The following is a 72089-nucleotide window of genomic DNA, read 5'->3' as shown; positions in this document are numbered from 1 at the left end:
CTGATTACACAATGCAATTTTGTGCTTGTTAGCGCTTTTGAAAAGAGGAACACAGGTTTGGTGTTTTTTTTCTTTGCTCTTCCCAGAACCAAACACATTGTCTCAAACAAAGCATCTGCAGAAATTGTTCTATTTAAAAACCTTTTACAATCACCCATCTAAAATGAACAATTACTTACACAACTCTAATACAATACTTTTCTTTCAATTGTGAATTGTTAATGTTTTTGGCAGAATTAAATCCAAATTTCACCTAGTTAAGAAAGCACTTTCAGGGAAAGTCTGAATATAACAAAAAAAAAGACTTTGTTCAACGAAGAGGAAGGGAGCCTACATCAAAACAATTTATGGAGTTACTTTTGTAAATGTAATGAAGTGTAATGAGATTCCAAATCTTTGAGACTATCAAAGCATTGATTTTAGTAAGTTTTACATTTCTGCAAAGCCTGAAAGTCTTAAGAGGTATGTTTACTGTTTCAAACTGCACTGACGGAAATGACAATATGAAATCTCAAAAGACGATGTGATGTCCAAAAATTGTTGGTTGAGGGCGAAGTTAGAAAAACTTAGAAAGTTTGTGTGCTAGACGGCACAAAGACACTCGTTTACTGACAATGATTCCGGTTGATGTGTGATCAATTCCGATCTACTGCCCCCCATCATTTAAAGGCACAATATGCTTTTATGATATGATTTTTTGATCCAGCAGATGTCGCCCTTGAGCACCAGCATGAAACCAAAACAACTCGCGCTGCATTGTTGTGTTAGCATGCTAATGCTAGTTATCTTTATTATGCTTGTATCTTCACACTGCATGTAAATTTACCCGAAATGACCGTGATCTAGAAACACAGTTAAGCAGTGAGTACAGTATGTACTTTTATACGCAAGGGGATGAGCTAGCCGCCCGTCCCGACGATGTAAACAAAGTGAAGATAGGACACGGAAAGCTCGGAAAGCATCACAGACAGCGGGACTCGGGTGTCACACTCATTGTAGACAATCATGACTCACTACTTGATTTCTGCTACATTTAAGTGTGAAAAATAGCATATTCTGCCTTTAAAACTGGCATATTCTGTTTGATTATTTTCCATTGTGTCACACAAATCCTACCTCACAATGATTTTATACGCTGTAAATTTGTCTTTTTAATGTTACATTTATTGGATGAATTGTTAGTTTGTTGTTTTTATCTCTACTTTTTTCTAAGGTGACCTTGAGTGCCCTGAAAGGCACCTTTAAATAAAATGTATTAATACTATTATAAATATTACCTGTTCAGCATAGGTTGCCATGGCAATATACAATGGCAAGAAGTAAAATAAGTTTTAGAATTAAAAACATGGTGTTAAACTTAGTTACCTTGATTACAAAAATTCTGTTTCTCAGTATACCCCCAACAACCAGTGTCCATTGTCACTTACAATGAAAAACGACTCATTGGCTCAAAGTTGCAGAAGACAGCAGAAGTGAGTACAGTTATAAATATTTGAGTAGGATAGCTTAATAAGCCACAATGTCCGCTGGAACTGTTTAATTAATAGAAGCAAAAGCTTGGCCCTGCTCCAGATGATGCCTACAAATATCTGTTGCTACTTTACAGCCTATTTTAATCTTGGTGGGGAATAATTGCCATTTATCTGACATTCTTCATCTGACACAATTTAATAAACACAGAGGGTTAGAAAGAATGAGGAGGGAGGGAGGGAGATAATTATAAGTTCACTCACTTGGTCAACAACATATCAATCACTGAGCCTTGGTACTTGGGTTACAAAGCAAAGTGCTATATTCTCTCTTTTGTTTGATGACCCCAATTTACCTCTGTCACCTCTTGTCCCTGCTGACTCAAACTGCTCTAAAATGAAAGCTATGTTTTCAGGTTTTCATTTTGTCCATCAGCACTATTCCAAAGCGTTGTGAGAGGTAGAGGGTGGGTGCTGTTTACAGCTACCTCTTCCATCTTGATGTCCTATCCAGCACAGCAGGTTTGGCAGCACTACACTGAGCACATTAGCGCACGGTTGTGAAGAAACCACATGTTATCTCCTCTTTGCTGACAGACACAGAGAGCGGAGAGGAAAACACGCTGGCCCAATTTTACTGGACACCTATCATCCAGAAGCTTTTAGTTAGATTACAAAAAAAAATGTATGATACATTGCACCATCTCCAGCTGGAAAATTGTAACACTTTTGTCCAACAAAGACTACTACAGTGAGAGATGTTGGTCTTGAGAAAGCTACTGTACTTGTATCTGCCGTACTGACAAGGCTGTTGTGCAGCCACAAATAAAAAATGTTTACAGCAGTGTTGAGGTTTTGCGTATTGGAGGAGTCACTGCAGAGCCGAGGCACGATTGGTAAATGCATTTAGTGTAACTGCATTACTTCTGGTTCTACATGCTCAGATATTAAACATTATGAGCTTCTGAATGAGAAGAATGGACAATAAATCATTTCGATTAAAAACTATGAAGCTGACTTACTGCATGCTGTTGACAAATACTAAAATTGAAAGATTACCGATCACACAAAGGAAACTATCTCGGGGCCCTGCACTGCCAGGGTCCTTTCAAGCCTCAAAATATATCTGGATGCTGTATTGATCAGCAGAGGAGATGCCTTGAAAGGACATGGGCCTCTTTCAGGGTCCCCACTGCAGGCCCTGTGACCCTGGATCAGGAATCTAAAAGAATTTTTAATACTCTACAGAGACTTGCTTTGCTTGCCCTTCTCCTAAATTTGTTCTTTTGAAGGAGGTCAAAGCAGAGATTATGTGCTACTCATTTTAATGGACTTCAGACCTTAACCTGTGTCATTGCGAATTCAATCGGGAGGTAACCGCATTAAGAATTTACTAAAGTGAATCACTAACCTGATCAACATGTTGATTTACAAATTCACATGTGGACAATATGACTGAGGTTCATATGAGGGTATTTTTTTTTGCTTATGCTGTAACAGTATTATATCACGGTATTACAGTAACATATGGAACATTGCTACCATTATATTAGGGGGGGCCCGCCCTAATATAGGGGAAACACTGACAAGTATTATAATGCTCCAGAGTGTCAAGCAGTGATGCACATACATGCACAGTTACTTTCCAGTTGAGTGACCATCTTGTCTTTATTATATATCTTTTCCACAAGTGTTTGATAACTGCATTTGAGGGATCAACGCAATAAGTGTGTAGACCTATATCTAACTCTACAGATCGAACAAGATATCGGCCGATATATCGGTATCATTTTTTTTTCCCTCCCCAATATCGATGTCTGCCCCCAAAAAACCCATACCGGTCGGGCCCTAGTCCAAATAACTCCTAATTAAGTCTTTGTAACTCAAAAATATTCCACATTCTAACTTTACTCAGGTAATAACTTCATGAACGAGTACCCGAGTACTTGTACCCATCCCTACAATAAATCATCGGTATGGGCAATGTAACAAAGAGGGCTAAAAGACATTTAACAGACTGGCAGTTGATTTCGTCTGCCAGAATCCCTTGCTGTATTTTGCAAAAAAAAGACTGCATGTTCTGTTTGTGTAACCTTAGTTTGAAAAGCTGATAATCTCTGAAATAGATTCCATGGTTAAAAATTATATGGTTATGTTTCAGTCAAGAGTGCTTCTGTTCTCTTATTGCCTAAGCTCTCTGTTCAGAATGTGTAAACATTCCCCTGAAAAACTCAGCCACTGTAGCTTTCACAGAGGCCACTCTGGCATGCTGCAGCCTGTATTGTTTTTTGGGGGGGTTTTTTCAAATGTGGAGGGTATGTAAGTGAAATGACTGAACTGATAGGTGGTTTGGAGGAGGATGGGTGGTGGTGGTGGGGGGGGGGGTGTCAGAAACTGGTGGCTGATGTGGTGTGCATTCATAAATACACTTAATGGCTTGTTTTATGAACAGCAGTGCTTTTTTCTGATCTTTTCTTGAGACTGATTGGTTTTGAGAGATTGAGACGATAATGCTGTGAGATACAAATGAGGAAGCTGCAAAAAATCTCATTTAAAGAAAGCAAGGGAAAGCGTAGCCTTGTAAACAAAATTCTATTTCACATTGTTAAAAGGTAATTTGTCTCCATCTTGCCTGGCAGAGCCTTCATAAATAAAACAGTGCACATTGCAGGTGAGCAATCTTTCCTGTCTTTTTTTCTCTCTCAACTTTTTGTTTAGCTTGCTCCACTGCATGCATGCAAATGAGACATATTAAGTCAAACTGAAGATAAGAAGGAACAAAAATTAATAAGGAAAAGCCAGAGGCTACATTATATAGTGACATTTTGCTTTGCAGAATTGTTTTGCATACATTTATATTTTGCGAGAAGTCTAAAGTATAGCGCTCTCTAAAATGTTGTAATTTACTGTTCACTAAAAGTATCAGTGTTTTATTAAGTTTTCATCTACCTTAACATACTTAAAGGGTGTTTTTCTCACATTCTATTTGGATAAAGAATCAGTGTTTGAAAATGTCCATTTCTCAGTGTGTGACAGAGAAGCTGAGTTTTCCTGCTCGCAGGGCTGTGAGGACAGTGACCTTTCTCCTTTGAGTTCCTTTGACGGTATACTCTAAAAGATCAATACCCATGTAAGCCAGAACACTGTAAAATGTGTCCTCATCATAACATCCTCTGCACTCATATTTTGCGGATCTTTCTTTTCTGTTCATGTCTACTTAAGAATACTTCTAAAGCTGGAAACTAGAAATCCACACTGAAATTCAGTAGTGAATACTATCTACTTATCTACAGAACTGAACAGAAATATTCCCTTTTGCTCTCTATCAAGATACTAGAAAATATATTATGAATTTAATATTTCCTACAGCTGCTGGGGCATATCGAATAAGAGTGAGCTCTACATACCATACAGGGTATGCTTCTGTTACCTTCACTAACGGTGAAAACAGGGTGAGGTGAAGAGATCAGGGTGGGAAAGTCACTGTTTTGCCTACCTGCAACTGTGGCTGGTGGATTGAAAAATCTATCAGCCACTTGTTTCTTCTTTTGTCATCTACTTTTATACCAGGCAATAATGTAATGACGTAAAGTATCATAATCAAGGTTTAAAGTATTGAAGTAATAGGTTATTTATTGGGAAGGGAAATCTTTCAACTATTAAAGAAGGTTTATAAAAATCAATAAAGTTTGTTATTTTAGCTTATTATTTCGAGGCTGGCATTTTGTCAGGCATCCGCTGGCATTTTGAGATTAGATCATGATAAATGAGGACCTTGTTTTGGAGCTAATCCTATTTACATCACTGTAGCTGGATCCTAAAGGCCTATGACAGTGTCTATGCAGGTTGTCAAGTGGGTGATTGGTCAAGAGCTTGAGGAAAGGTGGGACTGCGGTGTGTGTGTGTGTGTGTGTGTGTGTGTGTGTGTGTGTGTGTGTGTGTGTGTGTGTGTGTGTGTGTGTGTGTGTGTGTGTGTATGTGTGTGTGTGTGTGTGTGTGTGCGTAAGCTTAGCCGACGTCTGTTGTGACTAGCAGAGAGGCTGTAGGTTTGTTATTTTTGGCGATGGCTACGGCCTACAGTAGCCTGTTTTAAGTTTGGAAATAAAACTTCATTGAGCAGAACGCTACAATACTTTAACGGTATACTCCGTCATGTTACAGATTGTTATTTCCCTGGTATTTTTTCCTTTGGTCTGGTAAATAAATTGGTAAATAAACCGGAGCCTAAAAAAAAGTCCGGACATGGCGGGCAGTGCACGCTGATGCTTGCTACCACAATAAAAGCCTCCGACACAGAGCGGACTTCACGTAGCAGATAAAAGTTCTGACTGTAGCCTACATTGAAACACAGACGCAAAACTACGCTAACCTGTGTTACTGGGTTCAGATAAATGCCTGACATTAAAAACAGCAGTTTGCACGTTTGTCATTAACCCACATTCTGTTCGACTTTTTTTGTCTGATTGACACTGACTAAAAATATTACAATTTTGAAATTGACGGAAATCCATCGTAGCGACGGAGAACTTTAATCCCTGAGACTCCATTACAGGCATGTCCTTAAAGGCTGATTTAGCTGCAACACAATCTCAACTGAGAGGCATGAGCATAAATGAGGAGAGTCATCACAATCATAAGGTTTATGCTTGAAAGTGTGAGTTTGATTTTGTGATTGCACATAATCTCATTTCCCCTGTTGTTGTTATTTACCCACCCACATTGAATCTGTTTCCTCCATTTAATGAAAGCGCTTTTTTTGTTGTTGCTATGACCACTTTAGACATTGTATTTCAGCTGCAGCCCAAATAGTAACAAATAGAGCACCATGGAGTCAATAAAAATTGATTTGAAAAGATAACTGAAAGAAGTAAGTAGGCTTTATTTTACATCTCAATCAACTACTCTCAACTCTCTTAAATGATGGTGGATAATATCAGTGAAGAAGAAATAACTTTAACTAATATAGGCTATTCTAATATGTAAAATAGAAAAAGACAATATGTGTTTGTCTCTCTCCCTCCTCCCCTCTCACTATCAGCTCACAGAGCTCCATGATTAAGGCAATGTTTCATATCGGTTGATCTTTAATCCCACACATAACCTGCTCTGGAGCAGGTTAAGAGTTCAGCAAAAGTGACCATGGTGTGAAGTGAAGCAACTGCATAGTACTGAATACACAGGATCTGTGCAAATCAATCAAAAAGACACCATCTAATTCACAAAACACATGTTAGAAGATAAACGCAAAAACGAATAGATATTGCAAAAAAAACAAAGTTTGTTTTATAGGCCTCTAGAGAAAGAAAACATTAAGATTATAAAATTCTGGAGCAAACTAGCTGACCCTACAGCGAGTTGCCCCTAGAGGTATAGACAAGACAGATGGACAGCTAGTTAACTCAGCCAAACTTTGTTTAAAATTCCACAAATAGCAGTCTGTTTGCCTGTAATATGTGACTTACATTGTATGGGGAAAATAAAATGAGTTATCAACATGCACATTGGACACATCTCTTCTGCTGGACTGCATTATAATAGTGTCCTTCACGTGCATATTGATGGTAGGCCAAAACTACGCATTCAATTGCACTTCAAGTATACTTTGGTAACGTAAAGCTTTTGATCCCCACAGCACTCTCCCAGTGTTTTGAGCATTTTTGCCACTTTCATAACACAAAGCCATTAGGAACAACAGTAATCATTTGTGCAGAGGCCTTGAGAGCCTATAACCCTAACCATGCTGTTATTGCTAGTAATACTGCAAAAATGAAATGCCTATATCGTGTGAGTTAACTGATACTAGGCTTTTTAAAACAAGTGTTAACAAAAATTGCTTGCTGCCAATAAAGAGCTGACCATAACATTTTAGGGCACACAACTGTTTTAACTTTAACAATATTGTTGGATATTAAGATTACAAGAAACTGCGAACATTGTTTACAAGCCAGGCTGGCAAATAGCTACAAAAATAAACTATGATTTAAAGGGGAAAACAACACAGTTCTGTCTTCACATTAACTGCAGACAGAGACACATAGAACACAATAGAAATCAGTTGCAAACTCAATCTTGTTACATTATGAAACAACAGCAGCAGTTAACATTTTAAGGGCATTCCTTATTAAAAAGCATTCAATGAAATCTCCTGAATCATGTTAATCCACCACTACCAACACTTCAACTGAACAATTAGTCCCTACAACAAACAAATACTAGTAAGAGGGAAAAGGCAAGTCATTTCCTACCTTCTCAAACTGTTCCAGATTCTGTATTCACCTTGACAAGTCCTCAGGTTCCCTTGAATTAGTTTGGAAGAGCAGGCTAATAACTTTTATGTCAAGTAAAAGCTATCAGCTGTTGAAGGGCTAGGCTACATTAACACGAGGAAGCATTGACAGCTGATGGTGGTGACTTTACTTCAGGTTAATCTCAAACTCTGTAAATAAAGTAGCAGCTAGCTAACAACCACTACCTTTAGCTCCTAGTAGGTCAGACCAAGTTTTGCTGATACTGTCAGGTTCCTGGGGCTTGTCTTCGGCTGTCTCTGATAACTTTTTCTCCTACTGTAGATTAGGGTAAACAAAATATTCAATCTTTGGGCATTCTTGGCTGGGTCGCACTTACTGTTAGTTATGCTGTGTTACCTCAGTTTAGGCTGAAAATTATGTGACTCCTTTCCTCGGTTTAATTTGGGGGGCCTCTTAACTCCAGTTTATTTGAAACGTCCCGCCATTGTGGAGAAGGGTGGAAGGCGGGCGGTGACATTACCGCAATGCGCCAAACGCTGTTAGCCACGCCCACTAGAGATGAAAAAGAAGTCTGCGTCAATTTTTGCAAGTCCTGTAACGCCATAAAATGCCTTTTTTATCTATAACTTGGGAGAAATAATGAGTGAATAACCTTGGCCCTGCTTTCTAAAGAAAGTTATTTATGATTTGTTTTGTTCTCATTTATCATATATGGCAGTTATAAGAATAACCTAATTGTGGAGTAATATTTTGTAAGTTAATTTGAAAGTGTACATTATCAGCTCCTTTAGGATACAGCCAGCCAATAAACTTATTATTATTTACTTTAACTTTAACTTATATGATTATTTTGTTTCCCCTCCTGTTTGATTCGAGCCTGTTTGTTCTGTTTTTGTCTTTGTACCTGTTGCTGTTTTTTTTTTTTTTACCTTCCTGCCTGCCATATCCAGACTCTGTTAGCCTCTTTGTTTTTGTGGTTTGTATATCACTCCCATTATGCAATGGGTCTGTTTTCCCCGCTGTCCTGTAAGATGGATACATCAATATTTTAATTATCTATATACAGTTGCTAACAAGAAGAGTATCTGTGTTTTAGTGTAGTCACATTAGAAAAACATATTTAGCATTTACCCACACTGAAGAACCTGCTGTCTCATAAATCCATTGTGCTGTCCATGGTGCTGAAGTAGCAGCAGGATTTGTAATTGTGCTTCTTTCTCTCAGTTCTGCCCTACCATCTGTTTCATGATTGTATCTATTCTGTTAACTGATCAATGTAAATACCCAGTCCGAGACTCTATCTGGATGATCCTATATAATTTACATATTCAGCATGGTCTTTGCCCCTAACAAAAACAATATTTAAAAATATCTAAAGGTCAAAGAGTGTGTCAAAACTTGTTTTGAATACGGTTAATTTCATTGCGTCAACAACAACAGGTGAACTCTACTTTTCCACTGTAGCCTCTGTTGTAGCTGCAGCACTGTCCATAAATGAACCGCCTAGAGAGCCAGGACGTTTTTATTGTGTCTCTTTTGTAACTGAGGATGTAGTCAGAGACTGAACTGATAAGAGCACCAAAACATGATAAGAAACCGCTATCTTAAATTGTGTTATTGTCTGTTGTTGCCCCTAATCAGTTGCGATACTGTTAACCAGCTGTATCTCATGAACATGATCCAATACCATCATAAAGACTAATATTGTTGTTTTTGTAATCGCAGGTTCTTTCTTTGGTCACTGTGGGAGACGCAAAATAGGAGAGTTCAACAGTTTAATCTAATTTTAGCATCTGCAAGGATGATCTGCACCAACTTCTTTGGGACTGTCCAGAGAAGATACCACTCATTCCTGTGTTTATTTATTCTATGTTCTCATCCCGGTATCGTAAAGATTTGGTAATCAGTTAGTCATCATTATATGTGCCAGCATTTTTGAATACTCCGTTTGAGTCGGTCTAATAAAATATTGAAGTTTTTTTAAAGGCAATTACCTCGAGGCATTTGCAAATATGGAGATTAAGCTACTTGAAATTACCATGCAGCAACACATGGGAAAATAATTATTTACATGTGTTTAACATGGGCTGCACTCTGACTTAATGTTCACCACTGGGGGTTGTATTACCCAAGGGCTCTCTCTCGCTCTTGTTTTATCCGACAGCTTATATTACACAAGTGAAAGGGGAAAAAAAAACATCTAATTGCCAGCAAAGGGTGAATATGTACCATGACTGTACTCCAGGGGAAAAAAAGCATCTTGGTGTTGTGGTGCTACTTGAATGCAATTAAATTCAGTAATATTTTCTCTATTTCTAAGCAAATACGTCTCATTAAAACATTATTCTAATTCACTAACACCTCGGTGAAGTGACGTGACGATTTAAGTATCTTCAAAGAGTTATAGAAATTTTCTTTTTACTGGAGTCACTTATGTGTGTCATACTAAACCAAAGTGTCTGTAAATACTGTTAATACTATCACTTTTATTATTACCAGGGGTTAAATCGGTCGTTGTCTGAAGCACATTTTTCAAACAACGACGACGGTCTGGAGCTGTTACACAGGGAGGAAGCTGCATTACAGACTTGAAACTGGAACCACCTATGAATACAATGTCCATAAGATTTTTCAAGGGGTGTGACTTAAATGACTGTTCAAATGATCCAGAATTTAATTTAAAAAAACAACAACACATCAATACTCAGTTGTGCTTTGAACTAATAGAGATTATCCCTTCCAGTTTATCATCTGGAGACGTATCAAGCTTATCTTGTGACTTTGAAAAAGGGCTTGACCCCTGGTGGGAACCAAAGGAGCTAAATTGTGGAAACAGGAACCATATTTTTTAGTATATTTTGTTTATACTAGTTCTCCACTTACCTTAGGAATGTATGTGTCAATTTTACTGGTTCTCTAACAGAGTAGATACTTTTCTTTTAGTCCTTGAGTTTGTTTTTTTTCAAGCAACACTGCAACAACAAAGCTGTGAACCACAGCTGCTAAATATTATTCACAAAGATCTCTAGGCTTTAAAATAAACACCCATGGAATCTTGACATTTCAGAGATGCTTTAAGTTAATTGCCAAAATCCTAAAATTTCACAACTGAATTATAACGAGGCATTACCCTTCCCATCACAGTGGGGGGGAAATAAAAAAATGGAAAAAAAGCTGCTTGTACTTTTTATTTGTATCCTGCAGCAGCAGTTGGACAGCGGTTGTATCTGATGAAAACACAAAACAACAAAACTGTATTTTACAGTAGTATTGCTCAATCCTGATGGGATTGGCTTGCCTTTAGGCAATCAGAGCATGTTTTGAGTATCTTTGAGAAAAGCAATACAAATCACCATAATGAGGAAACGGAGCCGAACCAAACACCTACAATAAGATGCTTTTGTTTGTTTGTGAGAGCTCATCAATAGACAGATATTTTTTTTAAAGAATGTTAATGTTGCAGCATTTCCCACTGCTCTCATTGATTTATTATCTTGACTATAAATGCTGTCTTCAAAATGCTATTAGAACTCTGACTTTATGCCTCATGAAATGTTTTTTGAGTCTGAAATAAAAGTCAATAAACAAACAGCAAAGTACCTCATACTAACAGGGTGTCTGGATGTCATTCGTCACAAACTTGAAAGGTGACATGGGATTATTTTAGAATATAAATGTTTGTGGGCTTTTAACAAGTTGTTTGAGGTGATAATTTTGTCATGGTTGGCATAGTTTTCAAAGAGGCTTTAATCAATAATTCTATAATTACAGTGGCTCAAATGACAATGTGAAAACTTAGTGAGGAGCTTCAGATGTAATGATTAACCCAAAAAGATGTATTGCCTGAATATGCTGCCTCATTAGCTTAAAGGAATTACAGTATATAGTGAGGTGCCAGTTAACCTAGCGCAGTGGTTCTCAACTGGCGGGCCGGAAGTGAGCCATTTTCAGTGGGTTCCTAATGTGTGCCTGGAAAAAAACTTGTGTCAAAAGTCTGTGAAACATGTTTGTTTTGTTCAGTTTCTTGCTTCTGTTGCATGTTTTGTATCTACTGAGGTCCAAACTGCACAGTTTTTCACTAAATAAATCTGAATGGTCGGAAAAATAGCTGAAATTTGGGTCACGATTTCTCATGGTGGAGGGTCCTGTGGCTAGACGAGTTGAGAAACACTGGCCTAGCAGTTAGTCCTCGGCGCCCCATGTACGGAGGCTATAGTCCTCCAAACGGACGGCCCCTAGTTCCAATCTGACCTTTGGCTGCATGTCATTCCCCACTCTCTCTCACCCACTGTCCTATCTCCAAATAAAAGCAAAAATAAACCTTTGAAAAAAAAGAGTTTTATAGCAAGTTTCAGAAAATTGCTTGGCAGTTAGCGGCTATTCTTTTTTGCAAAAAGCTCTGAGGACCAACTGTATCTCACTAGCACCAAACAAACACAATGGGCCACCATCTGGTGAACAAAAAAGGAATGTTAGTAGATAAAGGGACAGACATTTCTCACAGGATCCTGTTAGGTCCAACAACAGAATGTTAGACTTACTAGTGGTTGACTATAGGCCAATATATACAGAGGCCAGTATATACTGTACAGAGGGCATCAGCTGACTAGCATGGCATCCAAGAGTATAGGGCTGCCTGTAGTGAATTTAGATAAGCTTTCTAAGTTGGGTTTCTCCCAATCTCAGAGCAACTTGCAGGGAGTTTTGTCATGTCTTTTAAACAGGAAAAGCAGAATGGCACCCTGGCAGGCATGTTCTCATTTGTTGACGACAGGGATAACACCAGCGAGGGCAATGTTTTCTTCAATGCATATAGGCTTCCTGGAAGGCATCCCTTCTGCACTGGAGGGAAATGCTGGAAGAGACATGACCACTTTCTCTCCAGCGGAACGTACACTCTGGAGATCACTCTTGTCTACTGGAAGAGCTCCCATGAGGGCAAATTATCTCTAATGAAGTTCACATTTTCTTTTTTGAAATGTGTGCTTTTGAAAAAGAAAATTCTCAACGAAACATGAAGTTACTGTAGGGAACATGTCAGTGTTACATTCACATCCTCCCCCCTCTGTCAGAGAATGCCTGAAAACCAAGTTATACGATTTTGTAATAGTTTACATTTAGGTTGCAATACAATTTCAGGCAGTCTGAGATAGCTTCAGTTTTCTGACTTTCTGAAGTACTTGAGGCCTGCAGGCGCTCATTTTTGTTCCAACAGTCAGACAATATTGCAAAGCTTTTTACAGAGCAGATGAGAACTCAGTGTGTTTCTTATGTCAGCCTGGTTGACACAAGACCTCCCACTGCAGCAAGAACAGCTTTCCAACCAGAAGCACAGGAGACATTAGAAATGCTGTGTTTTATTCATGCACTCACTCGCAGCATCTGCCCAAATACTCGTTTTTTTTTCCGGTGAGTGTATGGGGGGGAAAAAACTGCCCAACCACTAGATTCTTGGCATTGATCCTGATTTAAGATAGCATTGCGACTTAATTTCACATTCACACTGAGACATACAGCATCATCCAGACTCACTTACTGTAGGATTAAATCATCATTGGGACTCTGTGTGCACATTTACTTCACTGGATTTACACTGATAATACAGCATTAGAGACCACAGATGACAGAAAATGTTTGGTCCAAGTCACGACGACCTAAAAGTAAATGTGGCCCAAGACTGTTAACTCTACCCCGAGATCTCAATACGTCATGTTAATTCAAATATGCCTCCTGGCTAAAACAAAGTATGAATACTACGGTGACCTACAACACAGATTCTGTTACATTTTTAAATTTTATTGTTTTCTTTCATGTCAGTTTTTTTATTGTTTTTGTTTTTTTACATGCAAGTTACTTCAGCCCCAGGCTAGATGCTCTTTTATCAATATGAGTGAAAACGTAAGGCTTGCATCACCATTTTCAGAGGATAGGTGAGAAGAACTAGCCCCTTCCAGTGGGAAAAATGCATACTGTTGCCTTCATGGTTCAATTTATAATTTGTGAAAATAGAAATCTGTGGGAGAGTTTTAAAAAAAAAAGAAGTAAAACTTTCAGTTATAAAGTATGTTTACCCAAGTATGACCAATGATTGACTGAAAATGCTTCAACCATTTACTAAATGGCACTTTCCTTTTCGCGTTACAAAAGCAATTTTGGGAGGCAAACAAGAAAAGGATGTTCACAATACAAATAGGGGAAGAGAGCATCAGAATGGAGCAAATACAGGCAGAAAATAAACAGCCTCCAAAAAGTAATATTTCACTTCTGTGTGCAGATTGTCCAGCAAAAAAAAAAAAAAGAAAGAAACATCTCAAGGCTGCAATTGTGAAGGTTCTTTTGAACCCGAGCACCCTTGGGCTTTTATCAGTGCAGCCACGTGTTTCTTTTTTCTCCACTGCAGTCTCTTTGTTGTGTTCTCACTCAGAACAGGAAAGCTAGAGGTAAATTTGTTTCAATGCCATAGCATTTTTAAACATCCTAATTTTGAAACAAAAGTGTGTTCAAGTAGTAGGTATGTTTAGAATTTTGTCCTAAACATGCATGCAGAAAACAACCCCAAGAAAGGGGACATTTGTAAGATTATAACAGAAACTTACTACGTTTTACATAAATTAATCTGCAATCTCATGTTATCTTTATTCCTTCTTTATTAGTATTTAAACTTGTATAATATATTATTTCTTACACTCCTGCTATGTGGGGCAACACTTTCCAGCATGAAACGAGCGCCTCTCCCCAAGTCCATACCGCCAAACCAAACTCAGGAGGCCCCTCACTCAAAGATAAACACCCATGAACAGTTTAAACATGTTGACTGGCTGGCTTTCCATGAGCTGGGACTGGCAGATGATGAAGAACTCAACCCAACAAGTGTGACTTTAAATGTGTGGAATATTGGATGCCAACACAGAGTGTTGAATTTGAAGCTGCTTAGAAGAGGGGGCTGACCCACTTATAAATAAGGAAGGGGAACCAAAAACTGGGGTGACAACTTGAAGGACTTGACCGTGAAGGGCTGATGATGATGGTGATGGATATCTTGGCTGCTAAGACTGTAAATCTTTCACTGAAACTCGAGTATGGATTTAGGTTGAACAGCCCTCAACAAGTTCCATGCCAGAAAGAAATTCTTTGAATGAGCTGACATTCATGAGATGTGTTATCCAACCGACAAAATAAGAGAGGTAGGTCTGACACAAACAGCTTGTTAACTTATTTATTAGACTTGCACCAGTCCCACATGATGGCCCAATGACTTGGTTGGAGCAAGAACCCGTTGAGGCTTTTTGAATGGCTGTTTTGTACATGACCAAAAATGGGGACCTAGTTGTATCAGACAGGAAGGGTCTGTATACACATCTGGGGGATTCTTGTTTTTATATCTGGTCATGTGCATTTTTCCCCTTCTTTTCAAAATGTTATCTATATGTCTTAGTACTTTATTATTAAGTTGGGGCACTATTCTTAAGAAAACCCATGAATTAGTCTATCCATTCGTTTATCTTTTACAGAGTTAAAGGGGGCTTGAGTTGATCCCATCTCACATAAAAGGAAGTCAACACCCTAAACAGGTAACCAGTCAATCAAATAGTTGACAGCCATCTTTGCTCATATTCATAACTCATGCATGAGTATGAGTTGCCAGTTAAAGGGCCAATATGCAACTCTGACACCTAGCGTTTAAAATCGGTACTGTGGCCCAAATTCAAAACATTGGAGAGAGCCGTCTGCCCCCGCCCCCTCCACCCTATAGAGTGGATATGCCCGCAGGTTGCTATGTCACCTTCTGCATTCTAACCTCTCTCCATTTCTCAAAAGCATCTCAAATATGTATCCTAGTTTCACCACGTTTCTGTTCGTGGAGCTTTTTAGAAAAAATGCAGAGGCTTTTTAGGTCGGATAGAATCAATTATCTGAACCGGTTCACTTGCCACTTGACAAAACGGCCGTGTGGGGGTGCCGCCTACTTCTCTGGTCAAAACAAAAACAAACCATTCCACAGCAGAATCTAAACTAAAGAGGAGGACATACTAGCTGCTGCATTGTTGTCATAGAAGCCAGCGCTCCAACATACCATGTTTCCTTAATGTCTGATGATATAGTAGGGTTATTTTAGGATTTCATTCAGTAAATATCTAACATATTGGACCTGTAACATCACCTGTTTGTATGTGGACTGCAGGACTGCAGAGAATCTGGAGAAAATCCATGCAGCCCATGTGAACACACATGGACACAACATTCAGTACAGGAAACCAGAACTGCTTACTTTGGCACTTTAATCTCTTCCTCTAGAAGGAATCCAAAAGTTTTATTTGACACAATCAACAATATTGTCTCACCATCTCCATCCACCTTACCATGCTGTTCAACTGATGACTGCAATAAGTTCCTCTCCTTCTTTGTTGATAAGGTATTGGCTATAAGGACCAATATGCAGCCGAACTCTCACCCACCTAGAGACAGCTCCTCTGCTACCCCTACTGTCTTGGACTCCTTCCACCTTGTTAGCTTTGAGGATCTTATGGATTTGACAATGAAAACAAAGCTGACTAATAGCTTCTTGGATGTCTTACCACCTTCACTGTTTTTAAAACTTTTACCTACTATTGGTCCTGCTGTTTTATCCATTGTAAATTACTCATTGCTTACAGGATGTTTCCCTACTTATTTTAAACATGCAACAATTCAGCCCATCTTAAAGAAACCAAATTTAGACCCAGCACTGCCTATGAACTATAGACCAATTTCAAAATTGCCATTTATGTCCAAAATATTGGAAAAAGTTGTGGCCAATTAACTCACTGCTGTGTTGGAAGAACATAACATCTATGACAAATTCCAGTCAGGGTTCCAGAAAGGGCATTCCACTGAAACCGCTCTATTGAGAGTCTCCAACGATATTTTAATGTCCGCTGACCACCCTAACCTCATAAAGACACTACATGACTGGGTGGGAATATCAGGTACCGCCCTTAACTGGTTCTCTTCATATCTAAGTGAAATAAATCTTCACTGTCTCTGTTGGGGAGTTTATGTCTGACTCCTCTCCTTTATCGTGTGGAGTCCCGCAAGGCTCAGTCCTGGGACCTCTGTTGTTCTCTCTCTATCTGCTTTTAAAGATTATACAAAGTTTTAATATTGCATATCATCTATATGCAGATGATATATAACTGCAATTTTCATTTAAACCTAGCGAAGCCTCTACGTTGTCCAGGCTCCTAGACTGTATAAATGCTATCAACGGCTGGGCAACTGATAATTTCCTACAACTAAATGCAGAAAAAAACAGAAGTCCTAGTTATTGCCCAAGACAAGTATGTTTCAACAATCATGCAAAACATTGGGCCCCTCTCCTCTGCTGTTCGCACCAACCTCTGTAATCTGGGAGTAATTTTCAATCCTTCATTATCACTGGACAACCATGTTAAACAGCTAACCAAATCATGCTTTTTTCACTTAAGAAATACAAGTAAGCTGAGAACATTAGTGTCTTTCACAGAACTCAAGATGATTTTGCACGCCTTTGTCTTCATCTCGTATCGATTATTGTAATGCTCTTTTCACCTCACTTAGCATGTCCGCCCTAGTCAATCCAAAATGCTGCTGCTCAATTACTCACCAGGTCAAACAAACGGTCTCACATCACTCCGATACTGAAAACACTGCACTGGCTCCCTGTGGCATATAGGATTAAGTTTAAAATTCTCATTCTCACCTTCAGAGCCATTCACAGTCAGGCCCCAGATTATCTGTCAGAACTCATTCACCCGTATTCACCCACCCGTTCACTAAGGTGAACATCCTACACCTGCTGTCTGTCCCGCAGACACATTTTAAGACTCGTGGGGATCGTGCATTTCAGTCCATAGCACCAATCCTCCGGAATTCTCTACCCATCTCGCTACATCTTTCTGACTCTGTTGAGTCTTTTAAAAAACAATTAAAAACGTTAATGTTTAGACAGGCCTATGGGTAATAAGGTCCACCCAGTGTACCTACTCATCTATGTTTTATTGTGCCAATTATTGTTCCTGGTTATAGCAGGATTGTATAATGTTGTCCATGACATACTCATTTTTTCTTTTTTTGTTGATGTAAAACACTTTGTGACCTTTGTCTGTGCTTATCACACTGTGTACAGTAGCTCTGCAACATGTTTTCACACAAAAAGACAGAAAGAAAGAAAAAGATTCATCTGAAAAAAAGAACATGGATAATGAGTTTTCGGGTGTTCATTTTTTACACATCAAGCATAAAAAAAAGACAAGAATCCGATATGCGCTCTGGTATACTTTTAGTATTGTGTTCCGGGTTGTAAGCATCTGTGTTTCAAACCCAAGTTAGTTACATTTGCTTAATAATGATACTTTCAAGCTTTCTTACAACTTGTCAGACACCCCATAGCAGGTCCGCCCACCTTGCCAATCAAGGCAAGTCGCATATTGTGATAAAAAAAGACAATAAAAATAGACTATGGAATAGAAGAGGAGGACCGCTTCAGAACTCCCTGATTTGCAAGTTGATTTCAGGAGCAATCAAGAAGCTCTTGCGATAGTGTGGCAAGCCTGACATGTGGTTCTAATCTCCAAGCAGACGGAGAGCACTAAGTAAACCCCTTATGTGCTTTTCTTTTGCATCCACTTGCATTTGCAGGAGCACACCTGTATAGTGTCAATCACCTGAACATTGCGCATTAGATTAGATCTTGCCAGACATCATTCACAGGAGTGCGGTTGGAAGCAGCAGCGGTATTCTCTCCAGGATTAAGCTACTTTTTAAATTGGCTGCAGTGAACAAGATGAGCGGTGGAGCAGAAAAGCAAAGAAGTCAGAGAATGTGTGAAAGGAGAGGGAGGAGGAGAAAGCAGTGGATAATGAGCTTTGTTAGGGATAGGGGGGGAAAAAAACAACTATGACGCTGTGTTTAACCCCGAGAATTATGGGCTTGGTCATGTGAAATGAGGAAAACTTGAGGAAGTTATTCACTGAGAGGTAATTAAATTCAATATGAAACTTTAAATCAGCTAAATAAATTGCTTTTCTAAATTAGCTCTCCCTTGATTCCTCCTTAGAGCGGCTTTCAGGATCCTATTATTTGTTTGCTTTACCTTCACTTTGCAAAGTGGAATGTTTTCAGACTCTTTTAGAAGCTGCTTTTCGGGCCATTGACGATTAGGGAGAGGGGCAGAAAAAAATCTCTATCTAAAATAATCTTAGAATCTGGATTATGACAAAGTACACAGGAAGTTATTAATGCTTAATCTGCACATACATATATGGTATGAGCATTAATATGTTTTAATTAAAATGATCAGACAGGGACACAAAAACATGTTGGACCAGATTGCAGTTTAATATCACAAGTGAAGCAAAAGCTGTGATTAAGCTCCAGTAACTTTTCTCAGTCTGTCATATTTAAAATTTTAATAAGAATGAGCGATATATATATATATATATATATATATATACATGTGTTTTGTAATCGTATATTTTTCTGTTGCAGAATTGCCATAGATTACATTTTTAATCCCGGTCCTTTGGTTTTATTCATTCAATTAATGTGAAGCAATACACTGATTACTTTAACTGTAAACAACTTGATCAAACCACCTTGACCATTGCATAAGCTTAATTGACATTCCTCATCAAGCTTTATATTTCCATTAACATGTGAGTAGATTTGTCTTATTTCACGTATGCACGTATGTCTCCCATTCAACAATTTATTGTGGGATCCATTTATCTGTGTTGTTTATTGCTTGCCTTCTTTATTTAAAATTGCAAAGCATAATGTTCAAAAAAAAGAAACTGATCATTTACTGACCAGCTCTGAAAAGATGAAATGATTAAAAATGGTGTTATTCTTCATTAATCCAACAACTCTGTTGTCGAACATGTTACACAAACATAGGCTGAAATACAAACACACACATGCACATGATCCTATGGACATGACCTAATGGAGAGATGTCAGAGAGAGGGGGCTGCTAACAGTCGCTCCTCAGCTGGTGGGGGTGGGTTTGATTTTTTGCTCAGAAAGTGAACTGGCATTTCTCCAGCTACCAGACCGATTTTCCAGACTTGGCCCACACTGGGACTCTATGCCTGCTGAGGGTGAAGTTTAAAAGAGAATGTTTAGGAGCATACATAGAGATATGATATAAATATGCATAAGATACAACATATGTTGAAATCCAAAAGAGAGAAAAAAAAAAGTTTAAATTGGCAAAAAAAAAGAATACATAGTTTTTAAATTTAAAAAAATAAGTAAAGGATTAAAGAAAGAGAGCATTTAAAAACAAAAATAGTTAAAGATGACTTAATTAAATCAAAGGAATTAAGTGTAAGTAGATAAGGAGTGATTGGACTTATAAAAAGGCAACAATGAATACATATGTTTAAAGACCTGATTGAGAACACCTCAGGTTCTTGTTTGTTCCACAGCCGAGGAGCCTAAAAAAAATACCTCACTCTTGTTTGGTCCTGGTGCTGGGAACACTGAGTAAACCTGCCCCAGAGAATCTGAAGGGTCTGGGCATCCCATATTTTGTGCTTTATTAACTTCAAGTAAGACTTTAAAATCCTTTGACTCACATCAGGAAGAAAGTATAGCGATATGAGGACTGATGTAATCTGTTCTACTTGGTGAAAAGGACTCTGAAGGCAGCATACTGGATGAGCTGCAGCTGTCTGATTGATTTTTGAGTCAGTCCTGTGAAAACACAGATACAATAATCTACCCTGCTAATAATGAAAGAAATCTTTTTTCTGCTGAAGACAGAAATTTGATTCTTAGTACTTTTGTCAAGAATGAATACGTCGAAAAATTTGGCACATCCACTCATCACCACATTTTTTTCTTTGAGTGTAAAGGACTGTAGCCATGTGATGATGCTGAGGTATACAGTTGTGTGTCATCATAAGCATGGTAAGAGAAAAACATTCACTTCTGTTGGAAAACCAATCTCATGCCGTTGCTAAATGAAGTGAAACTACTGTGAACTTTGACAAGCCACTTTTCAAAGTTTTCTCCTTTATTATGTATCCAGCAAACTAACTGGAGCTGGTGAGATGGTGTGGTGCACCAAGAGTGCCCATCAAAGTGTGAACAGATAGGCAGTTAAATAGGCACATAGGCCATCCAGTCATTTAATTTAAGACTAATGATCACCTGCTTGGTACCTTTAGACCAGAGGACTATGTTGGGTCTGAGGTTGGTAAGGAACTGCTTCTGAAGGTCAGCCCGCATCTTCCAGTCGCTTGCCATTCCTGTGACCTCTTTGCTCCTCAACTCTGCTGTTGTTGCACTTTCCCTTGGCCTGAGAAAGTTGATGAAACAAGGACCATTAGGAAGTTGTTTTTGCTTCAGTCTGGCCTGCTCCACACCACCAGCCAGTTGTGTCAGAATCTGGTCATGTCGCCACCAGGATTTCCCATCCGTCGGACTTGACCGACACGAGGAGAGGACATGCTCAAGGTTAGCTGGCCTTCCGCAGAGGATGCAACTGGGCCTCTCGGCCAACCCCCATGTGTGGAGGTTTGATGGAGTCTTAGAGCATCTTCCTGTGGCTGTCACACAGAACTCTAATCCTGAACTACAAGGGGAAAGTCCTGACACTGTTTGACCCGCATTCATTGCCCCAAAACCAGCTCTCTCTTTTTTATAGACTTCTGCTATGTCTTCCATCATATTTACAATGGACATAATGAAGATCTTATGTGAATAAATAAATATTGTTGTAATAAGCTGTTGCACAGAAACTTTATGGGGTTGTACTTTTCGTATAGAAAGTCTTGAGTATACTCACCAAGCTCTTTATTTATAGCTACAAACATTCTACTGTCACCTCTACTGCTGTCATCACAGCAGGTGCTTTTCTGTGATCTTTCCTCCTTTTCCCAAGAAACTGCAAGCAACAGAGTCAAGACACAGAAGAAGTAGTTATTATGTAGGGACCTAAAACATAAAGAAAGAACGATCGTTAGTGCCAAAGGGAGCGAAAACTTTGAGAGACAGAGTTTTCTTTACGGATCCAATGCAACTATAGCAGCTGGGTTTTCACTGAAATTATAATTAAAAAACAGTGAAGGTCGACGGATCATCCAAAAGTAAATGTGTGTAGCAGGTAAACGTCCCATTTGCTGAAGCAGCATGTTCCTCTGGTTTTCATTGTACTCTCTTCATAATTATTTCAAAGGGCATCGGCAACTTCGAAGGCCCTGATGTCGGAAGATATCTCACTACTGTTGTGTCTGAAATGAAATATGAAGTAATTGGTGAGGAGACTGGTTGCTGGCAGGAAGTGGCTCAGGCAAGAGACAAGTCCCAGTTATATGAATGACATCATTTACACAAGAGAATTATTTGTTTAGAGAGTGTCACGATTCCACTTCAGGTTGGACCCAAGTGCAACACACAAACACAGGAGCTGGTTTAAAGGGGTCGTTTTATTGTCCAAAACAAGTAGAGTGGCAGGTATCCGGAAGGTGGTTTTGGCAGGCAGGCAGGTAGGTCAAAAGCACTAGAGTAAAAACAAAAATGAGACTTAAACAACAGAAAAAGCTTAAAAAAACTGGCAAACAAGCTTCTTGACACTAAGGAAAAGCCGATTCTAGCTACCACTGGTGGGTAGCAGACAATCTGGCTAAGAGTGGATGAAGACCGGTGTTTTTAAACACTGTGTGCTTGATTGTGGAATTGGAAACAGGTGAGGAGTAGGAGATGAAGAGGCATGCCACACAGACAGACAATGACAGACAGGAACAGACAGACACAAGAGGGGGATGGGAAAGCTGAGGTTGAGGCCAAGGCCGCAACAGAGAGAAGCTATCAGGTATCTGAACAGTTAACTCTACAATTGTCATATATTTTGTATAACCAGCACATAAAACTATTTCATAAAAATGAACTACTACTTTGTGCAGCATGCAGGGCAATAGGTCTCGAATAAACAAAGGTACCAGACGCAAATTAGCATACTTTTCCGTTTAAAGTGCGCTGGTGTTCTGAAACATTTAATTTGGGTGTACTTCATGTTTGGCTTCAGACCTTTGAATATTGTCACCTGCCCTGTAGGGAAGTGATGACGTTGAAGGACGGGTTCCCCCAAGTTGAATCGATTCCAAATCATAAATAAATCACCAGTTTAGATTGCAGCAAGTCGAGTCAAATCAGATCAAGGTGATGCACAGCCCTTACTAACATCCTCAGAGGTCTGGACTGTGCACACAATACTTTGACTTCATTGCTGAAAATAGAAAACCTCAGATAGGAAGCCATATCAAATGAGCAAAAGCAACTTGTTAGGAGACAAAAATAATAGGAACTGCATAAAGTGTCTTACAGAGAGGAAGCCATCTTCCAGGGCAGTCAGGCGTAGAGTGAGCATAGAGAGGGGGTAAATGGATATTAAATGCTCAGTACGACTTGAAATTCATCAACAAACAAAATACATGGGATATATATCATATCATATTTTGATTATGTCTAAAGCAAAGTCACTGATGAACCATATAAACCTGTGATGATGAAGAAGATACAGCACAGCTAGAGAAGATAGCTGGACAGGGTTTTTTCCCCCTCAATGTCTTTATTGATTTTAAACACAGTCAGCAAATTAATTTAACACAATAAAGAGCTGATTTATTTTAATTTACAATATTAACAAACAAGCACATTACATTCAACCCCTCTATACATATAATCATGCATTCCTTCTGTCTCTAATAATATCTCTTGCATTTTTAACCAAAAGTCCATATAAATCAGAAAACTATATCCAAGATATAGTATAATGGCACCTTCGGAAAAACAGGTGAAAAGACATACATATGTTATGCCTATGACATATACACACATAGAGTATATCTATACACTCACACATACACACATGTATATGCATAAACCAGAAGTGACATATTTCCAAATCCTGCCTTCATTGACTTCTCTGGTTTACCACTATTGTTATTCTGTAGATAACTTAACCTGAGTCTTCCTCTTGTAGAAGCACTCCAATAACTTCACATCTCATAAAGTCTTTAAATAGCAGCAATTAATTAAATCAGCATAATCCTATCAATTCTTGTTTTCTTGACTGGTTTTGTTTATGTCTGGATTTTTTATGGGATGCCCGGGCGGTGGGGTAATGGGGTTGGGAGGTCTAGTCTTTCCATGTTGCCTCCCCATATTGGAAAAATAACCAATAAATATTTGATCATGAAAAATAAACTTACAGTCTTTAATTGAGCTGGACAGGTTTAGCAGAACCACAGATTAGATATGTGGTGAATCATGGGCTTGGGTCACCTAAGCAAATGAAGACTCTTCCCTAACACAACACGAATCAGTTATCACCTTCAAAGAGTTATTTTGGTAGATATGTCAGCAACAGTTTCTTTAACCAAGCAGACAATGACACAGAATGTTATTTGGAGGTTTTTCTCTGTTTTGTTTGTGCTTTTGGTACCCTCAAAATAACTCTCCTTTTAGCCTTACCTGGCTCTTAGTTGCACAATGCCCCACTTTTTTTTAAACTGTCTACTCCCTGTATTTTGTCTGGTGGTAAGAATCTAGACACTATTTTGAAAATTAGAGCAACCCTCCAAAGTTAGGATCCGTTTTTTTTCCTGTAGCTGACAAGACTACAAGTGGCATTCAAACCTGCCACTTCATAATTCATCCTTAGGCTATTACTCTTTTGTCGCTACAGCACCTTATAAATCAATCAGCGCTCCATCCCCGTCACAGCGCCGAGAACTACCTCAAGGCCTTGGCAGAAGGGAGTGGTCTTCCACCCTTCAACTTCAATCTAAGATTGCAGCGCCAATGGAGTGTGAGAAGAACTTTTGAAGTATTTTTTCTGAGCGTGTAGCAGGGAAGAATTGACCACAGAACACCTGTCACAGTAGATCATCAGGCATGTAGATCACATATTCCAGCAAGTGAAGTTTACCTTTCCCCCGAGGATTCTACAGTCTGATATGGTTAGTGTATCGCAAGATGACATCCTCCAGTCTAATCCAGAGGAACAGTTGTGGGCCCTGAATAGGAAAGACCCTCTGGTGTATAATGTCAGGACAATCGTTCTGATTGGTTTACTGAAGTGATGGCATTAGGAAAGAAGAGTCCTGAAACTTTCTTCTGCTCATTATGTTCATTTTATTTGACTTTTTCCAGGTGTATAAGGTTACTGAAAATGTCCTCCTCTTAGGTCTCCCCCTGTGGACGGTGATACTGCTGCACAGGCTACAATAGCAATTTGCTGAGCACATCACTGCCCTGCTTAGACCTTTCCATTGGCTCTGTTTAAGCCTCCTGGATTTTCTTTAAGTTTGCACTCAAGGTTTATGAAGCACTAACTTACCTGGCTCTACAAAACGTTTCTATCAGGCTCACTGTTTTACAGCCGCAGAGCTTTATGATCATCTGATCTGTTAACTTTTCGTTGTTCCAAATATGGGACCAAAATCCGGAAGCTACTTTTAGTCACTCTTCCCCCTTAACAGTGGAATAGCCTGCAAGGCGACCTGAGATGTGGCCCCAATCTTATCAATTTAAAGAGGAGGCTCAAAACATAGCGCCTCTGCCAGGCTTTTTATTAGTTTTCATCCAAAGCCTGTTTGTAAGTGTGTGTGTGTGTGTGCTCTCTATTGTTGCTGTTTGTGATAGTTTGGGTGTGAGTGTGTTGGTGTGCGTTTGTGTGTGTGATTTGCAGGCAGTGAGGAGAATGGTTTAGTCTTCTGCCATGCATTTTGGACTCGATATTCATTGGCAGTATTCAAATGAATCAGGATAAAAAGATTTGTAATGCTAAAGAGGTGGACACACTAACAGGGACATCTGAGAATAGAATGTATGCAATTCAAGATTCCTTTGAAAAAAAATCTCCAGTCCTTTCTCAATACCTGGTTGTCATTTACAGATCATTTGTCACGCCCATCTGCATCTCCAACAGACAAATGACACTTTATTAGTGCCTTCTTAGCCATATGTGCATGCTCTGCTATTTCTCCTCCACTCGTCCTGCTCGAACTTGTGTCACACAGCAAGGATCCACAGACCACCTTGTCAGCAAAGTTTCTTTTAAGCATGGCACCTTGCATAGCCTTTGTAAGTAAAGAGTTTTAGAGTCACAGGAGTGAACTAGAGCAAGCCGCAATGTAATGCCGAATGTACGCTGATCAGAAGAAAAGGACATGAGAAGTTGTCAGAGTATAGCAGCAGGCTACATCTTTATATTCAGAGCTCTTGAAATGTTCCCACACAGTGTCGGTGCTCACGAGGACAAGTCACTTCAGGTGATTATGTGTTTGGTCTAAGCCTGTAGCCGACCACTGATGAGTCTATAAAGGACGCAATCCCGGGCCCAGTTGTTCAAAAGTAATCCAACAGGATTAAAACTATCAAATAAGTAAAATCTTGAAATTGAGTTGTTAAAAAAAAAAAGGATTAAATTATCGGATAAGATAAAGGTAACCAAACCCAAAAAGATTAAAATAACTCTATCATCCATCCATTCATTAATCATGGCACTTTTCCCATTCAGGGTCATGGGGTGCTTGAGCTGATCCCAGCTGTCATTTGGTAAGAGGCGGTACACCCTGGATTGGTCGGCAGTCAATCACAGGGCTGACACATAGAGACAGACAACCAGCCACACTCACATTCACACCTACGGGCAATTTAGAGTCACCAATTAACCTAAAAAGCATGTCTTGTGGGAGGACGCCAGAGTACCCGGAGAGAACCCACGCATGCACAGGGAGAACATGCAAACTCAGGCAAAAGTGTTAACCACTTCACCCCCGTGTACCATATATATATATAGTGTGAAGTATCCTTTGCAGCTTTGGTTTTCCTTATTTGATAATCCTTAAAAGTCTTGTTCCAGGTCAGATTGATCCAATCCAGTGTTTCTTTAAAAGAAGGGTGTCAACGGGAGTTGGATTACATGATCCTACATAATACCTTTGGAACAATTAGACACTGGAATATATTTTGTGTCCCATGTGGAACCACAAGTAAGTTTACTTCATCCAATACCACAATGGTTTCCAACACCTATCTCAGTAGTTTTGTTAACTTAACCTAAGAAAACAGGATAACTTACAACACTGATCCAGTGTTGACAGCAAGTCCAGCAAAATGGGGCAAAACCCCAAAATGCTAGCCTGTTCACCCAACCACATGCATGAATAGTAAAGGAATAGGTTTACAGCTGGAAAGTAGGCTTGGTAGCATTCTCTGACAGATAAGGTTAGATAGACAAGTGGGTGCTTTTCACAACTTTGTTGTTATTTGCACTACATATCTGCAGCTCTTTAATCTTCATTTTTTATGCCATACTTTTCACTGTTGTTATCATGGATGCCATTGTATATATATAGGAGGTGTTTTTCATTGTATGAACCAACATGGTTGCAGGATTCAAACTGCATAGCAATAATAAAGCTATAAACTTTTTGACCAAAAAAAAGTAAGCTACTGGAGCTTTTGTTGCCGGGAGCACAAATCCATATGCATGAATGCTAGCACAATATACACATACAGAAACACACAGTTACACACAGTTACACACAGTTACACACACACCATATGGCCCTTTACTTCGAACAGCAGCATGAGCACTTAACTTTGTCTCACCGACAAACAACTAATTGAAGTTTTTTAAATCAAGATGTAAACTGTTAAGTTCATACTATTGAATTTAATTCCAAAAGCAACTCATTGTTATTGTTGATTGATGGCTAAGGAGCATGTTTATGGTTGTTTTTCTTTGAGAAGCGTTGACACAGTTCAGAGATCAGACATAAAACAAGGTAAATCAAGTTCATTCATTCATTAATTTTGGCTGATGTTTAAAAGCTGACAGATGATAAAGAAGTGCCTGAATGAAGACAAAACATTTCCTTGGAAACATCTGCTGGGTCATGATTGATTCCAAGGATCACTGTAACCATAATGAGATCCCATCCAACTTTCATCTGATTGATTGAAACAACACTGTCAAACACTTCCTTGCTGGCCAATGCTAATTAAAAACAGATGGCATCACCCCTTTTTGGCAGGCACCTTGGAACGAGCCGTGCTATTAAGCAAGTGAAGGTATACATTATAATAGTCTATTGGCATTGTTTTCGTTCTCACAAGGGCCCATTGATTACTTGTCAAATGACAGCAGAGGATACACAGTAGATGGCTGTAGGTCATCTAGTCTGAGAGGCGCTGGTTGTTCCCAGGACCTTAAAGCATGTACACTTAGATTTCTTATTTTGAAATGGCATCAGACAAAACAGCTAAAGGTAATGGCCATCAAATTTGGACAAATTGGCAAGTGTATCACAATGAAAGTACATGAGATGAATACAATATTCTAATGACAGGGCTAAAAGAATTCAAAAGATGAAAGAAACAAAGCAGGTCCACAGAACTGAAATCAAATGCATGAAGTCCAAAGTCACCGCAAACCTAAAAGAACAAAAACTGTGAAGATGTTTGAAAATATTCACTTCTGTGGCGTTATAATCACTAATTAAGTCATGGGGGAAGGAAAAAAATCTCTTTGAACATATCTCTTTTTTTAACATAAAAAGTCTGTACAAGCATCGTGCCATTAGGAAATGCACAGATAAAGGCACTTGAGCAGTCAGCGAGACGCCTCTCAGAGTCTGCCAGTATCTCCCTGCGGGTGCAAGCAATCTTGTAGTGCTACAGCCAAAGGAGTGTGATTGAGCAGGGCGGCTCAATGAATGCAGATATATTTACTCAGTGTTGCTCAGGGAAACATCAATCTGATAGGCGACACTTCTCCCAAAGTTGGAGCATCATTGATCCGGAAAACGTGCTCTAAATGATTTAAGAGTGAGCGTTTGTGAGCGTGGCACTTGTGCACCAGCCAAAGGGCAAAGGATGTAAAGAAGGAAGATATGAAGTTTAAGTTTATTTTATAATATAAATCACAACACACCAACTGTAAACAGAATACAAATCTATGCAATAAATCATCACAGTATACCAAGCTTACCTTCACATAGCCCTGCTCAACTCATACAGTAAATGGTTTCTTTTTACCAAGGTGAAACAGCCTCAAATAATCCAACTTGATCAAGGTTATTTGTTCTGTTTCCATGACGTGATTAATATTTTCTTATGAAAAGGGATGGACTGCTTTAGACTGAATAATAAAAAAAAAAGGTGGCATCTGAGGAAATCAATAAGAATGTTACAAAGGTATTTTTCCCCATGAATTTGAATTGTAGGCACTTAAAACACTGGTGGTGTTGCAGTCGGCTGATTGATACATTTGTTTCCTTGGTTCAGGTGAGTAAATGTCTGGCAAGTATTCCTGTATTCGAGTGATTGAAAGTGGCCCAGCAGGAATCAGGTGCTTTGTGCCAGGCTGGAACACGGTGTTGTTAGGCTAACATGTGCTGTATGATTACAGTGATGCAAAAAACACTATTTTACTTTTGGTAGTACATACATTCAAGTTATGTCAGCACAATTAGAGAGGTTATTCATATTGATTTGACTAGATTAAGTGGAACAAAGGAGAGCAGTTTCATGACAATAATGTTGGTGTTGAGTATTCAGCCTGAACATTCAAATCTTCTGTGGCTCTGTTGTCATTTTTGAAACTTCAGTGATACTAGGGCATCTAAGGTCAACATATCATCGCCTCGGCTGCTTCGATTTTGACCACTTTTTTCTTTTTTTCTTTAAGTGAAATCTGTCTCAAATGAGCTCCCTTACTTTATGGGAGTGCATTATGAAATCACTGGAGTGTCCCTGTTAGAACGATGAGTTCTTACACTTAATTAAAGGAACTTTAAAAGAACTAGAAACCATATAAAACCAGAGTGTAGAGATGTTGTGGACTTCAGCCTTCTCTCTGATGTGCGTAATATTTGTGCACTATCAAGAACACTACTTTAAAAAGACACAACACCAGACCATATTGAAGTTTTTTTAAAGCCACAGCTTTTTGACAAATGCAGTCACAACCACCTGCTAAATTTAATGATCTCGTTTTCCTCTTCTAAATACGCCCTCACAAGGCTTCAAACCACACTGCTGACTTGTAAATTCTGTTTGTACATTTTCCTTGCATGACATCGAATTACTACAATGATTGCAATTCTTCTTTAATGAAAAGAACGTTTTTTTATTATTCACAAAAACATCCCATTGCATATTTTTTTTTTATCTGCAGCTCCTTCCTTTAAAACCAAAAATAGAGCACAGTAATGAAATCAGCAAACATAGTTCCCGTTAATGGTTAATTAGCAGGATGATACAGTCTGTATGAAGTGACACTTCACGCAGCAGTTCCCCTGCATCATTTCCCCAGGCTGCTGCGGAACAGGTAATCTGCTGAATCTATAAGGCTTATTACCCTCATGGAGATCTGTAAACCTGAAAAATAAAATTAAAAAAGATTGTAATACGAGAGATTGCAAGAATCTTTTGAGGATGGTACCCATAACAACACTCAATAATTTATGAATAACACTACTGTGATGAAACCGTAATCATGCCAAGAGTTGCAGCTAGCTTGGTTTCTCTCTCAGCTGCGTTGTTATGCAAGTGTTCGGCTCAGACACTTTCTCATTCACAATTCATGCTCTGCTCCTACACCAAAACCTCTCCTCTCTTTTTCTCTTCAAGAAAACTAGTAATTCCGTGTCCCAGAACACAATGTCTCCATCATATCATTTTTTGACTATTGACTGACAAAAGGCATTTTGTGTGCTCTTTGCGACATTCTCCCCCATTTGGTCTTCCTGTAGTTCTAATGCGTCACGACACAGTATAGTGGGGAGAGTGTAACAAATGCTGGCAATGCGTGATATAGAGTCCAGTGTTGCACAGGAGATCTCTTCTAATGTTGGTGGATATCTAATCAGAGCTCCACTCTCTAGTCACTGTCTGATTGCCTTCAAATTGCTTTAGTCTCCAGCAGAGTGCCGTGCAGAAAGCAGTGGGTATGATTTGAACGCCATCATTTAAATGCCCAGGGTAGCGGAAGTGAAAATCCTTACTAATGTCTAATGTTAGCATTTAAGTCTGTTTTCCACACATTGGCACTCAACAAACTGTAAAGTGAAACAGAACAGCCACGCTGCGACAAGCAGATTAAAACAAAGTATGAATGGTGGGCAGCCATCCTAATTGGCCCATTTTGTTTAAACACCCCTTAAACAAATACTCGCGTTTTTCTTTTGTGGTGTAAATGTAACATTTCAGAAAGCGAATATCGAGAAAAATTCAACACCTGGCAAGTCACGCTGGTTCGACACTGTTGTTACACAGGAGTGAAGTTTGTTGTCTCTCAGGAACTGGAGGGAAAACACACACACACAAAGAAAGCTCAGACATTCACCTCGGGGAATAAGAGTCGTCTTTCGATGGCAGTGTGAAGAGGTGCTGAGATAATAATCCACTCTGGGAGTTTGGAGCAGCTAAACAATTTCTCTGACATCATTATGTTATTATAATCACTTGGTGATGGGACGAGCAGGAGCTGAGAAAAACATGTTGTTTGTGTCCATCCATTTAAAAAATAGAAACACTAATGACAGTGATATATTTGAACAGAAAAGCAAAATCATGTGTATGGAGTTCTGTTTCAGTGATGAAAGGGACAAACAATTTTGAGGAGCTATACTGTATATGGTTAAATTAAAAAAAAACTCATGGGTACCTTTCACATGGAGATTCTGTGAAAAATATGTTATGTTTTCAAAATTGACTGTTTGCTGACAAACTGTTGCTACACCTAAGAGGCTTTCTGTAATCAAGAGGAACGAGAACCCCACTGGACGTTTTAGACATCATAGGTCATTGGTTTAAGGAAAAGCAGAGACTAAGCTTAATATCAGCAAAATCAGTAGAACAAATGGAGCTGTAGCTGGCTAGCTTAATATCACTAACTCAGAGTTGGTTGAGTCTGACCACCTCATTAAAATAAGTCAGGTTCTGGAAAAATATGGAACTGGACCCAATTGCAGTTAAAACAAAAACTAAAATATTGACTTTTCTTGGGTAAAGAAAGCCAATAAAAGGCTTACTCTTTATATTAGGGTTAGGTAAACTGAAATAAAAAACTCAAGGAGCCATGAGGAAACAGTACAGAACTCAGATAGGTAGACCAAGGGGAAACCTCTGGTCTTGAAAAATGAAGCCAATGCGGAAGTGCAAAATCATGCATAACACTACAAATTAATAAACACAGCAAAAGGGATCAAGGCTTTCAGAGCTACTACCCCCTCCCATATAGCTTTACTATGGACTCATGGATTGCACTTCGCCCATAAAAGGTCTATTGCACGCGGCCCGTCAAAGTATTTAATTTGAAACTACTTCTAAAAATAAACAATTAAGTAAATGTTAAAGTGGGGAAAAACAGTGACAGTTTTGAGTTAATTCCAAGTCCTTTAATTCATAAACTTAGCACCTGGACCAGCAGTGTGCTTTTAATGTTGTGATGAGTCATACGTTAAAACAATGAGTCACTACAGCGTCCAGCCGTCCTCCTACTTGTTGTAATCCGCGATCGCCAGCAATTGTTTGTAATCAGTTCGCCTCACGCTGCACTTCCTTGTTCTTCACACAGGTAAGAGAGGGTGAGCGCTTGATTACGTCACCCTTATATAGCCTCTCCTGGGGACCGACAAGCAACCACATTACACACTGAAACTAAATAGTCATGGGGTAATCAGACGGACGTGAGACTAACGACACAGGTGAATCCAATCAGGACAATCAAAACGGAGGGAAACCAGACAAAGGGAGGAAGTGAGACAAGAAACACTGGTGACAAGAACTACAAAATAAAACAGGAAACATGAAAGACACACAGAGAACTCAAGAATGTAACAGTAACAGTGCACACAGGACATAAAGAAACACACGGTTAAGAAGTGACAGGAAACACGAAAGACACACTGAGAGGTCAATAATGTAACACAGGACATAGAGAAAGAAAATGATAAGAAATTACGAAATAAAACTGGAAACACTAAAGACTTAACTTGGGAAATGCACACACAGGGAAATGAGAAACCAGAGATACAAATGAGAAAATAACAAGAAGAAGGAACAAACAAACTAAACAAGGGTAAATCATGACATAGGGGTGGGCGGGGAACAACCTAACGCGGGGTTAAAGGTAACATGGACATTAAACGGTGTTAAACAATGTTGAGTGGGATGTGCTTCTGGTCATGTGACCACAGTGCTGGAAGGTCTTCGCCTGTAAGGTTTTACCGCATTTGGATGTGTTTTCGCGGACTTATACCGAGAAGTGTTTTTTCTCTGCACATAAGTAAATTTCTGTATCGTGCTTGTTTGTCAATTACTGATCTGTGTGTACAAGTCACCTAATCCAACCATATGTTATCTTAATAACGTCCTTCTTGCCTAAAAAATAACATCGTTTTGAAACATGTAACCAACTTATACCCAGTGTTAGCTTGACTTGATGAAAACTTATCACAGCGGGGTTGGTTGTAGCACGGTGTTACAACTAAGTGTACTTTAGTGTACAAGGATAAGAGAGTAAAAACAACTAATGGTAGCTTGTTTTTTCCACAGAATGAGACACCCAAACCAAAATAGAAAGATAATATCCACACATGTGCATATGTATTTCTGTCTATGTATCAATCTTTCCCTATATATAGAGAGTGAGATAAATAGATATGCAATATGTACCAATATCAAACAGTATCTATTTAATCTATGTACCTTTAGTTTATAGATGTGTGTATATATATATATATATATATATATATATACATATATATATATATATATATATATATATATACATAAATTGTGCTCAAACTGACCTTTTTGTCAAGTGTTACAACTAACCCCGTGAATGGGGTAAGTTGTAACATTTCACTTTTGCCACTTTCTTTACAATTGTGCAAAAACGGTTAAACCTAGACACAAAATTCAAGTGGTTATTTGTAGCAGAGCTATGTATGTTGATTGTAAAAAAATATATATTAATCCAACCCAAATAGTTTTAATTTTTTAATCTTAAACCAAAATGTGTTAGGTTGTGCCCCGCTCTCCCCTAGAGTTATAAGATAAGATAAGATAATCCTTTATTTATCCCACAATGGGGAAATTTACATTGTTACAGCAGCAAAGATCAAAGATTGCAGACAAAAAGTGAACACAGTACAATTTAAATAAAAAAAAAAAAAAAAAAAGATCAGCTATTTGACAAAAGTGTAGTCTGTAATATTCAGTGTAACACAGACATGCACACAGTGCACATAGAGTGTAACATGTTATTGCACAAAGTGGATGGTTAAACATAATATAACATTAATATAACATTATTATTGCACAATGTCAGAGTGAATTGTCCAGTTGTGTGTGTGTGTTTTGTGATCTACTGGGAGCAGGCTTGGTTAAACAGTCTGACTGCAGCAGGAAGGAAGGACCTTCGGTATCTCTCGTTCTGACACCGCGGGTGGCGAAGCCTGCCAGAGCTGTTACAGTTCCATGCAGGGGGTGGGAAACGTTCTCCATCAGGGATGATAGCTTTGCCATCATCCTTCTGCCTCCCACCACCTCAACAGGGTCCAGGGGGCAGCCCAGGACAGAGCTGGCCTTCTTCACCAGTTTGTGAAGTCTGTTCCTGTCTGCAGCCGTAGTGCTGCTGCTCCAGCAGACCACTCCGTAGAGGATGGCTGATGCCACCACAGAGTCATAAAAAGTCCTCAGGAGTGCTCCCTGCACACCGAAGGACCTGAGTCTCCTCAGCAGATGAAGTCTGCTCTGGCCTTTCTTGTAGAGAGCTTGTGTGTTGTCAGTCCAGTCCAGCTTATTGTTCAGGTGAACACCCAGGTACTTATAAGAGTCCACTATCTCAATGTCCTTTCCCTGGATGTTCACCGGTGTGGGAGAAGTGGGTCTGCGCCTGCGGAAGTCCACCACCAGCTCTTTGGTTTTACTCGCGTTGATCTGGAGGCAGTTCCGTTGGCACCAGTCCACAAAGTCCAGGTTGAGTTCTCTGTACTCCCCCTCGTCCCCATCAGTGATGAGGCCGACAATGGCAGAGTCATCAGAGAACTTCTGCAGGTGACAGTTGGGTGTCTTATGGGAGAAGTCTGCAGTGTACAGGGTGAAAAGAAAGGGAGCCAAGACAGTCCCCTGTGGGGCCCCTGTGCTGCAGATGACCCGGTCAGACACACAGTCCCGTGTCCTCACATACTGTGGCCGGTTGGTCAGATAGTCCAGGAGCCAGGATGTGAGGTGCAGGTCGACTCCTGTGTGTTCCAGCTTGTCCCTCAGAAGCATGGGCTGTATGGTGTTGAAAGCACTGGAGAAATCATAGAACATGATCCTCACAGTGCTCCCAGCCCTCTCCAGGTGTGAGAGAGATCTCTGCATGAGGTAGATGACAGCATCATCCACCCCGAAGCCTGGCTGATAGGCGGACTGCAGTGGGTCCATTGATGAGCTCACCAGGGGGCGCAGATGGTGAAGGACCAACCTCTCCAAGGTCTTCATCAGGTGTGACGTCAGTGCCACTGGCCTGTAGTGGTTGAAGTCCTTGGGGCGGGAGATCTTTGGCACCGGTACCATGCAGGATGTCTTCCAGAGCTCTGGTACTCTCCCCAGCTTCAGGCTTAAGTTGAACATTTTATCCATACTACTGTACCATTCATACTACATAATGGAGTTGATCTAGAGTTGATAGCGTTTAAAGCCATAGATATTGTTATCCATATACTACTGCAGGTAGAAGGCTAGCTTGTTATCAAGACTTTATCTTTAATTGGATCCTGATTATATTGTTCATTTTTTGATTTTCACATCTCTATGATACTACTATTCAATCTTACTCGGGGGCTTTGAGTTTGTGAGGGTGACAACACAGAACTTTTATGAACAGAGCCTCTCCCATGATGAACAATGACAGATGTTTCACCTGTTCAGTAAGCCAGTATCAGTGCAGCCTTACATTTTGAGGTGTAACAGCTCACTCTCACTCCACTCGCAGAGGTTTTGGACACTGTGGGGACACTCCATGCAACTAGAGCACGCAAACCAAGGGGAAGTGTGTAGGGAGAGGGTGTAGGGAATGTGTTTTTACAAAGGCCGAAAATGATGGGCAACATGTTTGAACCATGAGACTGTAGACTTTCTCAGTCAAATTGTGAAAAGCTATAAGTCTGACATGTTTGATCATCTCTCATTTAACACCCCTTTTCATTTGTGTCAGTAGGCTCTGTGTGTAGAAACAAAAAAAAGTGATTTTGGTGATCAATGGTCCCCAACTGGCCCTAAACCCATCCATTCCCCCTTTCCTGCTGCTAACACTGACTTGTGGACATTTTTGCATCCTGACTTCCCAAGAGCTGGATGACTGAGCAGTTGCTCTGAGTGTCTTAAATGCAGTATGTGGTTTTAAAAGAGTGCTTGTTGACAGCCGGTGCATCTTTTGCAGACACATGACACCTTAGTGTCAATGCAAATAGACATCTGAAAATGGAGATTTTCTTCACAGACAGACACACACACACACACACACATACGCACACACGCACACACGCGTGCGCACACACACACACACACACATACACCCACACAAACTACGCAAATAGCTGCTTGATTTTACATTTTAATTTAATTTGTCCGGAGATGTCCCAAGGCTGCTGCGGCCCTATTGACTGATCCCCAGGCTGCGACCTTTAAGACAGACATGCAGCGCTAATTAATCTTTGCAGAGGGATACATTCAGAGGTTGAAACCAACACATAACACCGGAAGCCCTCTGCAGAGACGCATACATATCTCACCTGGAGAAAATGCTCAAACACTTACGGACACATTCTGGCAGCAAATGTGTGTAAGTAATACTCCCTGAGCTGGGAGCTTTAAGGAGAGGTTGAACTGATAATAAAGATTTAAATAAATGTCAAGTACAACCCGTGCTATATCTCAGGGATATAATATCTCCGGGAACAGTCGGCAGAGAAATTCATGAGACAAATATTTGCACCCAGAGATAAAAGTAAAGAGCCTGGGATTTGAGTCCTACACCTCGCTGAGCACTGCTGGTTTGGTATTCATTTCCCAGCTGGATGAGAGCAGAATTTAGTGGACACATAGATTATTCATCTGTGACTCCACTACAACCACTTACAGCCTTACATCCAAACAACAGAGCAGAATGTAAAAGTGTCTACAACGAGCTCGCCGATTGATGTGAAGTGTGTGTGATATATAAGTAGCAAATGCACTGTTCAGAATAGAGAGAAGTCAGGCTTGTTATGGGAGTAAATCATTATTTTACAGCACAACTTGATTTTGTTATTTATAGAGCAGGATTGGCAGGAAACACAGCATCCACCCAATTCCATTTTTGATGGGATCTGGGGATTCTTAAGTGAGTGTGAGTGATGGACTTAAAACACAGATGAATAACTGATGGCGGAAAAACAGCTGAAAATGAAAGCATAAGCTCAGGAAACCTTCTCGCTCCCTATACCTCCCCTCCCGCTCTCAGATGTTGCCCTCGCTGCTTCAAATGCGGCAAAGCATTTTCAGTGAGTTACCATAGAGATGATTATTGCAGTTGCTGTTCTGAAAATTTGGCTCAAAACCTCAGGGACAGTAACAGCATGGAAGATATGCAGAGCGAAGGAGAAAAGATAAATAAACAGACGTGCTTCAGAGAATGTATGAAGAGGTTTTCTTGGGTCAAGAACATCAAGAACAGCCCGTCTACAAGAATTTTAGATTATATTAATATTAATTTTGCTTTTTTGGAAGGTGGTTGGAGAATGTTCACTCTGCTTCTCCCGAGTAGTTATGTTTATTTATGTTACAAGAAGCTACATCAGATATAAAGTAACTGGGCGGGGGGTGGGGTGGGTGGGGTGGGGGGGGTCGTGTCAGGGCAGTGAGGTCTTGTTTCCCACTTTTGTCCATGTGCCCTTGAGGACGACACTTAACTCAACAGCTCCTCTGGAGACGCACAGTGGTCAACAGCTGAAGACTGTGCTGGGCTGCTCCCAAGCATGAACGTGTGCAACTGTCCCATGAATGTTAAACAGGGTAGAGCTGGGAAGAAGAGCGAGCTTGCTCAGCTGCTAGTCACAGACAGATAAATGTTTTTGTTTTTTTTAAATAAAGAAGAGAGACTCAAAAGCAGTAAGACTTTCAATACCAACTTTAAAACATAGAGGAAGTATAGTCACAAGCCAGACTATTAAAAAAAAAAAAAAAAGAAGCCAAGCTGGTCAAATCAGAATGGCTTAATAACTTTTTTTGTGTTGTTTTGCATTTTGATCTTCTGTAAAACACTCAGTCTACATTTATATAACATGTGCTATACTCATAATTAAATAATTATTGATAATAGAGTTGTATAACACCAGAATATAAAGGGGTGTCTCTGACTTTGGAGGATTTCAAGCTAGTATAGCTGCTATTGTTACACAAATAATAACAAGTGTAATGGCAGGTTGTTTATACTGTCACGGTTTGTTGCACACATGCACAAGACAAATACGACTAAGTGGAGAAAACAGGCAGTCACACATGGCCGTATCCACACATCCAGTCTGCGATAATGCTCGTAACTGTTTGCTAACCACTATTCAACAACAATCCAATAAGAAGAAGTAGACACAACAAAACACACAAAGACAAAGAAGTAACATACACTAGCCAGAAGATACTGCTTCTTCTTTAAATCAGTTGTGTAGGAAAACTTTGGGTTGTCAGTGCAGTATGTCATTGGAAACACATGAAACATGCTAATGAAGAAGAAGGCTAGAAGGCTCACTCAGTTTTTGAAAAGCCTCTGGGTGTGAAAGCAGAGTGGGTTGAAGACATTTCCAAAGCTAATAAAGTTTTAAGGCTATGTGCACATGTGCAGCAGTAGAGGACCCCTGCCTCAGGTGTGTAGTAAAAAGGGCCAAGCCTTGTTCAATCAGAGAAACCTGGTCTTGCTCTTTTCCTGTTGAACCAAACTTGTACGACCCCAAAACCTCGTTATGAAGCGAACCATGACCCCAAGAATAAAGTGTCACATTTACAGCTGTTCCATAGTCCTGGGTGCAATAACCTGCTTGAAGGCCAACAACTGAAAATGAACTGCTGGGTCTCTACTTTCCCCAGGTTCTTCAGGTTTGCCGTGCCATATTTGATTAGCAAGAATGTAGTGTATGCAAAAATATGACCTTTAGGTCTAAAGGAAAGAGTTCAACATTTTGGGACATATTGTACAGTATGCATGCATACTTTGAGTTTGAGTTTGAAGTTTATTTCGGACATGTGAAATAAAAAAACAAAATAAAAAAGCGATAAGAAAAGAAAACTTAAAAAAGGAGACAGAAAAAAGGAATAGAAAGTAATGTGTACTTTGTTTTTTGATGTTGTTGTTGACAGTAAGATTAAAATGATTGACCGCCTCTACTTCCATTTCTGTACATGTGATGTGGTTAGCCTAGCTTAGCATTAGACTGGAATCTGAGGTAGACAGTTGGCCTGGCTCTCTGCAAGGTAAAAACAAATGGGGGGATCAACACTTTGAACACACGATTATTCTCATTCTCTTGAAATAGTCATAGAAACAACAAAGTAGTGGTTATGACAGTTTTTGGTGTTTTTTCTTTCCCACAGTACTGTACCCTGTCCCTGTATCATTGTATCTCCCTGCAGAAAGCAACTCCAAATGTGTCAGACTATTCCTTTAAAACTGGGTTTTGACACATAGCTCCAGGACACACCAGCTGTTATTGTGACAGTATTCCCTTACCCCCCCCCAAACAAAGTAACACTTAAACACATTACCACAAACCAATTACCACACAGTGAATCATTGAGTTCTCGGGGCCACAGGGGGTCTTAGGCCCTACATTAGTTGGAGCCTGTTCCCGATAGGTATCAAAAGCAACAAACTGCCATATACAGTATGGACCCCCCCCCCCCCCCCCCCCCCCCAACCCCCACACACACCTCATTTAGACACGAGACACACAACCAGTTCAGACTGCTGTGTCAGTTAGTTCTCCCTTATACCTCACTGTGAAGCTGCTGTGTTATAAGACTCCCTGTAGGGTTTAAGGCCAATGAAATTATTCCATTTTTCTTCCCTTTTTCTGGCATCAAACCCGTGACCTTTAAATCACAGGAGATCCTCTCTCAGCTTTTTCCAGTGTTGTTATACAGGAGCTGCTTCCTCCTTGGATTTAAGTCAAACTATAGAGACTCCCTAACGTTCCTACACTGGCATTAAATTTAATAAAAGCCCAACACAGAGAAAAGCATAAATCGGGTTTATTCCAACATTAGTGGGTTTGTTGTGATCTCTTGAGGTGTGATGGATAGGCAGCCGCGAGGAGATGCTCCACAGCGATCTGCTTTAAAGAACTGAACGTGCTGCTGGAGAAGATCCTCGCCTTTTTCTGATGAGACTCCAGGCTGTTTGTTAGACATTATGTGGATATTTAAAAAAAAAAGCAACATTCTTCAATCTGCCTCTTATTTCATGGACATGCACATGCAAAGTACGCTTACATCAGTGCTGGGAATACATTAATCAAGAGACTTCCTCAGCCAGCTTCTGCTTTCACTGTCCTCTTCAGCCATCCCTTTTAGCTAAACAGAACATGAAGGGCCAAGCTTGCCCACAAAACTGCCACAAGTGGATCAACACATCCACAGCTGAATGGTATTTCTACAGGAGCCTATCTGGTTCATTTTTAGGGTCAGGCTGTTGGGTTTATGACCTAAAAGTTGGTAAAATTGTTGCACATTATGATCTGCATCATGTTCTGCAGCTTCTCAAGTCAACCTAAGGCATCGCCCGGAGCTGCTAATCATGATAGGTGAAGAGATACATCCGTCCCCCGGCTAACCCGTTTGTAAACTAAAACTGTAATAAACATTAAGGGATCAGAAGAACCTGCATTCATTGTACATTACTTTAATGCTGGGGGAAACCTCCACAACATCAACAGTAGAATGGAGAAGACTTGTGTATCCATGATCATGCTTTTGTGTTGTTTTTGGGGGGGTTGTGGGTTGGGGGGGGGGGGGAGGTATTGGCATGAAAAGAGATGATTGGATGATTTTAAGTTTGTTTTTTCATGACATGGTGCAGAGGCACACATATGATAAGACCTGTAATAATCCTGTCAGCTTTCATATCCATGTCAGTCCTGTTTCCTTTCTCTTTTTTTTTTTTTTTGCAAACGCATTTTATGGCTGACAAGCGAACTAAAGGCCACCCATGTTCAGATCACAGCGTAAGCCGCTCGCACATCAGAACTTATCTTTTTTTTCAGGATTAGCCCACACTGCTGTCCTTCCCACTGGGAGGAATCCTGATGAGGAGCCACAGCACCGACTGGTCGGACATGATAACCCAGCATGAGCTCACCATTACAGTCATTACAGGGCTACCAGCAGAGGCGCTTAGAAAGTCATTCCTCATTTTTTCCACAGTGCTGCGAAGACACTATTTACAATGGGTTATAGGCTAATCTAATGCCTTACTTGTGCCTTATATATTTAGGTTATAGTTATAATGCCATTAGCAAGTCTATTTGAAGGCACTCTTAACAAAGCACTTCAGAGTCTTTTGCTTTACACATAAGACATCGAGAAAAAGAATAAAGGACTCATTAAAAACATATTGGTGGAAATAAATGTAATTATCAGGTGCTTTTCTAATAAAGGGTCACAGGTCCCACACCATCTAGGCCAGGGTTATTCAACTATATTGTTCAGGGGGCCACATTTTCAGAGAGCAAAGGACCTGAGGGCCAGGCAAGCAAGCCCACCACAGCAGTACAGTGTGCAAAGCCGTTTCTTTCCATCAACAACACAAGCTTTTGATAGGCTGCGAGGACAGGACCAAAGATGGTCTATTAAACGGGAGCGCTCTGCTGTTTTTTTTTTAAACACTTTACTGCGGCAACAATGACAGTCATTCACGAGTTTTCCCCCTGTTTATAATTTATTCATTTTTTAATTGTAAGTACAACTGATGTCATCCGGGGCCGGAGTTTGGCCCCTGGGCCGCCAATTGAATAGGCCGGATCTAGGCCATCAGCAGAATGATATGCAATTATGAATGCTGAGGAGTCATCACGTCTTCTTAAAGGGTTATATATCAGGCATGCTTTGCTAAATGTCAATAAGATGTTGATGAATGGATTCGAGTCCAGATGCTAAGCAGCCTTTTCCAAACACAACAAGCTCAGACAATTTGTTTCATCAGCTGTTACTATAGCAAGAGTGATCCTTTGTGAACACAAGATGTTCTGTCATTGTCATAAGAGTCCAAAAAGTCTGGTTTCCATTTGAATATTTTACTTTTTTTTTTTTACCTTTGTTCTTCTTCTGCCATGTGATATTCTCTCCTGTGGACCTGTCAAGAAAAACTAAAAAAAAAAAAAGTTTCTTAATAGTTACATAGGCTACTTAAACGCTTCTTTATTAACTCTATTTTGTCATGAATATTAAATGTTGTAGAGCAATTTTTGCAGCGGCTTATTTTGCTATTTAAAACTACTGTTTTAATTTATAGACTTTGTCATTTTATTGTCACTGTATTTGTTTTTCTGCAAGTTATCTTAAAATTAAACTCCATCAAGAAAATCAAAGTCATCAGATAGCACACGAATAGTTTAAACTATATGCTATGCAGTTTAAGCATTTGTTCGTCATTTATACCTTGCACATTTAGACATGAAGAAATTACAAAGTGAGTAGGTATTTGTCAGGTGACTTTTGTTGCGATCATATTAAAGCACAAAAGGATCATGGTCAATTTGACTGACGGGTGGGCACTTAGCAGCTGTTAGACAAGAGGCTAAAAGCCTTCCTCAGCTCTCTTTGCCTGTTACTCGATTGATTGTAAGTTAGGTATTCTGTCATTATGGGGACTGCCATTGCTGGGCTTCATAATGCATCTTCAGAAATCAATGGGTGGTGTCACATAGACTACTTCTAGGTTTTATACACTCTATGAATAAAGGCGTTTTCTACAACATAGAAACATCTGTCAGAACGTCAGCAGCTTGCTCTGTATGAAGCGTTGTCTTTTGTCCTTTTTATCATCCTAAGCCAGACAAATAAAACCAATCCTGTCTGAAGAAGAAACCAATCCATGGGTGACTTGAAAAAAAGAATAGGGCTCTGTTCCTGGATCCCTATACATCCTCTCCTCTGTCCTCGTCTCTGCCCTCGAGTCCCAAAGCAATCTAAAGCCTAGGCGTTCTATTAAAACAATACTGTCTCATGCAAATTGCTACAGTCAAGCCCCTTGGTTTTATTTCTCCTCCCTACCACTGCTCTCCAATGCTTTAATGGAGATAGCGCGCAGCATCAGGCGGGATCAATGGTATCAATGAAACAATCTGACAATGATCGCTGGGACTTTCAGGCTAAAAAGAGCGATGTGTGACATCAAATGGATGAGCTCTCCATCGAGCTGCTGCTGCCAACAAACAAGGTAATTACACAGAGGGACGGCATATCTAACTAACCTGCACCTGTTCACCTTTCAGACTGCACAACTTTTTACAAAAACAGCAACTTAATTATCCTAATTGGCAGGTGGCAGCTCGTGCTATTGTTACATTTCAATGACAATGTTAATGACCAGCGCAGACTCATCCCCTGACACAGTGTAAAAAAAGGAAAAAGGAAGAAGTGCTTACCTCTTAACATAAGATTGATCTGGTCTGTTTCATTAGCAGACTCTTCATTTGACTGATTTACATGCCCAGCATTTTGGCTGCCTCTCCTCACATACATTAGTCATAAGGTGTTGCCTTGTGTGTGTGTGTGTGTGTGTGTGTGTGTGTGTGTGTGTGTGTGTGTGTGTGTGTGTGTGTGTGTGTGTGTGAGGGCACCTGCAGAGCACACCGTTGAGTTCATTAGGACTGCTGTCTGTCTGCTCCCAGGAATACTCCTGTTTCTTCAGCTCAGTGGATTGACTCGCCTGAGGACGACACACTCCTTAGTAATGAGGCCTCTGCTGTAGGTGGGTCTTATTCCAGCATTCATATACACATATATATAAAAGTTAACTCTTCTGGCCTGACAGGATTAATTGTCAACTCGAGGTTTTCAGTTCTTTTGGCCAAATTTGATGAAGTCATATCTGAATACACATTTCCGTAAAACGTAAATTAAGCACAAGGCCAAACACGATTTAGTGGTCTAAATAATTACAAATTCTTTCAAAGCAGAGCTTGGTTTCATGAAGCTCTAAGCATGCACGCTTTCATACATGTTACTTACAGTTGTTCGTCAGGGGTATTGGGTTATCTGCATTTGTTTTCTAGAGATCTCTATTTAGTCCATATCTCCAGAGTTGCAAAATCACAAAACAAACATTGAAATAAGCGTGGGCAATAGTAGAATGTCATGTCGTGGTCTGACCTATCAGAGTGAAAAGTATACTGTCCTGTTCTGCCAGGATATGACCATGATATTACAAGAAAAACAAGCGTTTTTATGCTGAGATAATGAGACAAATGAATCAATTATAATGGGAAAATTAGCTTTGTTTTCCTGAGATAACGACAAAAAAAGTTTTGAGATCTCAAGAAATCCATGTAATACCTGTGTTTCCTAACCTACAGGTTGTGATGAAGATGTCTTCTAATGAATGACTGTAACCCTGAATTGTCAAACTTTACAGCTTAATTTCTGGTTCAGTTTCAGAGGCGTTTTAAGAATATGTTTCATCACCATCTTGTAATGGATACTGTATGTTCCTGAGATACAAGGTGTGTATTATCTTTACTAATATAATGCAGGGATAACACACAAACAGGTTTTGGAACGCATGCTAATATTGAGAATACTTAATTTCACTACCTTATCATTGTGTACGTGCTATTATACACTCATCTACTGCTAATTACATAATAACTAAGGCTTAAACGAGGACTTAATGTGAATTTTCCAGTCATGCAAAGAGGAGGATATCTCCAACCTCTCTTCCAAAATGCTGCAGATCAAGTGCAATCTTTTTTTTTTTTTTTTAATTTTAGCTATTATCACCCCTTAGAAACATTGACATATTTAGCAAAAAGCTAGGTGAAGTATAATCTGCTGTGGACAGCTTGACTGTTTTGTTTTTCTTTTCAATACTTTTGCTATCAACAATGACCGCAACCAGTTTTCATTTCTTTCTTCTGCTTGTTGTTTTGTTTGACCAGACGATGATGATTATATTATTATATACAAAAAACTTTTAAGCCCAGCCTAACCAATAACTACTTGTTTGCCAGGTCAAACGCTTCAGGATGACTTTGTTGCGGCAGTTTAAGTTTGTTTAACCTTAGTGACTTTAGCTGCAATATCATTTTTATAAAGTCTCAACGCTGCAGCCAAACACCCCCTGAAGGCAAACACTGGCCTCCTTCACATCTCGCATAGGAGTCGAACCAAAGCAGAATACAGGTTGGCAACTTCAGTGTGAGAAGTTCTTCTGAGCCTCTGAACAAATAAGCTTTCTGTTCCACTGTCACTCAGTATGTTAATTCACTAATGCAGATTAAAAAGTAATTGTTAACAATGTGTACACTGAATAATCTGCCTCGGCTGACTGCTGTGCTGCAGATAAGAGTGTGCAGTAAAGATGTCCAGTGTAGGGCATTAAATGCTTCATTACACTCTTTTGTTCCTCTTGTGTTTATTAAAAAGAGATTCAGCAGGAGCAGAAGCGACTGTAACCTTATCTTCTTCTTTCATTTTCCTCCACTAATTACGCCCCGTGTGCAGTTATAAGGTGTTAATTTAACATATAGCTCGTACATGGAACTCAGAGGTTTGTCTTAATTAGAGGCTAATATGGAACTTTGCTCCGAATCGTCACACAGGCTGCATGCTCACAACCACAGCTAATATATTACTCCTTATTTTCCAAATCTATTTTTTTTCTCAATGTGAAACTTTAAATAAAACATCATGTATAGAACATTTTATCTGAGAGCTGTAACAGCAGTGACAAGTCAAATAAACATAAAGTAAAAGCCTTTGTCACTTGTGCATTTTCCTGACAATGTCTAGAACATTTCCGACAACCTGCCTTCAAAATCTTCCTGAGTTGCTTGTTCACATATGTTCCTGGTGTGACAGTTTTTCCCTGTCGGATGCAGGATGTAAAGCCTCATCACCCCCCCTCCCTCTTGCTCACAGTGAATTTTCCTGAATATTAGACTATACCAGCTGTGTTCACAACATCTGCTCATCCGACTTCTTCTGGACATTTTACTCGGGAGCTGGCAGGAAAAACAACTCAAAGGTAGTGAGGCAGATTTGACATTTGGAAGCCAAAGTTAACACGGTCAAGTAAGTCTATGGAGCAGATATCTGATATTAATCAGAAGAGAGAAAGAAAAGCATGAAGTTCTCACTATAGGATGAAAAATAAATAATGTCTGATCTTTATATTACCCGGTTTAATTCACCTGTTTCTTTTCATGTTTGATGCTACAAAATTGCGAAAATACTACAACTGCTTAACACATTTTAACCGTCAAAATGTCTGTTTTAAAGGGGACATATTATGAAAAATCCACTTTTACAGTGTTTATGAACATATATTTGGGTAACCTGAGCGTCTACCGACCCACAAAATGTGAAATAAATCCATCCAGTCCGTTGTTTGCGGTCTGCATAAGTCCCACAACACAGACAAAAGCGTTCGGTTTCAAATTTGCTCAACTTGTGATGTCACAGTGGGATTCTGGTGTAAAAAATACCCTCCCCTCCCCTGGTATCTCCTCCAATGGACTCCACCCCCAGTCTAGAACAAAACTTTTGCACAGATCTGACATTTTATTCTCGCTACAGAGGATTGATGTCTACCGAGAAAACTTAGGCGGGGGGGGCTCATAGTTTAAAGAGACACAAACACCAAAACAGAGCGTTTGGAGAGAGCTGGTTTATACAGGGTCACAAACCTCATCTGGTGCTTGATTCATGTTATATTTAGACCACAGCACAGATGTTTCATTTAGACCACAGGGGACTGTTTGAAAAGATGGAAAGGGGGTATAATATGTCCTCTTTAACTTCTGTTTCAATATTGAACATCATTTGATTACATTTTTTTTAAAGAATTATCTTTTGGGCTTTTGGCCTTTATTTGTTAGGAGTGGATAGAGCAGGAAATCCGTAAAGAATGGGGAACGACATGCGGGAAAGGAGCCGCAGGCCAGACTCGAAACCTGGGTTGCCCTACCCGGAGAACCACAACCTCCGCACATGGGACGCAACCCAACCTCCAGGCCATCCGCGCCCCCATTGGAGAGACAATAAAACTGTTGTTGAATGAGCATCTCTGTGGTTCCAGTCTTATGTTACTCAGTGAATTATCCTGTAAATATAAAGGTGTTGTGTTCTCAGCATATAAGTAAAATATTTCATGTATACTTGTTTTGAAAATGTTGGACACATCGACCTGCAGCTTATAGCATACAGACTTTATTCGCCCTGAAACTGACTTCGTGGGCAAGTCCTTTCCCTTGATTGTGGATATCAAGTCTCTCTCCAGTCTTTTTACAATTTGAACTTTTAAATCTTTCAAAAAGGTCTTGTTTTTAAGCTTCAGGTCTTCCCAGGGCTCATTTATGCACCATTGACTCCTGCCTCACAGCTACACACTATTCCTCTTGTTGCAGAGTAGTTTCTAGTCAAACAGATGAGGTTAAAATAAACGCTAGAAAAGCATCCTAGATTTCAAATTCAATCAACTCTGATGTATTTAACGGTTTGTAAGTCATGGCAAGAACCAGATGTTTGAATTTACACGTCAAGCAATTTTCACCTCACCTCCTCTGCAGGTAATTAACTCCTATACGTTCGACATGGCACAGGCAGTGCTGAAAAGCCAGCACACGCCCACGCCCACTCACAACATGCGGCACCTTTCTAACCACTGCTTTCTTCACACGTGACGTTTTGTGTTCATGTAACTGCACACAGGCAGAAAACCCAGAGACAGACGAGTTCAGAGTATAATGAGACAACATCTGTTTGATAAAAGCATAAAAACAAACACAGCAGGAAAGTGATATGAGAAATATTTCTTATTGAGGTGGACAGCCAGTGAAATGAGTGATGGATTACAGCAGGAGGAGAATAACAGAACCGAACAGATCACCAAGGTTACCATGGCATCCTTCTACTCAGCTGTCGACATTTTGTGGAGGAAGAAAAAAACAAAACATCTATAAAGCTTTTACACTGTGTACAATGAGCTTTTTTTTTAGAATTCCATTAAGACACTATATTTTATTCTTTCTTTGTGTGCAAGTTACAAGTTCATGGCAGAAATTACAATATAAACACTGTATGTGCGCATCATGGTTGAAGTAATCGGGGTTTTACAGCTACTGTTGGGGCTCATCCACCTCCAGAATCCGGCTGTTCTTCTCACTTTTCAGGGCGGGGGGGGGGGGGGGGGGTAAAAGGTCGAGATGCCTTCTTGCACAATTTACAACATCTTCCTCTTCTCAAACTCCTGCAGAGATGGACAACAGAGGGAGAGAAGAAGAAGACACCACATGAAACGAAGTAAGATAGACAGCAGTGAATGATTTATTCATGCAGAATTCACACGGCTCTGTTTTTGATCCCATGCATCACATCTGCAGTTAAGGCGGGGGTGGGGTGGGGGGGGGGACAGACGCAGCTCCAGCTTTAGAGAGAGAGCCTGTTGTTGTTTTTTTTTTTTTTCCTGGAGAGTGCAAATCATGTCGCGCTGTACATGTCAGTAAGTTCCAGTAGTTAACATTAAAACAGCTCACTTCCTGTGATTGTTAGAAGCTACACACCTGCAAAATAATGAAAACAATCTGATTTATGTGAGGTTACGGTTGCTGTGTTTATCAACACAGTCCATGCATGTGACTACAAATGAGGACGCATTATGACAGCCATTAAAAAAAGGGCTGTGGCTATTTACATATTCAATTTGGAAAATATCACACAAACCGCGGGATGATAGAATATGTCGTTCCCCTCGGATTTTTCCATTCCAGGCGAGGAAAGTAACTTAATGCAAATGTCATTTATCAGGTCTACAGAACACACAAATGCTTGTGCACATGTCGGCCCCATCCCTCTGTGATCTGCGGATACCTTAAGGTCTACTGCCACCTTGAGGAGGAAACATTTCCAGGATTCTGAAATGTTTGAGAAGAAGCCTCGGCCTCTCTCAACCTCGTCGTCCTTTGAAGGACGCAGCGAATGAGGACACATTTTGATGAGAGTGAGGCCTTGGTCACTGGATTAAAAAAAAAAAATTGCTTAGAGATGAGGTGCAGTATGAGCACACGGTTCAGTATTTAGGGACAGAGCTTTAGAGGAAATGAGGACAAAAAAAAAAGAAAGAGGTAAAGGGACAGGAAGAGTGGCATGGCTAAAGGATGAGGAGGTTATTTGTGACATAAGCAGACAGATTCTTTGTTGGTCCAGGACAGCAGAGTTACTCAAGGCTACAAGACAGAAATCACGACACAAAGAAAGGTAAGAGCAGAGTTCTTGGTGACAGAGAGGTGGGAAAAAAAACCCAGACGTTTTTGTGAGACAGACTCTTGACAAGACAAGGGGGGGTGTAGGAAGGTGGGTGGGGGGAGTAGAGGTTGCCACTCAAAGAGAGACGGATGAAAATACCAAGAAGGACTGAGGAGAGAGGAAAAAAACAAAACAAAAAAAGACATGTAGGAAAAGCAACACATTTACAAGCTGGCAGTGACAACAGCTTTGACACACATGAAGCCTGGAGTGAGCCGCTGTAAACCTGGTGTGCGATCTCTTTTCACTTGTTTTTTTTTTTTTTTTTTTGAGTTTTGGAATTCATTACGCAAACAAAAACTTCACATTCTGTTTGACGGCACACATCTGTCTGTTCATGTGTGCACGCCTGCTGTGCTGTGAATATTGAGCAGGATGGAATAATGCGATCTGCTGCGACGATGAGCCACAGATATTTTGTAAACAAGTAAAAAGTTCCTAATTATTCAACCCTGCACACGATCGAGGTCCTTCTCAGATAAACACGTGTTTTCTGATATCCGGTCCTTGCACCAGTGGCACGGAAAAATCCTCAAAACTCCAAATCGAACTATTATAGGCCACGATATACACGAGTGTTAATGTGAGTGATGTTTGTGTTTAGAGTTCGGTCACTTAAGGTAAGGTGTCAGTCTACCCGTTTCTACCTGTGGTTTCCTTCATAGCTTCAAAGTGGGCGGGTTAAGTAGAGAAAAAAAAATGACATCACATACTTTTATTGACACTCGGGAGATCATTTTATTCCAGTCCGGCGTCTGCTTTGGTGCCGCTTGCCTTTATTAGCAGTTCAATCAGATATTAAAAATGTAAAAAGAATGACTTCATAGTTTCATTTTGGATTTAAACTTGTGTTTTCTTGTAGAATAGTTTCTATCATGAAGTGCACTGTCTGATTTTTCTTGATCACATTACTGTTGAATTTCGTTTCTCTAACTGTCTCGTGTGTATTTGACCTCATGTATGTACTGTATGTGTGTATGATTGAGTTATTTGTATTTTGATGTTTTTTAAAGGCCTATCTAGAACATTTACATCTTAGTGAGGTTAGAGATGCTTTGGTGTGAGGAATACGTTTTAAAAAGCAGCATACTTGTGCCAATAGGAGTATATATAATAATAATAATAATAATGTCAAGGGCTTCACCCCAACAAAACCCAGAACAAGAACCTACATGTGATTACAAATTGTTTGTTGTTGAGGCCGGAATTAAAAGCAAAACATGCAAAAGTAGATCAAGTTTCTATCAAAGTACTGACTAAAACTTTAAAGCTTTTCAGCGTATTAAGACACAGATTGTTTCAAAAGGACACACGATTCCCCCTAGTGGTGTAGTACTTCAAATCGGTCTTGGTGTCAAGACCACTTTTTGAAGGTCTCGGTCTCGTCTAGGAATCGAAAGCATCTTTACTCAATCTTGTCTCGGTCTCAGACTGGGTGGACTCTAGGTTTTAAATCAAGACTGGTCGAGACCACCACTGACAGGCTATTTTTCCACGTCATTACTGGGATTAGAAGGAACACGCCCCTTTCTAGAACAACGAATAACTTCAATTCATTTGTAGTTTGATTTTTTTTATGACACGCCCTCTGCACACAAGATGATGATTTTTCATGGTCTTGGTCTTTGTCTTGGCTCGGTCTCGATCCCTAAACGTCTTGTTCTTTACTTGGTCTTGGAGCACTCTGGTCTCGGGTGTGTCTCGTACTCAGTTAGTTTGCACTAATTCTCACTTCCTGAATTCCTGCACCCACTCTTTAAGAGTGTCACCTTGCACTTTCAGTAAACTCAGTGCTGTGACAGAGTGAAATCAACTCTTCCTTTAAATGACAACACTTTCTTATGAACCTGTCAACCAGATGTGCGTGGTACAACACTTGGGTTTTGATTAAAAAATAAAAATAAAAAAAAAACAAGACCTGAAGCCTGTCATCATATTGTCTGCTCTTTCTTTACTCACACCGAATTGTCAAATAGCTACAAGTTATTATTTCAGCAGAGACAGTGGCCTCTATTAACTACACCGGCAAACTACATCCTGTTTCCTCTTAAACCCAGTTGGCAGGGTGCATCTGTAATCATTATTATGATAAATATAGCGCGAGGATGTGTTTTGGGGAGGACAAAAGCATGTTCAGCAGTGTTTGTTAAGGATGATGATGTACCACTCGGGGGTTAAGAGCTTTCTGACTGTCTGGCGTTAAAACATTTCCTTGACTGGAATCATCTATAAATACCAACACGCGTCTTTTTGTTCCGCATAAACATTTGATGATGCACAAACATTCTGTTTTAAAGTTACTGCGAAGGAAAGCGCAGCACACGTCTTTTAGTGTTCAGTCTAGAAATGGAAGTTATTCTACAAGTTAACGCTTGCTATGTACATATTTAAAGAAAACACTGCACTCTGTACTGTATTCAGTTAGTTACTTATCTCTCTCACTTGAAGTGAAGATGCATGGAGCATCATTTGCTGATTTTCAACACTCATGTGGAGTCTCATGCAGGCCGGTCAGTGACACTAGAGAGATGCTCTGCAGCACCCAGACACCGGGGTCATCGTCATTTTTCTGCCCACACACACACAGAGCCTTTAACTCTGCTCGCCTCTCCTACATGCTATTGCGTCAATTACAGCGATCAATGGAACTAACAGAGATGCATGAACACAAGAGTGCAGCGAAAATGAACAAACTGCGTCGCATGTTTTTCATCATTACACACAATGATTATGAATTAAACTTCGGGAGGGGCGGAAATGTGTGTAAATCTATATCAGCGTGCAAGAGTGCCAGCAAGTGCTAATGAAAAAAATATGAGATGATGAATGGGTGTAATACATGCTTTCACTTTTTATACATCTTGTTAACAGGGTTTCCCCAGAGATAAACTGGAATAAAAGGGGTAGTGGCGCAGACTCCTGCCCTCGTCTTCTGCCTTTCTGTAACGCATATTAAAAGTTCTGTCACAACCTGACAATAGAAGGATACAAAAAAATAAAACTACTGCCTGGTAAACATCCTCACAGCTTGGTGATGAACGACTGTGCTACGAGCCTCACACCATACTTTGTTACCACATCACCTTTGCTAGACGGCTGCTCGGTTGAAGCTGCTAATGCATCGAAATAATGAAAATCATGTGCAAGGTTGACTCATGTAAAAGCTCTTTAGAATCTCATACAGCAGGTCAAAGTCAAATACTGCAGTTTATAATTGGTTTTTTGGTAATATTTGAAAAGCTTTTTTTTTGGTTAGAAGCATTTACATTTCTACATCATGCACATTTGAATGTGACAGAAATAATTTGAATAATAAACCCAGGAAGTAAAGATGAAGGGAGAAGCCGGAAGGGGAAAAAGAGACGAACATTAGTAAAAGGAAAGATGATGGATGGTAGCATTTAATAAAAAAAACATGAACAAGAAAAACATCTGAGCCTGAAGAATTTTGGGGGGGTTTGTTTGAATAATAATTTAAAAAGGCGCTCCGAGAATGTTTTTGTATGTTGTGAACGCAAAAGAAAGAACTGTGACTGAGAGATGATACTGAGATGAATGTGGTTAAAGAAAAGCTTTTTGTTGACAGACACATTAAATAATGCTGACTCATCTATCTGTTCATAAAGTAACATAATTGATTTTTAGTGTTCTTAGACGTCTACTACCTAGAGATTTTTTTTTCCCACGAGGGGAAATTCTGGTTATTGAGGGACATGCTTTTCACACATAAGCCCAAATGACCCACAGGCACAAACAGGACCAGTGGACATGCATTAGGAGAGAGACGTCAGAGTGGGACTGCTTCACACTGCTACACAGAGAGCGCGCCCGAGCGGTCGGGGGTTCAGTGCCTTTGCTCGGGGGCAACGCGGCACCTCTCCAGCTACCAGACCATCTGCCATACTAGGGCCCACACCGGGACTTTAACCGGGCGACCCTCCGGTTCCCAACCCAAGTCCCTACAGACTGAGCTACTGCCGCCCCCCAAAAGCTTTAGAAAACTAAAAGAGATCAGAAGTCCAATATGTAGGCTACTGAAAAATCCCTTAGAGAAGAAAAAGTCCTTCATTTGACATTCTCCTCAAGTTAAGGTCTGAAAATATGCAGTAGCAGCTCAACTTTAAGAATCCCAAGTAAAAGTAGCTTTAAGCGGTGTTCCCTTCAAAGCGTTATTATGTTAGATCATTTTCTTGCAGGAACAAAAGGACTCACCTTGAAAATAGTGCTGCCCAGCTGTGCAGGGGACATGCTGACTACGACTCCAGCTGACTGGAGGGCTGCAATCTTCTCTTTGGCACCGCCCTTTCCACCAGCGATGATGGCGCCGGCATGGCCCATCCTGCGACCTGGAGGAGCAGTCAGCCCGGCGATGAAGGACACCACGGGCTTTGCATTGGCACCCTGGACAGAGAGGAGTAAGAGAAAACGAGAAAAAAAAAATACATGAGCTTATAATGGAAAAAAATAAGAGGGGGAATAAGCTCAAAGGAGGAAAAAAAAAAAAAAATCGAGGAGCATAAAAGCAGATAAGACGCAAGAAGGAAGGGAGCAAAACAAGGTGGGGGGATTAAAATAGGGAGAATTAGTTTTCTGCACCTACATTTCATTCGTTCATTAGATATTAAACAGCCAATCTCTTCCAATTACAGAGCCCCAGTGGTAACAGGCTTGTCTAAGCGGCCATCACTGTCTCAGCCTGCATTATTAAAACAAAGGGTCAATCAAGCCATTTAATTGCATGGGTTGGTGTATGACCAGATAGGGGCTCAGACTCCTGCCATTTCATATCATCTCATTTCTGAGATGGTAATTAGTCATGCAGGCACTGATTAGCTCAGCGCCTGTCTGTGCTGCTTGCTCGTTGATGGATGTTAGGTTCAACAGTTAAGATCATTGCCAAGGTGAAGAGAGCTAATATTTCATCTTCAGCAATAACATCGTATCCAGCACAAGGGACAGAGTGTACACGTTTGTGTGTGTGTGTGTGTGTGTGTGTGTGTGTGTGTGTACCACGTAATGCAGCTAATAATTCATACTTAGGAATAACATCCTTATTGTAGAAGATGACTTTGTGTACTCATACACACACATTATGTCCCGGGCATTCAACAAAGGTTGTGGTTTTTGCAGAGATTGAATGTGGCGAGTTTCCTTCAAAAGACACTCACGTCTTCTGCTATTTCAGCTACAAAAAAAATAAATCAGTCCTGATCTGACACTGGCAGGAACAAGACAGCAGCAGCTCATCTAAACTCGGGATGACCTTAAATAATTAAGAGTAGCAGGCCGTATCTCAGACAGACAAAGATGTTGAGGACCTTGGCTGGAAAACGCACCACTAATGAGACATTAACACTTAGCGCCGTTAACGTCAAAGTGAGCGAGAGAGATGGGAGACCGACTTTAAAGTGCTCCAAAATATGTTACAAGCATCTGTGCTACGTTTTGCAGAAGTGTAAGCACAGAACAAATTAAGCAGCAGAACTCCGCTCGGTGTTCAGGAGTCGGATCACGTCCTGAATAAACAAACCACCCTCGTGTGAATCAAGTCTTAAATCTACCTCAAACGAAAGGGGTTTAATTACTCTATTAATCCCTGCATCCCTTGATACTAAGTGCTAACAATGCATACAGGGAGGGGGAGTCATACTATCACTCACTTCTCCCCGCTTTGTTTTTTGGTCTTCTGCTGTTAGCAGTTCAGATATATTACCTTAATTATGAGACCAATAGGGTAGTTCCCACAGCTCCGAGTGCCAACATGACTGGAGGAACGCTTTGTTTTATAAACACAGAACAGCCGGCTCCAAGGTGAAGAAACTGCATTCAAAAAGCTTAGAGGAAAAAAAAAAGCCTAATGGAGACACATGTACACCACTATAAAAGACAAACAGGTACGACTAAAGCCGGCATGTGTGCGCGCATGTGGAGCTTACAAACACGCCTCGTACTCGCACTTCAATCTGCGTGTCCGGTGTTGTTTCCGTAGAATTACAAGGGGTTTAGTTAAGCTCAAAAGAAACAAGCTGGTGCTGGAATAGAAGAGTGTGTGTGTGTGTGTGTGTGTGTGTGTGCGCGTGGGGGGGGAATCAGTAACCCCCCCACGGTTGCTAAGGTACTCCGACCTACTTGATATGCATGAAGCAAAATTGTAATATGGTTATTCTGTGTAAACCTATTCCTGACTTCAGAAAGCCTGTGAGGCAATGATAGGCAGACCCTTTGATACAGGTGACTTTTAAACCACATTACGTTGGCAAGAGTCGCAGACACTGATGAAGACGGAACCTTGAAATATGCCCCGCATCATAAAATCTGACAGCAGAACCGAGAGGGATGAATAAGGATTTCTCTCTCGAAATTTTGCAGAATCAAGGCAGCGGTAGATAAACAGACAGCAGTAACTCGACTGTAACACTGATGCATACAAAAATCAATAGTTCTTCACCTTCTGGTATAATGTGGCGTTCCTCAAGTAGGGGTTCAATATATTTAATGTTGCATGACACAAATCAATCATGACTGTGGACCTTTTTTTCACTGAGCAGTTTCTACTTAATGTGTCCAGTGTGGCAGAATTTGTCAAGTTAATGTGAAATGTGACGTCCTAAAAAAAAAAAAAAAAAAAAGAATAATTTTCTCAAATGGCTTCTTTCCTATGAGTGATGGTGTCATACATGGACACACATCTTTAAGATAAAGTTGAGTTGATCTCACAAGTGATTCCTGTTACCTGTTAGAAGTCTTCTCACTGGTTTGGAGGAGGCTTGTGGTCTTTCACTTGGATCATCCAAAGGCTGACCCTGAAGCGTGGGTCTGATAAAATTAATAAAGATGAGCTAAATACTACAAAAGTGTTTGCTGAAGCTTTTTGACCTCTTCAAGCCTTTCGCTCTCCATGCACCCTGGTAGTTGGTGAAGTTGTGCGAGAACACCCTACTCTGCTTCTTCACTGTTCGGGAGAGAACAGAGTTTGATTTTTAAAGACATGCACATCTGACCGTAGACGATCTGCTGAATATTTTTTTCATCGTGCTGGATTTTAACAAGTATTTGCTGTTTTAATTTGTTATTTTATTTATTTTCTACAAAGCTAAGTCAAGTAACTTGTCATATGTATTTCTGCACATCTTAATGAGTTCTCTCCTGGTTGTATAAAGGTTCAATTTAAAAAGTAGGTAAAATCAAACGATGTTTAGAACCAGTTTCGTCTGAGATTCATTGTAAGACTACTTGAAATTTAACTTAATGTGAGGCTTTGATTTAGTAAACTAATATCTGATGATTTGTAGCCTGATTTTTGGTTTTATTTTCTTCCAATTTTATTACTCTTTTTGCATCCATGAGAAGGAGATTTTATCTTAGAGAACAACTTCATTTTGTTTCATCTTGTCTGAACCAATCTGTAGGTTGGGATGTATCTGTTTCACTAATGTAATTTCTGGTAGACTCGGATGATGTTTAGTCAAGTCTGAAATGTGGAAGGAGTTTGGATCTGGAATTTGCAGGATGGATGGATGGTGTCTTACTCAAGTTATCAGGCATCTAGGGAGTCCATCAAATCCAACCAAATCTACAGAGTCTTAAAAAGCAGGTTCACACTTTGTCAATTTATCCCAAACTTTAACCCTTATTTGTAATGCGTTTCCTTCACGAGGAATAAAAGGTTAAAGCAAAAAAAAAGAAGGTGAGATTTAGAAGTCTAGGGGCTGAAATGATCTGAGCAATGCAGTTATGAAAAGGCCAGAATTGATACTATTGACGACTATACTTAAGAATGATGTTAATGCAACAGCTAAGAGCTTTTAAATCCCCATTTGTCCTCTAAGAAGTGTTAATACAAATCAACATTGAGCCAGTTCAGAGCTAAAAGTTCATATTATTGGTCAATTAAAGAAATGTTTCTTGTTGGAAAAGATGAATACGCTGTCAATATTTCACACAGCAGCCCACGCATTGGCATATTCTACTTGATCAATAGAGAGGAGAAAGAATTGTCATAAAGTTTAGGTCTTCACAGTTTGGTAGGATTTATTTATTTTGGCTGAGCTCACCTGCGGTATAGAGTTGAGCTGTGCTTTGCATTCAGAGAAAATTCACACCGGGGAGCTGCCCTGGGTTTGGTGTGGTGGGGGACATGAATTCTAATTAATTCAAATCAAGCAAAGTTCAGTTTGCTCCTAGAGTAAAAACAATGTCTCCAGAATTCACAAAAACAACAAAAACGAGACATAGCCAATTCTATTGTGTAGTACTCTATACAATTGACTTTCCACGGGAGATCTGCAGCTTACTCTCAAGCTGTTTTTTTTTTTCCGTGCATGTGTTTCATTTGAACTGTCCCTCGCTGTCAACAGTCTGGTTGATTTGGTGGGGAGGTGGGTGGGTGGATGGGGGGGGGGGAGGTGTGTGTGTGTGTGTGTGTGTGTGTGTGTGTGTGTGTGGTGGCGTTGGAACTTTATTTGTTGAGTGAGAGAAGTTATTCTCCTGAGACGCCAGCAGGAGATTTGCATGCATTAAAGGAGCCGAGGGCAAATCAAGTCCAATCCTCAGCTCAAGAGAACCACAAGCACAACCACAATACACACACTGAAGAACACCACACATTCACGCTGAAAAATTAAAAATTATCTTCTGCAAGGAGCAAAAATAAATTTAAAAAAAAACACCCGTCCAGACACAGACCAGGTTGCCTACACAAGCCAATCATCACCTCACAGCTATTAATCACATGTGGGCATAGCTAAAGGTTCAGTGCTCATCAACACTGCAGATTTCTCGAACATGTCCCCTGAATCATCCCTTCATGCCATCTGTCAGGCTTTGTCTTCATCATACAGAGGGAGACAACTAAAGAGAGAGAGCCTGAGGCTGTGATCAAAAGGCAAACACTTTCATAATTCCACCTTGTTCTCGACGCACGATGGTTTCCCAGTGTTCACAGCAGATCTCAAACCCTCAGAAAGCTAATTCAGAAAAGAATAAATATTTCATACGAACAGATATATCTGCAGAGGTGAAGCGCCCAAGCCGAGGATATTACAAAGAGAGCGAGGTGAAATAATGGGTGTACTGTGTGCTATCTCCTTACAGAGTTGTGTTGTTTGAGGTACTCTGCTGCGTTCTCCTCGGCGTTGCCTCCGATTTCTCCGATTAGGATGATGCCCTCCGTCTTGGGATCCTTCAGGAACACCTCCAGACAGTCTATGAAGTTCGTACCATTGAATGGATCCCCGCCAATACCTAACAGGAGATAAAGCAAACGCTTGTTGTATGCTCAAGACTCCCGAACCTTTCCTGGGAATATGGGAGGATCACGTGGATGTGGAATAAGAAGCAGGGTCGTGCCTGAGTCGTTCTTATCTTCACAAAAGTACTTCTGGGTTCACTGTGGCTGCAGGAGGAGGGGCCCCGTTTGAAATGTTGCAACTAACCATGCTACTGACTCCACCTTTAAAGGTACAATATGTAGAATTTAATAAGAATGTTTACATTAAAATATCTAAATTAATAAAAAAATGACTAAACCTGTTATTTTGTTGTTGTTGAGTTCTTACATTACCTCAAATATTTCTAACGGTAATCAAAGCCAGAGAAAAACTTTATTTTGTAGTTGTTACAGACGTGTCTTGTCGTGGCGGCCAACATGACAGACACAAAATGTTTATCGTTGCCAAGGAAACACGGGATGTTACGTCAAAGACCGCCGCATAAGGAAGCGAGAGCTGCTACTGAAAGCTGCCGTAGTGTTGCTGTATGTGCTGATGTGATAATAACGTCATGTAAATTATACATGGATACATCGTCCTCAGGTCGGTTTCACCCGTTCGTCTTGACTACGGTCTAGTTGGAGTTCGTTGTCATGGGGGGGGGTTAGGGGGAGGCAGAGAGAACTCCCATGATTCCCCGCAAGCCTCAATGTCATCTTTTTGTTATTGTTTTGATTGAGAGCCCCCTGGTGGTGGAATATACATACTGTGAGATTCTGTGAATTTAATCTCCCACATAATAAGGAGTCTAAAGGCAACAGATTTAATTATTTTCCAAAGTTACAAGGACTTTATTTTTTATTTTTTGGTATAATGTTATACTTGACTGAGATTATAAGAACCACATTTTTAAAGGAACTTCAAAGTCTGTTAAATGGCACAACCACCTTTAATACACCATGATCCCTGCGTGGTAGCTGAATCATGCTTTTCCTTTCATATCTCTGGAACAGGCCTTACAAAAGGGACCAAAAGTCATTTTAAAAAATGACACCAGAATCTAGGAAAGCATAAATAAGCATACACAGGACACTAACTTCAAAGACAAGACATCACTGTTGTTATTGGATGAATTTAAAAAACCTGGACACACCAAGGGGGGAAAAAAAAGTGACGTGAATAATAATTAAAGAAGCACATTACTGGCAACAAGGATGACGGTGATTTTAAATAATGTATCAAAAGTCATTTGCTGTAGCCTCTAGGTCATACTCAGACTTAAGAAGTCTCCAACAGAACCACCAATAAACCTTCTTAATGAACTCTACAATATTTAATACTGTTGCCACGCTGGCTTTATGAAGTCTGGCTGGAGGACACTCTATAATTAAAATGTCTAAATAATAATGAAGCCAAGTTGTTTTCAGTTAATTCCGGTGTCCAACCAGCCCTTTAATATCGACTTGCTGGTGGCAAATATGTCGGGCCATAGGAATTTGTTTTGTGCACAAAAGTTAATAAACATTTGCAGGATATCTAGAGTGTGTGTTGAAATTTAAAAAAAAAACAGTTGTTCTGAGCATGCAAAGCAGCATGAAGAGATCAGAAAACATGGTGCATGGTGGGGGAATCTCAACCAATCATTTCAATTAAAATGACGAGGAGCTGCACATTATGGATTCGGTTCAGTTAGTGAGCTACAGATTTGAAGACAGCCTACTTCACAGTAATAATGAGCCAACATGTAAATCAAGGCTGCGAAAAACAGTGCAGAAGACGAGTAAGATAACGGTAAGTTTTAGAACGGCCTTTGGAAGCTTTGAAAGTTGCAGAAATGTCTAAATTACCTGCAATTCATTTTAAGAGAGATTTAAAAGTAGGCAAAGTTTCCACTTGCACCTGAGCATACTTTTCAGTCTGTTCAAGCTCAATAACACCATTCAGGGATAGCAGCGACTTCAGTGCTCACAAGTGGAAGGATGGTGAAATGTTGTCGAGTGCTGCTTCAATCACAAAGTGTCTGATGAGGTGAGCCTATCGGATCACACCTTCTCATTTCTCTTTAGTACGAGGGAGTTTTTAATCTGTCTGCAACTTTATTGAAAGCAAAAGTATAGAAACAACTATTTTAAATAGAAAATATTTTTTAAATGAAAGATAGAGTCAGTAGCTTTTTCCTAAAAATTAAATGCAGACTTATAACAATAATGCCACTGATGGGCCTCCATACATGTGTGGTGGTGACTGTGTGACTGTGTCTGCAGAGAGCCTGACCTGTACATGGATTTTGATGTTTTGGTTTGTTTTGGTTGACACGGAACGTTTCGCGGTGGGGAGCTGGTGTGTTTCCTCCAGCCAATGACAGCGCAGAGGTGAGTTTAGTAGTGGATGCAATTCAGTAATTGGACGGGATTTAAATGCGGTGAGTATGAGGGATGTGGACGTAGCAGCAATGAAGAGGAAAACATAATCATAGTGAGGCCAAACGCAGCCCTCGTTCCAAAACGAGGGTAAACCTTGTCTTGGCTTTTAGCTGGGGACGCGGAGTTGCTCTGCTTTCTGTTGATCAGGCAGACACCAAACACCAGCGGTTAGCTTGTGCTAGCATGCGGTAGCTTGCAGTGTCGCTACAGACAGTAACGTACACACTACCTCCTGCAGTGAGTGTGTGCTTCTAGGGGTGATGAGCCCAGGAGGATGGGAGAATGTTGTGTTTACAAGCTGCTTCAATCAATGCTACTGACTCTCACTTTAAGTTGGTATGTAATGTTGAAAGCCTCGTATGAAGTTAACATTCTGCCTACCAGCCAAGTTGAAAACATTTATGATTAAACGATTCTTCACAGCAAAGAGGGGGAGCGATATTTCAGAAAATATTTGTCTCTTTAGCTCAGACTTACCTGTTGTCTGCCAACCAAAAGAGTAGTGTTACTGTGTGTTATAATTAAAGTCAATAAAGGTCATAGGTCACTCACCGACACAGAGAGACTGGCCCAGGCCGACTTGTGTAGTTTGGTGCACGGCTTCATATGTCAGTGTTCCCGATCTGGACACAATGCCTGAAATCAAAGTTAATAAAACACTTTATGACGGCAGTTTTTGCAAAATCATAACCAAACCACTTCTCCAATCAACGGCAATAAAATGATAGAAACTGCAGCTGTGATTTTGCTTTCCAACGTTGGCTGAATTGTTGCATCCTGACAGCGGAAACAAATGAGATAATTTCACATCACGGTGCTGTAGCAGCTGCTATGTTTATGCTTTGGGAATGATGACAGTTGATGGAGTTTAAAAACAGACTTCCTGTGAAGGTTCGCTGGTCAACAGCAGCACACGTTGCTTATCAAGCTGACAACAGCAGAAAAACTCAATCGAAGATTAAAGTACAGTTCAGTAAAAAACTTTCAGTTGTGAAGAAAGTTATTAGTATGGATTTTTATCTTTTAATTATTTCTCATCAATCACACTTCAGTCTTTAAAATAAAATGTTGTCGGAGAGGTCGGGAGGTGAGATTCTGTTTTTGGAGACTTACAGTGAAACCTGAATTCAGCATTTAAAAGGATAGCTTGTATTTTGGGGAGCGGTTATGTTGCGCGCCCCATGTACAGAGGCTGGAGTCCTCGTCGCAGCAGCTGTGGGTTTGAATCCGACTTCATCCCTTTGCTGCATGTCATCCCCAATACTCTGCTCCCAACATTTCCTGTCTCTCTTCAGCTGTCATATCTATTAAAGGCAAAAGGCCGTTTACAGTGCCAATTCACAACTTTTCAAAAAGAGCAGGTCTAGTCTTGACTCTGAGATGGGGGGGGGGAGGGGTCTCCTCAGGTAAGACGTGACAGGAAAAAAAAGACGTGGAAGTAACGGACAAAGCAACAGAGTCCGCTATACAATGCTATAATGAGAATATTTGCCTTTTCATCAATGCTACCTGAAGTTTAACGGAATCACAGCATCGACAAAAAAGTGAAGAACATACTGAAGAACAGAAATGCGGACGTTTAATCATGTCATAGATCATAGTGATCATAGGCAGACCATCAATGCACTGACTCCAGTCACAGTATAGAAACGTCCCTCCCCCCTCCCATTGGCTCGAGCTGAATTCTCTGGATAATATCCTGCTGCGTTCTCACATCAGCCCACTCGGACTTGCTGCAGAAGAAATACTAGAGGTCTGGCAGGAGAGACTCCGGGTGAAGTCTGAACGAAAAATGTGGCTGTTTGTGTTCACACATACTGCTCCTCCAGCAAATATCTGGAGTTTTTCAGGAGTGTGTGAAAGCCCTATGTGTTGCTTTATTTACAAAGACCCAACATTAATCCACCATGATCCCAGCAGTTTTAGCACAGTAACAGTGGCAAAGAAAAAACTGCCTTTTAACAGAGAGAAAATCTCAAGAAGAACACGACTAATGTTGAACAGCCGTCTGCTGCTACTGTGTTCACGCCAACAGACAAGGCAGGAAACCTCACCAATTCTTCCTTTCTTGTGGATGTGCCCTGGCATGATCCCAATCTTGCATTCACCGGGCTGCAAAAAAAATATTAACGTAATATTTAAAAGTCAAATAAAAAAATATTTACAATCACATAATACTTCTGCTTTTTTTTTTTTTTTTTTTTATCTCGGGAAATCTTCTATCACTTGTTCCCCAGCTGAACCTGAACTCGCTTTACGACTCTTTCCACTGCAGAAAAGTTTTTCTTTATAGAATGCAGTAATCTATTATTTAGCTTTTCCCCTACTCCACGAGTTCACTTTAAATAACCCAGAACAAATCCGATGAATATTCACGGCATAAATCCCCACGAGTAAAGAGAAACTTCTTCAAGTTTTCTTTGTCAAAATGAGAATTTAGCCATACCCCCAAAATCCAGGAAACACTGGATATTCAACCCATGAAGTTATCATTATTTATCTGTACTACAAACATAGAGCAACACAACAAAGAAAACAGCTGCAGAAATAAATAATTCAAGCGTTTAGCTGCCTCTTCTAAAGCTAACAATGCTAATGTGTGGCATCTGTCAGCAGAGAGTGTGTGTGTGTGTGTACTTACATTGATGACTCCTGGGCAGTTGGGGCCTATGAGGCGCGTGGTGCCCTGGCGCAGCAGCTTATGTTTGACTCTCACCATGTCCTGCTGGGGGATGCCCTCAGTGATGCACACCACCAGAGGGATCTCTGCGTCGATGGCCTCGATGATGGCTGCTGCCGCGAACGGAGGGGGAACATAAATCACAGTGGCATCGGCCCCTGTGCCATCCTTTGCCTGAGGCGGGAAAGCAACAAAAAAATAAAAAATAAAGACGGAATAGAAAAAGGTAATGTTGGTGCATTAAAATTGGAGATCCAAAAGTTATGAAATAGTGCCACCTAATGTTTCTTTAAAAACCATGTGTAAAGATTCACAGCCCTTCTTCTCTGCAGCACATAATGTCAGCTCTGAACATAATTTAGAGATTTTTAACACTCACAGATAGATAAGGTTAACATACATACCTCTTTGACGGAGTTGAAGACGGGCAGGCCGAGGTGCGTCTTCCCACCTTTTCCAGGGGAAACACCTCCGACTAACTGGGAGCCATAGTCAAGAGACTGCTGACTGTGAAACGTTCCCTACAAGGAAAAGAGGAGGCAGTGTGTGTATGAGTGTGTAATGAAGTGGGGGTACAACCATTTCTGCAGCATCAACCTTGAGATATCATTACAGACAGAGAGGAAGGAGGAAATATGCTGCCATTCAGGATTAATCACCTGTGCAGCAGAGGAAAGGGATGGAAAGAGAAGTGAGGATGAGGTTTTTTAAGGGGACGCAACTACAAGTTATTATATATATATATATATATATATATATACACCAGCAGTATCTGATGAATCGAGATTAAAAGGCTGCTGACTGATAAATAATGATGTTTTGAGTTAAGTAAAGTCACCTTGCAGAATAAAAAAGAAAACAAAAACAGCTTAAAATGTGATCCTACACTGATTTGAAATGTTTACAATGAAAGATGGTTGACAAGATTGTGTGTGTGTGTGTGTGTGTGTGTGTGTGTATATATGTACAGTTTGTGGTCCTGTGTGTGCGCACTACTAGGAAAAGGTGTGTGTGGTGTGTATGTGTTGTATGGTGGTTAAATGGTAAATGGACTTCAGTATTATAAAGTGCTTCTGACTACTCAAAGCACTTTTACACCTACACATTCACACACTGATGTCAGAGGTTGCTATAGTAACTATATTCCATTCATACACGTTCATACGCCACCGATGAAGCAGCAGGAGCAACTTGGGGTTAAGTGTCTTGCCCAAGAACACATCGGACATTTAGCTGCAGGAGCTGAGGATCGAACCCCCGACCTTCCAATTAGGAGACGGTTGACTCTACCAACTGAGCAACGTCTGCAAAATGTGCAGGGTCCTTTTATAAATGTGTTTTTGGATTGAAAATGTGCAGTGTGTATTTGAAAGAGTTTGTAATGTGTTTATTTTTGCCTCCTGTGAAGCACGTTAAGTTGACATTTGTATGAAATGTGCTATACAAATTGAATTAAGTTGAATTAAATAGTCATCACAACACATTTTGTCTGTTGCAGGGACGTTTCTTGTACTTCACTAAGTTACCTGAGTTTTAATGTAAACTTGAAATGACAAAGGTTTATAAATGTTCCTGATTTGAGAGTAAGTCTTTATAATCTCAGACTGTTATTACTTGTCTTTTGTGGTTGGTACGAATATATCAGAACCATTAGTGAAGAAAGCAAACTAGATAAAGCAGCACTAAATAACACTAAAGGAAAAGGAAAGTCATTTGGTTGGAGAATCTTCAGAGTGAATCTCACATGTTCTTTCCTGTGAAAAACGAGTGCATTGCTGCAGTGTAAATTGATTTTCTGCTGAACACGTCCTATCAGTCTGTAGTCCGTTAATTATTACTGAAGATGCTGAAACAATATAGATAAAGCAGCCAAGGGTCATAACTACAAGTGCAAATAAATGACCCCCCATGTAAAAATTAAAACTGGCCTATTAAAAGGAATTAGAAGCTATGAATCAGCAGTTTTCTCCTAAATGAAATATACCCCTTAACCTTGCTAACTTTGCTGCTTTTTTGCCCGTCATTATTATCGCAAATGTTAGGACAATAAATTAGAAAAATGGCTTGCTTATCGGGCCAGAAAGACACCCGAATGTGCACCCAATAGCTCCCGCTTCATTTCTCATCCTTTTCTAATTATCCGGAGTGTTCACTGGAACTATATTTAACAACCTTTTATTATGTTGAAGAGAAACTAGAGGATGAAAAATGGAAAGTGCATTGAGGACGGAGGGGGGGAGGGGGGGTATAAATCTGTAAAGTCCACGTTTCTGGCTTGTTGAACACACTAGCCAAGATTTTTTATTCTCCTTGACTGGACACAGATCAAAGTGAATCACCTGAGCTGTTTCATGCTCTTGAAAAATAACTTGAAGGATCAACAAGCGTGTACACAAAGGTAATGTTATTTTGTGAAAGAACGGTGCTCTAGGGTGGAAAAATGAAGGCAGAGTGAAACTCTATTTCACCCAATCTATCTGCAATGATACAAAACGGATTCTCCAAGGACAACTTTTAGCAATTACAAAGACATTAAGTGGATCGTGAGTAATATTTCTAACTTCACTGAGTGAAACACTTTCATCTATTCTCAACATTTACTCCATTCTTATCATTTCACCTTGTACTGTAATTCAGTACACTCTAGAGATGCTCTGATTGTTAACATCAGGTCCATTACCAATACTGATGTTTAACATAACTATCACCATTTTCCTTCTATAGTCATTTTACACGTGCTTTAAAGAGGTCATATTATGCCCTTTTTGGGGTTCGTATATTTAATCTATGTACCTACTAAAGTATGTTCACAATAGCTAAAGTTTGAAAAAAAGTGTCTGTTTTCATGTACTGCCGCTCCATGCACCGGCTCGCTTCTGACTCTCTCTCTAAGGCTCTGAAGTGCCCACGTTCAGAATCCCCACGTGTGCCAAGTCTGATCTGATTGGTCTGATAGATGTGCCTAAACATGCACAGGACACTTGGAAAACACACTAAAGAGCATATAAAACCAGAAAAAGCATAATATGGGACCTTTAAATACTCAAAGAACAGAACTGAATAGTATAGACAAAAATACAATAGAACAGAATATAATAGAATTGAACAAAATAGAACAGAATAGGATAGAACAAAACAGAATAGAAAAGAATAGAACAGAGCAGAATAGAAAATAGAACAGAACAAAAGAGAATTTTCCTTCCGCAGGGGAACAGAATAGTAAAGGTATGTCAGGATTTGTGTGATTTTGGCTTCAGAATCTGCTTTGTAAGATGTTAAAGATAGACGAGCAATAATAGAGTTAGAACAGACAAAATACATTTGTAATTACAAAATTTGAAATATGCATCGTATAAAAAATACACACTTTCTAGAAAATATAAAAAGTTTGAGGTTTGTTTGAGACCATAAAAAAATATGTGTTCTTGCATTGAGAGTTTTTCACATCAGTTAATGCACGTGAAAGATGTTTCACATCTATTATCATCATATTTACATGTCTGTTTGCAGAGAGAAACAGAACAGACCTTCAAGAACAACGTAGAAGGCCACTGAGGAATATTTCCAAGTCTGAACTGATGGTACCCGATAGAGGATATTATACGTTGCATTGTTTGAAAGCTTCTAAAAAGAACTGTAATTTGAGGTTTTACAAGAGATGGAAAATATTACAAATTGTACACGTCTTCTCCCATGCTAATAAAAAGGAATAGACGCACAAAGAATGTGTGAAGTGTGTGTGTGTGTGTGTGTGTGTGTGTTTAGTAAGGAAAAACTGAGATTTCACAACAAGCGTAGAGTTATCTGAAGCAATAATAAAGTAAACATATTGTCATGGGTAACTGTAAGGGTCAGTACAAACCTGCTTCCCTGTGAAGCCTTGGCAGATGACCTTGGTGTTCTTGTCGATGTACAGGTTTTGTCTCGACGCTGTATAACAGTGCCTGACTCCACACTGCTGCACTGAAAAGAGAAAGTAACGCGCTCATTTTAGGTGACACATCCATGCGTTGGTCAATATTATCCAACAAAATATAGGCACAGAAAACTCCCGATGCATTTGTTCAGCAGTCACAAACGAGTACATGTCAACAATACTGTGACAACAGAGTAAACAGTAAGTGGTTAAAATGAAACTGCCTATTCATTTTGCTTCCACCTGTGTTTTGGTAACTTTCACTTCTGCAACAGCTTGAATTTCCTACTTTTTTTTTTTTTTCAAACTCTATGGCTGACCTTTATTGCACTTGGCATCACAACCACACACAGATTTTCTTCGATGTCCTTGAGATATTTAATTATTTAACTAGAGCTGTTTGCTTAATCTATGGAGCCGTCAATGGACGTTGTCAACAGATGAAGTAAAATGGAATATATGGAGCACATACTTTGGCTCACCGTCTCTGTCGTTCCCAGAGCATTTCCATCATGTTTTGAATATTGAAGCCATCTTACATGGAATTTGGCTTATTGTCAATGTCAGGTAATAATGATGCGCGTAAGAGTAACTTTGCAATAACTTTTTTTTTTTTTTTTTTTTGAAGAAACTTGGTGGGATCATTTTGTATGCTAGATCCAAAATAACATACAAGTTTGATTATATTTCATCAGAACTTGTAAACCTTTAAACAAAAAGCAGAGGTATTTACATGATCTGAGTAGGAAGCTAAAAAAGACAAGACATTGAGTCTAGGGCTGGGAATCTTTGGGTGTCTCTCGATTCGAATTTTGATTTGATTGAGAATGTATTTTCGATTCCAAACGATTCTGGATTCATAATTCAAAGTCTATTTTTGAATTAGTACATACTTCAGGATCTACTCCAGCCATCTGTGAGACTGGCTGAATTTGACTACATTTCCCAGTGTTTTAGGGAAAAGCTCACAGGGAATAATCACCCAGCTTTGCATTTTTCTGACTCTTCTAGCTCAGTTTTTCCTCATGTTTACAGTGTGGCCCAGTTCAATCACAGCTTCAATCCAATCTGTTTCCATCAGCTGCAGGCAGCTGTTTTCAAATCCCCAGCTTAGAAACAATATAGCAAGTAGCAACACTGATTCGTGTCAAAGGGTAAGTAAGGGATCTCTGTTTAGTTTTATTTCTAATGTGAGACAACTGATAAGACAAAGACTAGATCTGTTTTATAACAACCTCACCCTATAGGTCAACCGCACAACTGCACAATATACAAACACCGGACAGATATTTAACCTGAGAGTTTCATTTATTTTTAGGTCTTAAATCAAAGCTGCTTTTCTTTCAATTCATTTAGAAAAACATTCTGTTATATGCACATTCATATTTCACTGTCTACATTCAATCAGGGATGCATTTTGTAAAAAAGGTTGCCCTCTTTTTTAAACTTGCACCAGTTACACAGGTTAAAGTAAAAATAACATTTCTTTGATGAAATAACCAGAACTAACAACTATAATAAAGGCTTACATTTGAAGCAAATTAATGATTACTTATTTAATATTGAATAAGTAATATTGACTGCCGAGGTGCCCTTGAGCAAGGCACCGAACCCCAAAACTGCTCTGGAGCGCTCGCTGTGGGCAGCCCCCTCACTCTGAGACCTCTCCATTAATGCATGTCCATAGGAGTGTGTGTGTGTTTCGCCCTGTGTGTGTTCATGTTCATTAGACAGAGTGTAAAATTGAAAAAAAAAAAGAATTTCCCCTTGTGGAATTAATTAAGGATAAATTATTATTATTATTTTATAATCATTTAAGGTTTGACATTTTCACTAAGCCCAAAACCAACATCAACCAGGCAACAGATTACTTTGGAAGTTTAATTCATTTCATTAAATCTTGAATTCATTTCATTAAATCTTTAATACATTTATTCCAGAAGAAATGAAACATTAGCTAATAGCCATAAAAATTAAAAAAAAAACAGACTTCATTCAGATTTTGCTAAGAAGGGCAGGCTATAAACTACATCCATCCACTCTTCAGAGCACTATTTTCACACATTCTTAACAACAGCTGCTGCAATAACTCTACTCAAATACAAGGGGTCACACACACACACACACACACACACACACACACACACACACACACACACACACACACACACACACGGTGGCTTTGAAGGTCAATACATAGATGCATAAGAAAACATGTTGATACCAGATGAACAGATATAAAAAACATGGGCTCCTAACAAAGTGAAGTTAGCAGCATTCACCCTCACAGACTGAACTTTGCTCTTCTTTCGGTGCCTTACTCTGCACAACTTAGTCAATGGCACTGTGCAAAGTTCAGTTGCTCACTTGTGTCGTAACTTATTGACAAATACCAATAAACTATTTATTTTTTTAATATCTTGCAAAATCCATTGCTGCTACCTATCTCACATCTCTGTAAACACACCGGTTGCAGACAGACTGAAAGAACAGCTACTTAAGCTTACTATAAACACTGCTGAGTAAATACTTAAAATGATCTACTCAACCAGCAAAAACCAGGCAGAGTAAATGGACAGGCTGCATTTGGTCAACAGGACATGCAAGGTCAAAGATCGGCACTTGCTCTGCCCTGGGAGCAGGCTAACATGGGGGGTGAGATTTAAAACGGGGCGTCCTGGTGAAGCTAGCTGGCTGGCTAACTGTCATTGAGATTTAAACAGAGAAGTCGGTCGGCATGCTAACGTGGCTAACTAGCCTGTATGCTAACTGACAGCAAACCAAAGGAGCTTTAGTAGCTAAATGTTGGATCGTCCGGAGCTCAGTTAATATTGTAAACACAGCAAACGAGTACACGTCTAAGAGACACACTTAAAAGTTAAACATTGTATGTGATAAAACATTAAATTAAGTAAAATACTTACAAAGCAGCCTGGCAAACAACCTGCTGTGAGACATCTTCGGTCATTCACCAATGACACCAGCGGATGAGGACCCGACACACGGAATATAGCTGCCTACACATATCCCCAATTAAATAGTTATTTTTAAATTAGTTAAAAAATATATATATTCCTGTCACCCACCGGTCTTCAGGCTTCTGCTGCAGACAGTGAGTGATTTTTGTCCTGAGCAGTTCATTCAACACATAATACAGATACTGAACTATTGTTTAAGGCAGTACAAAGGATGCCTAAACGTACAAGGAGTTTTGGGTGGTGTAGTTCTCTGCAAAGTGAGTCAAAAAACAACAACAACAACAACAAGCTTTCAGCACTAGAGGGCGTATTAACCACATAATGAATTTAAGTAAATGTCACCTAAAATAAGAGTGTGAACATTTCAGTAGTTTTGACTTCTGCAACTGCGATTGAAATCAATTGCTAATCTCAAAGTCACACCATAGTGTTTCTCTAGAAATAACAAATCTGTCATTTTTTCAGTCAGTTGAAAAAGATATATAGGTGGTAGGAATGTGCAAACATGTTAACATGTGATGGTTTCAGAGGGCAATTCAACCAGCAAAAGTTGTCATCTCTTGTGTTTGTCTATAGTTACATACGTACTTTTTATGAACTTTTTTTTAAAATAGTAGGCTCAATGTTTGCTCAAAATTGCACCACACAACATCTCTGTTGAAAAATTATGATTGGGCTTATTTATGTAATTGTTTATTCTGGGATTATTACAATCTACAATTCTACAATTCACTTAGCAGACACTGAGTCTGCAAAGCGACGTACATCAGAGAGTAAGAACAACACAAGCAAGGATCTAGAAAAAAGGGAACAATGTCAGTAAGAGCAAACGATCAGCTTTGAGTCTGATTGGACACACAGGTGCTGACGGGCATTGCACAGAGGCAAAGCACAACATTGACGGCAGTTCTTGAGAGCTCTAGTATAGAAACCATCTTATAAGTCGTTGTTATCAAACAAAAACCATCATCATAATCAATATTACATTTAGAAATTAAAACCAGGATGAAACATTAGGAAGGTTATTTGGATACAGTTTGCCCTAAGATATTTCAGCAGATTTTTCCATCACATGGTTATAATGTAATTTCCCTTTAAGAATAATGAGAGTATATTAACAACTTTTACTTTCTCTTTGAGAATATGTTTGGAGTAAAAAACCTCAAGCATTTTAAGAATGTTCATACTTTTATAAAGCACAACTCTACATTATGCTACTAAATATTTGCTCAATGCAAACATATTTTGGGAGAACCAATGCTCGTCATCTTTGCTTGCAAAGGAAATATTCTTCTGATAGAGTATCCTAAGAAATTTCACTTAACGTCAGTAACTTATAATTGGGTTTCAGGTCATGTCCTTGAGTTTATAGGCTTACCTTGAAGCAGAACAGTTGGAAGTCTGAGTTTCCCCTTTTCATTGAATGTTATAGTCAGAAAAAACGATTTGTTGTGTTGTGGATTCATCTATTTCAACCTCCAATAAAAGCTGAAATAAACACGTGTAATTAGGCCACTGAAAATGAAGCAAGCTTTTTTAAGAACAGACACTTTAAATCGGAAATATAATTGATGAAGCTT

General features: G+C 39.8%; 1 protein-coding gene and 1 long non-coding RNA gene across 2 annotated transcripts; both read right to left on the bottom strand.

Annotated features, from left to right (window-relative positions):
- Positions 1-22148: 22148 nt before the first annotated feature.
- Positions 22149-44111, bottom strand: LOC132990898 (uncharacterized). Its single transcript, XR_009676125.1, has 2 exons — positions 43621-44111; positions 22149-22241 (listed from the first exon to the last, which is right to left on the bottom strand). It is a non-coding gene; the product is annotated as an uncharacterized LOC132990898 (long non-coding RNA).
- Positions 44112-47796: 3685 nt separating this feature from the next.
- suclg1 (succinate-CoA ligase GDP/ADP-forming subunit alph) lies at positions 47797-70554 on the bottom strand. Its single transcript, XM_061059394.1, has 9 exons — positions 70456-70554; positions 67478-67578; positions 64020-64136; positions 63577-63789; positions 62990-63047; positions 61488-61571; positions 58395-58546; positions 53516-53704; positions 47797-48248 (listed from the first exon to the last, which is right to left on the bottom strand). The coding sequence occupies exons 1-9, from the start codon at positions 70487-70489 to the stop codon at positions 48222-48224; spliced, it is 975 nt and encodes a 324-aa protein (XP_060915377.1). The 5' UTR covers positions 70490-70554; the 3' UTR covers positions 47797-48221.
- Between the last annotated feature and the right edge of the window lie 1535 nt (positions 70555-72089).

The sequence above is a fragment of the Labrus mixtus genome, chromosome 2 (genome assembly GCF_963584025.1).
Source record: "Labrus mixtus chromosome 2, fLabMix1.1, whole genome shotgun sequence".
NCBI classification, from domain to species: domain Eukaryota; kingdom Metazoa; phylum Chordata; class Actinopteri; order Labriformes; family Labridae; genus Labrus; species Labrus mixtus.
Note: the sequence above shows the minus strand (reverse complement) of the source record. Positions and strands in the feature narration are given on the sequence as shown.

Coding starts and splice junctions, on each gene's coding strand:
- suclg1 (XM_061059394.1), bottom strand. CDS start 70,489: ATGTCTCACAGCAGGTTGTTTGCCAGGCTGCTTT. Junction 67,579..70,455: donor GTTGTTTGCCAGGCTGCTTT/GTAAGTATTTTA, acceptor TTCTCTTTTCAG/TGCAGCAGTGTGGAGTCAGG. Junction 48,249..53,515: donor TGGGCAGCACTATTTTCAAG/GTGAGTCCTTTT, acceptor CCATCTCTGCAG/GAGTTTGAGAAGAGGAAGAT.